The 71,458-nt window shown below is 39.9% G+C and overlaps 3 protein-coding genes, 1 long non-coding RNA gene and 3 other non-coding genes across 9 annotated transcripts; 3 read left to right on the top strand and 4 right to left on the bottom strand.

Moving 5' to 3' along the window:
- Positions 1–11,515: 11,515 nt before the first annotated feature.
- gmeb1 (glucocorticoid modulatory element binding protein 1) lies at positions 11,516–29,003 on the bottom strand. 3 transcript variants are annotated; one of them, XM_074687649.1, is made up of 10 exons: positions 28,887–29,003; positions 26,447–26,621; positions 26,273–26,325; positions 26,050–26,165; positions 21,138–21,241; positions 20,527–20,675; positions 16,743–16,868; positions 16,517–16,654; positions 15,967–16,104; positions 11,516–14,046 (listed from the first exon to the last, which is right to left on the bottom strand). In XM_074687649.1, the coding sequence occupies exons 2-10, from the start codon at positions 26,572–26,574 to the stop codon at positions 13,193–13,195; spliced, it is 1,806 nt and encodes a 601-aa protein (XP_074543750.1). In that variant the 5' UTR covers positions 26,575–26,621; positions 28,887–29,003; the 3' UTR covers positions 11,516–13,192. The 3 variants fall into 3 exon arrangements, with proteins under 3 accessions (XP_074543750.1, XP_074543751.1, XP_074543752.1); XM_074687650.1 differs by lacking the exon at positions 28,887–29,003 and adding an exon at positions 28,583–28,714; XM_074687651.1 differs by having other exon boundaries at positions 11,517–14,046; positions 15,967–16,089.
- Positions 29,004–30,041: 1,038 nt separating this feature from the next.
- On the bottom strand, positions 30,042–30,175 carry LOC141803605 (U11 spliceosomal RNA). The gene has a single exon (XR_012599593.1). It is a non-coding gene; the product is annotated as a U11 spliceosomal RNA (small nuclear RNA).
- Positions 30,176–33,856: 3,681 nt separating this feature from the next.
- Positions 33,857–40,956, bottom strand: rab42a (RAB42, member RAS oncogene family a). Its single transcript, XM_074687310.1, has 2 exons — positions 40,442–40,956; positions 33,857–37,668 (listed from the first exon to the last, which is right to left on the bottom strand). The coding sequence occupies exons 1-2, from the start codon at positions 40,654–40,656 to the stop codon at positions 37,230–37,232; spliced, it is 654 nt and encodes a 217-aa protein (XP_074543411.1). The 5' UTR covers positions 40,657–40,956; the 3' UTR covers positions 33,857–37,229.
- A 514-nt stretch (positions 40,957–41,470) lies between these two features.
- Positions 41,471–43,296, top strand: LOC141803496 (uncharacterized). The gene is made up of 6 exons (XR_012599567.1): positions 41,471–41,531; positions 42,063–42,125; positions 42,376–42,431; positions 42,600–42,652; positions 42,890–42,961; positions 43,138–43,296. It is a non-coding gene; the product is annotated as an uncharacterized LOC141803496 (long non-coding RNA).
- LOC141803610 (small nucleolar RNA SNORA16B/SNORA16A family) lies at positions 42,163–42,299 on the top strand. The gene has a single exon (XR_012599598.1). It is a non-coding gene; the product is annotated as a small nucleolar RNA SNORA16B/SNORA16A family (small nucleolar RNA).
- Positions 42,997–43,070, top strand: LOC141803607 (small nucleolar RNA SNORD99). The gene has a single exon (XR_012599595.1). It is a non-coding gene; the product is annotated as a small nucleolar RNA SNORD99 (small nucleolar RNA).
- A 9-nt stretch (positions 43,297–43,305) lies between the features above and the next one.
- LOC141803495 (CTP synthase 1) lies at positions 43,306–52,345 on the bottom strand. The gene is made up of 18 exons (XM_074687572.1): positions 52,136–52,345; positions 50,743–50,924; positions 50,465–50,635; positions 50,284–50,381; positions 50,072–50,188; positions 49,583–49,666; positions 48,111–48,191; positions 47,877–48,028; positions 47,663–47,795; positions 47,298–47,386; positions 47,110–47,204; positions 46,914–46,976; positions 45,753–45,796; positions 45,566–45,662; positions 45,426–45,481; positions 45,246–45,342; positions 43,926–44,070; positions 43,306–43,845 (listed from the first exon to the last, which is right to left on the bottom strand). Exons 2-18 carry the CDS (start codon positions 50,909–50,911, stop codon positions 43,761–43,763), a joined length of 1,776 nt encoding a protein of 591 aa, XP_074543673.1. The 5' UTR covers positions 50,912–50,924; positions 52,136–52,345; the 3' UTR covers positions 43,306–43,760.
- Positions 52,346–71,458: the final 19,113 nt, after the last annotated feature.

Here is a 71,458-nt window from a genome sequence, read left to right as displayed (position 1 = left end):
TCATTTCAGCAAGTCTCATGAAGATCTAATGATTTTGTGAATGTCTTTTGCTATTTTTAGAACGGACTGTTTTGATCGGTTTACAGGAGTTTGTACAACATGTAAATATGTAGAAGTTTGAAAATCTGTGCAAAATTAGTCTGAACATCGAGCATCTTTGCTTTAAATCCATATTTAAAATATGGGAAAGCAGATTACCCCCTCTTTATTTTTTTTTTTTTCATAAACATTTCTCATCATTGCTACTCTTCTGTTTTCTATCAAAAACATAGTGATACAGCATGTGCTCATATTTGTCCAGGGTCTTTTTATTTCATCTACACCAGAGGCTTCAACTTTCCCCCTACCCAAAAAGTTCACCAGTCAGGTGCAAAGGTAGCAGAAAGGCTCTGTATATACTCCTCGCTGTGATGCATATCTCTTCTTTTTTACTGCACTATCCTCTGAACTATTTACAGTTTCAGTATCCCACTTCCCTCCCACGGGAATCAATATATTTTCTCTTCATGTTTTCAAAAAATCTAAGATTGACTTTTACAGTGGTTCAGTTATTTGACAAGACACTCAGTTCTGGCTGTCTAACTCTCACTCTGTGCATGCTTTAAAATGGTTTTCATGATGCAGTCAGCATGTACCCAGTGATGTTAGCCATTTGAGGACCAGCTGGGCTCCTGTGACTAAGTGCTCAGAAATTTAGAAACCATATGTAGACAGAAATACATAAACAGACTCTTTAAGCATTCATGCATACAGAAATAGCTCCTCTAACCGGCCACAGCAGCATAACTTCAGCTACAAATCTCTGCTCCCCGGTCTAATCTGTCTAAGCCCCACTACTTACAAATTACTCTTATTTAATTTTAAATGGGAAGTCCCACTCTGCGCTTGATAACATTTATCTCCTTCTTTTTAACGAGAAAATAAGAGACTGATGAGCTTTTCAAAATTCCCATCTTCTCTGCTCATCAATTTGCTCTTCCACTTAGGCTTCCTACAATAGCATTCATCAATTTGTGAAAATGTTCAGCTCCTGGGACTCCTCTTGTCTCCTCTCACTGCTGCTCTCGCCCCCTCAGTCCTTGAAACATCCAGAATAACTGTCCATCACAACAGCACGTCCACGCCGCCTCTTCTGGTCCTCGGGCTCTTTGACTCGTCTGATGCAGCGTTGACTTCATTTACTCCCTCCTGCAGAGCTTTCACCGTGAGCACCAAGCAGGATTTTAACCTATGATTTTTAACATAAACATCAGCATTACCATGTATGTAACCTTTTTATATAAAGTGTCAAATTACAGCGCAGTGAATTATTCAAGCTGCTTCACTTTTCCACATGTTGCTATGTTACAGCCTCAGTGCAAAATGGATTTTTTTCCCCTCAGAATTCTACACACAACACCCCATACTGAAAACATTATAGCATTCATTCGGATTCAAGTCTGGGCTCTGGTTGACTACTCAAGGACATTCACAGAGTTGCCGTGAAGCCACGTCTTTGATATCTTGGTTTTGGTCTTAGAGTCGCTGCTGAAAGATGAACCCAGTCTGAGGTCCAAAGGTCTCTGGAGCAGTTTTTCGTCCAGGATGTCTCTGTACATTGCTGCATTCATCTTTCCCTCAATCCTGACTGGTCCCCCAGTTCCTGCTGCTGAAAAACATCCCCACAGCATGATGCTGACACCATCATGCTTCACTGTAGGGATGGTATGGTCCAGGTAATGAGCGGGGCGTGGTTTCCTCCCAACATGACGCCTGGTGTTCACACCAAAGAGTTCAATCTTTGTCTCATCAGAGCAGAGATATTTTCTTTCTCATGGTCTGAGAGTCCTTTAGGGACCTTTAGGCAAACTTCAGGCGGATTACCATGTACCTGACACTAAGGAGTGACTAAGTCCGGCTGCTCTACCATACAGGCCTGATTGGTGGATTACTGCAGAGATAGTTTTCCTTCTGGAAGGTTCTCCTGTCTCCACAGAGGACCTCTGGAGCTCCGACAGAGAGATCTTCAGGTTCTTGGTCTCCTCCCTGACTGAGACTCTTCTCTCCTGATCGCTCAGTTCAGACGGGTACCCGCTAGAAGAGTCCTGGTGGTTCTGAACTTCTTCCATTCACAGATGATAGAGTCCTCTGGGCTCATTTGGGACCTTCAAACCAGCAGAAATGTTTCTGGACCCTTCTCTAGATTTGTTCCTGAAGACCATCCTGTCTCTGAGGTCTACAGACAGTTCCTCTGACTTCCTGCTTGGTTTGTGCTCTGACATGCTCTGTCACCTGTGGGACCTTATATAGTATTACAATATAGCTAATGTATGCATGTTTTCCTAACAATTTCTTGCACCTATAGTCTTAGTAGCATTTAAGAACAGTTGAAAGAAAATTGGAGATAAGAAGTGATTACGGCCTTGAATAGTTATTAACTAAAGTTACGTGTGTAGCCCCAAGAACAAATGAATAATTACTTTTTAGAGTCAGAGTGAAGGAGGTAAATGGTCAGAGGAGGAAGAGAGAAGTGTGTCCCCTAACAGTTCCTCCTACAGATAAGGAAGAGCCATCTCGCTCAGGAATGGGGCTCGTGGATTGCAGAAGACCAAGGACAGCTGGCAGCCAATGAGAGGAGAGGTAACACCCGAAGATGACTCAACCTACATTTCCTTAGTAGTGTTTGTTAGGTATATAAGGGTTCAAGGGACAGGAGAGGGGGTTCAGATTTTGGAACTGATCCCCGCTCTAGATTGTGGTAGTGAGGGCTGTGTAAATCTGAACCCAGAGCTCTCTGTGAATCTATATTTTTGACGTCTTGTTAATAAATCAGTGTTCAATTGAGAACCTGTACGTCTCCTGATCCTTCCCCATCAACAAACTGCACGGAAAGAGATGAGAGGAGATTGGAGTCAGATTAATAATTTTAAGGTATAATGGTCAGAGGTAGCATCGTATTTCCAACAAGAAGTAATTTAAGTATTTGGGGAATTCAATATTTAGACATTGTGTTGAGTGACAAACTATATCTGTGAAGTACCCTGTCAGGACAGCAGTGTGGGAAACTGACTGAACACACAGTTAAAGGTACCCTGCAAGGCAGTGTGGGAAAACAGTAGAATTGACACTCAGATGTATGTCATACACCTCACTTCATTTCCAACAATAGACAGGTGTGTGCCTTTCCACATCAGGTCTATTATCTGAATTTACAACAGGTGGACCACAACTAAGCTGTAGGAACATCACAAGGGGTAAAACATGTCGCTTCATGTTACGCTCCAGAGGAGGGGATGTAAAAAATGAAAAAGTACAAAATATTTTTCCTGCATTTTCATTATGGAAAAAAAAAAAATATATATATATTTATATATATATATATATATATATATATATATATATATATATATATATATATATATATATATATATATATATATATATATACATATATATATAATTTTTTTCCACAAAATTCTACACACAACACCTCATAATGAAAATGCAGGAAAAATATTTTCTACTATTTCATTTTTTACATCCCCTCCTCTGGAGCGTAACATGAAGCGACATGTTTTACCCCTTGAGATGTTCCTACAGCTTAGTTGTGGTCCACCTGTTGTAAATTCAAATAATTGGATATATATATATATATATATATATATATATATATATATATATATATATATATATATATATATTCCTTTTTTGGAGGAGGGTGTATGATAAAATGTAGAAAAAGTGAAGAACTATACTTTCCAGATGCACTGTAGGGAGCAAGAACTACAAAATAAAACAGGAAACAAAAGAGACAGGTATCACTTAGGTTAAGACAGAGGATACTGAAGACGCATAGAAGCACAAGGTAAATCCACAGGACGGAAACACTGAGTATACACTTCATAAAAAGGCCAACACATGACAGTGCTCCTTTAGGGCCAGGCCAACATCACTATTGACTTTTTTTTTGGTCTTAATTTCCTCAAGTTGACAAAAACCCTCTGCTACTCTGGAGAGTAAAAACAAATCTACATGAAATCACAGCTACATGCTGTGTAAGCTTCTAAAAAGAATGTGAATGGGTCATGAGGGGGGGAAACATGAGGGGCAAAGGGAGGGATGTCATGCACCAAAATCATGCTGGGACCGGAAATCAACCCTACGATGAATGCAAAGAGCACTGTAGCTTCTGTACATGTGGCGTTTTATATTTTATTAGGTGAGCTAACTCTGCTCGCTGTGAGATATTTCAGGTGCTGCATGAATCACTGAGTGAAACTTGAAGGTGCCAAAACTCCGGAGATGAAACCTGAGAATTTCTGTAAATGTGTGAGTGATGAATCTTGTGACAGAAGCAAATTTCCTGGTGCAATCTAGTCTAAAAATAAACGTCTCACAAATAGGATAAAATGGGAAATTTCAAAAACTCTAATTTTTCAGCCAGTTTTAAACTTCTTTTCAACCGTGTCCGCCGTTTCTTTTTTTCCTTCATCTTTTCATCTAAAGTTCCAACACTGGGTCATTGTGATTCATGTTATCCAGCTGGGTGCCTGATGGGTTCAAATGTTTTCCCCCCAAAGACTTCAGGCTGAATAACTGCATGTGTTAAAATCAAACAAAAGCTGAATTTCTTATTTGTGTGATCAGTGTCCTTCAGAGCTGGAACAATCAGGTTGGCCTTGATTGATATTGGATTTGCTCAGCGCAAGGTTGTAATATGAGTTTGGTTTATTAATCCTTTTAAACGTTAACAAATGACACAATGCCATCGGAAAATATCAGTTTAATGAAAAGGCTGCACACATTTCAGCAGAGTACAAAACCACTTGGTTGTCATGGTAAGTTTTCTTGGTAGGCCATTTTTTTTAGGATAATTTCAACACTCTCGTGGCTCTCAGGTGATCCGGACCAGAGGGTCATTGTCAAGCCATACTGAAGAGTTTGTAGAGTGTGTACGAGTGGAAGCTATTTGAGGACAAGAGGACGAGTGTAGGAGTACCTGGAGGTGGGAAGGAGAACTAATATGAGAATAAACAAAGGTATGGGTGAAAGAAATGATTTATGGAGATGTGGAGCTGCAGCAGGTCTCTCCTGCAGAGTCGCTGCTGTCTCATGGCGAGATAAGAGGCCGCAGATAGGATGTTTCCCTGACAGACAAGGTGACAATCGGGCCTCAGTGTGTGTAAACAAGAACGCCACTATCTCCTCCCTGCCCAGCGATGGGGTTAGCACCTCTGTCCATCAGCCGGGCTCCCGTCATCGCTCACAGGGACCCTCCGCTCCACTCCCCTCCGCCTCGTCTGCCTGTCAAAGCTCGAGAAGGGAAGTCGCACCTTCTGCTGCTGGCGAGCGCCAGCGTGGCTGGCAGAGGGAGGAGATGTGGGGCACATGGTGGCATAGGCTGCCAGAGTTTTATTAGTTCTCCTCACAGTTGCAGTGTGCCCAAAAAAATCAGACAAGGTCGACAGTCCTCTTAGTCTGTGCTGTAAACAGAGCGGTCCTCAGAGCCAGAAATCCCTTCAAGCAGGACTGAGTGGAGTGTTTTGGATGATACAGTCGGTTGGATCGGGAGCCCAACAAAGGCTCAGCTTCTGTGTTGGTGGTTTGAGCAGCTCTTGATTTTTGCTTTCATAACAGCTCTGTCTGCCCAAAACTATGATGTTTGCTTATTTCGGTAATACGCCTGTACACTCAAACCTGATGGTTTGTGCTTGTTTTGCCTGTCACCGTTCAATTAGCTCTAAATTCATAAAAACAAAAGCTGTACCTTTCTACATCAATATTACAACACTTCATCACAGGAGAGGACTGTTCCAGTTAAAGCTCCTATCAGGAGTTTTTGTTGTTTTATTAGATTAAAATCGGTTTTGGTGACTATTGATGATATAAGGAAGCAAAAAAAGCATTTACAAGAAGCTGGAATTTTTCACGGTGACTTCAGCGTCCAAAACTTGTATGCGCCTGCTCAGGTTCAGATTCTGGATCATATGTGGGGTGTACAGGTCAGCGCTCATTTTGTCTACAAAAATATAAAAATGAATTTTCATCCACGACCCCATTTTTCCATATAGAAGACAGAGAAAAACTAAAACACTTCACTGATGATAGACAATCTTTGCATTGGACTGTTGGACAGTTGAACAATTTAGACAATATTTTATTTGTATTTTTTTTTTGTATTTTTATTTGTTGTGGCTCAGATGAGGGACCCTAAAATAAATTATAAAGAACAAGATGTTCATGTCATTTTTGTGTTTTGTCTCAAAATAAGAAACACTTAAAGTGAGTCTTGGCTCTTCTACCTGTTGTTCTTTACAGAACTGGTAGCCCACATTGTGATACGTTGTCCCATTTAGAGCACTGGTAATCCAGTATGGTAATCCTGAAAACTGTGTATCCGGATCAGGGTGCTCCAATACAATGTGGCTTTGAAAAACTGGCATTAAACTGAGATGCATTACTTGATCCTGGATAGCAGGAAACAGTGGCGGCTGGTGGAGTTTTATCCAGGAGGGGCTATGACTCCAAAACAGACATATACTAATAAGCAAGCAAACGTGCTAGGGTATCACACCTGTGTGTTCACATCAATGAAAACAAAAAAAGCAACATTATACTGTTAAGGTCTGCAGTCTTTCACATTCACCTTCTCCTGATACATTCTCCTCTCAAAAGGTAACCGTATGAGCGACTTCACTGTGTTATTTATGTTTTCTCTCTTCATTTTACGTCTTCGTCTGATTGTCTCCTACTCCCGCGGCTCGACCTTTCAATCTACCGCACTTTACAACAGACGGCTGTGACGTCAGCTCCACAGCAGGAAGGTGGTGGTATGCAAATCCAGCTGCATTCAGCTCGGGGCGCAAGAAAGGTGCGCCCCGACATGGTCCTATCTCTTGTATTGAAGAGGAGCCACTGTGCATGTACAATTTATAACGAGGGTCTATGGCCAAAGATCTCTACGCCCCAGGGCGGAAACACATCACCAATCAGATAACGCAGATGAATGAAACAACTTTACTCATCATGAAATATATAATATTCATCGTGAAAATGTCAAAGTATGAATATATACATATAGTTCAGGACATTATATTTCATTATTTCTTTTTCTTTTTTAATGTCTCATTCTTCAAGGTAATGTTGACCGTAATGACAGTGAGGCTGCGCCCTAGCGCCCTCTATTGGCCAGCCGCCATTGGCAGAATATATGATTTCCATATCCACATCATTTTGATCCAGATTAAATTCTTTGAACAATTTGCCCCAAGACTGTAAAGCCAGGACAGACAAAAAAAAAAAAAAACAGAAATTTGTTAAGCTTAACCCTAGGTTGATATCAACTTCTTCAAGACGAATGTCTTTTTTTTATTAACACCTTTACCCACTTAAATTTGAATTATATGAAAAGAATATGAGCTACAGTCATCTTGGGGAAACTACTTCACCAGTAGCACTGGACTCACCATACCTTCGAGCTGCACCTGGCAACCCCATGATCTGGCAACCCAAGGAGTCAGAGTGGGACTGCCTGATACTTTTTTTCCCAGTAGTGTGAGAGTTACTCAGGAACTGGGTAATGTTACATCAGTTAGCTGAACACTGCAGAGCTAAAGCAGGATTGAAGGTGGTCTATAAAATGTGCTGGCAGCAGCTCTGACTGTCACTGCTGCTCTGTAATTGGCACCTAAGGCTGATCAGAAAGGTTTGAAACTCTTCGGAGCAGCTCATGCTGCTGAAATAAACTTGGTAACAATCCAGCTCCTTGTTTTCAGTGGTCTGGATTAGGCCAGAGGAGGAAGAGGAAAGTGGTTTAAACAGGCCAAAACATTTGATCCACTGAGGCAACAAACTCTGAAAAGCAACAAAACCACTTCTTGGTGTTTGTTTGATCCACTGAGCTGCATTAATCATGACTTTGAAGTCAAATATGGATCAAAAAGTGAAGTGAGAAAATCCATGGAGATGTATGATCTAACTCTGCTGTTAGATCAGACTCCTCATGGGATGTCATCCCTTTGCTTTGCTCATTGTTTTTGTTTTCTGGCCTCAAAACTTGGCTTTTATCAGAAGTGTTTACGACTTGTTGCAGTGATGCCCTCGCTCTCCCTTCGGTGCCAAATGTGTTTACAATCTGACAATCAAGACTGACCCTCACACTCCAGTTAACCCCACCTCAACTGCATTAGGTTTACTGCTAAATGGTAAACGCTAGCATGCTATCAGACAACACTGAGGAACTGAACATGCAAACATCAACAGATAAAGCTCCTTTAATGTATCCCAAACATCAGACTGACCACAGGTGGCTTCTAAAGTCAGACTTAAACTTCTGCATTTGAATCCAAGGTGTAGGCTGCACCGTAGCTCTGCATGTCCCTTTTCTCAGCCAAGAAGACGACACCTGTAGCCTAACGTGAACCTCCTCCCAAATGAAACTACACTGATGCCTTGACTTACAAGTTTAATATAATAAGTATTGGTGAATGTGGGGTTTAAAAGCCTCTTTGCTTTAAGAAAATGATGACAAATTTTACACAAATCAATAAAAAATGATACTAAACCAAGTTTTTGAGCTTGGTTCCATTTTGCTCTGTAAATATCAATAGTGGAGTTCCATTTCTTAGCCTTGAACAAAGTATTAAACAACAGATCTGCCGTACTGCTGATAAACAGTTCATCCACGAAGCATTCACAGCGCTTCCCCTTATCCACATTTAATGTCACAGCCTCATAACAGAAGGTTATAAATACATTTTTTACTTAAAATTCCACACACACAACACCTCATAATGACAATTCCTGTTTTTAAATATTGTAAATCCATCAAAAAAAATAAAATAAACACAAAGAAATCACATGTACATAAATATTTACAGCCTTTGCCATGAAGCTTAAACTTGAGCTAATGTTTGTCCTGTTTCTAATGATCATCCTTGAAATGCTGCTACAGCTTAGTTGGGGTCCACCTGTTTTAAATTCAGCTGATTGGCACACACCTGTCTATATAAGGTCCCACAGGTGACAGAGCATGTCAGAGCACAAACCAAGCAGGAAGTCAGAGGAACTGTCTGTAGACCTCAGAGACTGGATGGGCTCCAGGCACAAATCAAGAGAAGGGTCCAGAAACATTTCAGCTGTTTTGAAGGTCTCAATGAGACCAGTGGACTCCACCATCTGTAAACGGAAGAAGTTCAGAACCAACAGGATTCTCCCTAGCGCTGGACCCCGTCTAAACTGAGCAACTGAGGAAGAAGGGCTTCTGTCAGGGAGGAGACCAAGAACCCGATACTCACTCTGTCAGAGCTCCATTGGTCCTCTTTGGGGACAGGAGAACCTTCCAGAAAGACAACTATCTCTGTTCAATCAGGCCTGTGTGGCAGAGTGGTCAGATGGAAGCCACTCTTTAGTAAAAGGCTCATGGCAGCCCACGTGGAGTTTGCCAAAAGGCCCCTTGGGAACTCTCATACCATGAGAAAGAAAATCCTCTGCTCCGATGAGACAAAAGCCGCGTTTCCACCAAGCAGACCGGTTTGGTTCCTCTCTGTACGGCGCGCATTTTGCGGCGTTTCCACTGACTTATCCTGCGACAGATCCCTAAAAACCGAGACGAGCCGTCCCACTTTTTTGGGACCCTTTAGTATGGGTGCCAGACTGAACCGATCCGTTCTCGGAGGGTGGAGCAACACACTGCAGACGGTTGATTGGTCTTAAAGAATCTTCACTTACCCCGACAGCTGCTGCATTTCTCCTGGCAGCACACAGACTTCTCTGAAACAAAGCTTGATTGTTCTTTGTATCAAAGAGCTACATGCCAATCACAGAGAGGACAAAATGCTGCATGTCTTCCATCTATGCTCTTTGTTTACTGTGTGGTGTTCTTCGTTGGATTTATTTGTGGGGTTAACTGTGTCGCACTGCTACCTCACGCTTTTGTTTAACAGCTGCGGCTTTCTGCATCTGGCTTACATGCTGCCTACCATAAGAGGGCACAGTTTTGCTGTGGAAACGCAAACGGGATCAGGCTTAACTGTACCAAACCGTACTGAACTGAACCGGACTGCTTGTTGGAAACACGGCTAAAGACTGAACTCTTTGGCGTCATGTTTGGAAGAAACCAGGCACCGCTCATCACCTGGACCATACCATCCCTACAGTGAAGCATGGTGGTGTCAGCATCATGCTGTGAGGATGTTTTTCAGCAGCAGGAACTGGGAGACCAGTCAAGATTGAGGGAAAGATGAATGCAGCAATGTACAGAGACATCCTGGACGAAAACCTGCTCCAGAGACCTTTGGACCTCAGACTGGGTTCATCTTTCAGCAGGACAACAACTCTAAGAAGTTCTGGAAATGGAAGAGCACCAACGGTCCCCATCCAACCTGATGGAGTTTGAGAGATGTTGCAAAGAGGAATGGACCAAACTGACCAAAGATGAGCCAATTGCTTGTGACATCATAAACAAGCTTGTCTACGAAAAAAGGGATTTATTGCATTTTGGAAAGAGGCTGTAACAACCAAATGTGAAATAAGAAAAACGCTGTGAATACTTTCTGGATGAACTGTGCAATCAAGTCTTTCTCCTAAGAAACAGCGAGAGAAGCTGGAGGCCTCAACACAGCAGTCTGCAAAGAGGAGCAGTAATGTTGGCTATATCTATCATTTACACGGACTGCCGGTCAATGTTCATTTTATGTTTCATTATTGGTGAATTTAAAGATAATGCAAGAATTTTCAGCTGGTTATAAAAAAGGGTATAGTTTGATAATCATTGAGTTTACGAAAGGAATCTAAAAAAATGAAAGAATAATAGTTTCTGTGTTGTAAAAAAAATCTTCATGGATGCTTAAACAAGGCCACACCACGGTGAAACAAGAGCAAAGGTAACAGCAGCTTCAGTGAACACATGCTTTGTTTCTCAGCCTGTAGCTTTATTTTTATGCCAAGTTGATGTTTAATCAGCTGTGCTTTGGTGACAGTTTGTTTATGAGCCATTTCCTCTTCTCCGTACAGAGCTGGGAACCATCCTGTATTTAAAATTTACTGACAACAAATGTCAGGCTGCTGTATCTGTTCCTCAGCTGAACCTGTTATAGCTGAGGTGATTGTGACTGAATGTCAACACCCTTTCAACCCCTGCAGGAGTCTTTTAAGACACGTCTGACATGAAACTGATGCTGCTGCTCCCCTTTTCTTTGTCTTGGGCACAGCATGCGACGAAACCCAATCTACAGTTTATGAAGCGGCTCTGTAATTTCCTCGGACAGCATATCCTCTCCTCCTTCGCCACACAATGACCCCTGTGGTTTACTTTCTCAACCTCTCAGCCCTCACCTGGCCCCCAGCGGCTTCACATTCAGCCGCGGATGACAGGATGCTTTCTTTTTGTGCTCCACACCTACACCACAGGTCTCCATTTCAGCCCCTTCTTCTTTGTGTATGTGCCTGTTTTTATTTTTGTGCTTGTATAACAAAAATCCTCATGTTTCCCCCCCCCCTCATGCAGCCTGTCTGGCAGTATTAGAGGCTACAAGAAGAAGGAAATGTAATAACCAGCGAGCCCTGGTGCCCTGTCAGCACGGCTCAGCCTCCAGAGAAGCCTGCCCATCACAGACAGCCCATGACGGTGCAGATTACAGCGCGCGCTGGAATAAACCCGACACATGGAGAAGTCAGAGATTACAGCAGCAGACGATTTCCTCCTCTACACATGCAGCTGCTGTGTTCTCCTCTCCGTAATGGAGCAGACATGGAGCGCCCCCTCGTGGTGAAACACTGACACAACACTGGCATGTTTTTCTGTTTTAATCTGATATTAAAACACATTACAAAGTCAGTATGCAAATACTCTTATTTGTTAAATTAAACGACTGAAAATGCACAAGCCTGGAACAGGTCTTTGTTGATATGAATCTAGCATAAATTAATCCACGTCTGCACCTGAACCAGAAAGTTTGGAAACTAATAAATATGACACCTCTTCACAAGTGTAAAAACACAGGCATACAAGTGTTTGACATTAAGAATTTATACATGTTTTCTTTCTTATATCGAGTCAAACAGTCAGCTCACGCAGCCTATCCCACTGAAATCAAAGGAACACGGTATAGAAAAGAAATGTGAGTGAAGTCAGGCAGTGAGAAAGTAAGTGCGTAAGCGACATGTTTCCAGTGAGGAGAGTTCAGTCTGTTTCCTTTGAACTGAAATAAAACACTCTGCACACCAAACGGCGCGACTGAATTCAAAAAGGAACGAAAAAGCCGTGACAGCGGAGCGTCTTCGCAAACATCTTCCTGCGTGCCTTTAACAGGGCGACACGGTGCGAAAACAACACAGCTTCAATGCGATGCTACGACACAACAATCAGACAGTGCAATAAATCCCAGCCTCAGGTGACACAAACACTGTTTCTGGTAAAGAGTAAGCAGAGAGATGAGGCTTACAGCGAGGAAACACGCGAGTAGCAATAAAAGCTCTGCGTGTTCACCGTGAAAGTCTTTCTCTGAAGTCCTATGCTTGTTCATGGGGGCTTTTTGTAGACCAGTCAACCTCACTGTATGAGGGGGATGCTGAGATTTTAGTGAAGTTAGACCAAAATATAGAGTTTTTCCTCAATTTGCTGCGTTTGATTTGCACAAATCCTTCAAAGACCAAATTTAAAAAGAGGAACAAGTCAGCTACTTTCTTGTTCTGTGGCTTAAAACATCTACTTCATGTTGTTTCTGATTGAAGAAACCTAATACCTGACCACAAACTGGAGAATAAAGATCTGATCTTGTCAGGAACAAAATAATAACTTTCTCGTTGGCATACCTTGCCAATCCGGGGCATCAAACAAAAAAAAGAGCTTGTGATGAAAACACAGTGAGATGTTTTCTTACAGCTGAACGAGTGCGTACAGTCGACCTGGAGAGCTCAACGTCACGTTTAAAGCCTGAAATGATGCCAAATTACAGTTGTTTCAATCATCAGTTTAAATACCTTTCAAACCCAAGCATACAGTATCATCTTTGTTTGACGCGTCTTTGTTTCAGCCAAAAATCAGTGAAGCTCAGAGGAGCATGTACACCCACACACACACACCATAACAGGAGAAATGGCTATCCTAGTGCTTGGTCGAGGCCAAGTTGAGTTGTGGATTTGGAAAGTGTGTGTATTTACAGTTTGACAAGTCTCTGTGACCTGCTCTGCTGGGTGAAGCAGCAGGCGCGCCTCATTTGACCTTGTTTTCTTCCTGAGTATTTTCTTCTATCACCACTATCTGCACGCCCGACAACTGTCCGCTGGCGTCCAGCTGCAGCCCCTGAACCCCCTCAGTCTGACCCTCCTGCATTTGGCACTGCGTCTCCTCCACCCCCGCAGCCATGGTCACCTCCATGCCGCTCTGCACCATCATGGCCGTCCCCTCCCTGCCTGACTCCTCGCTCAGCTGCAGCTCCATCACTCCCACCGCCTGCTCCATCGGGGCCGGGTTGATCTCGATGACTGTGTGCTCCTGGCCGGCCTCCACCTCCGCCTGCATGACCTCCTGCTGCACCAGCATGGTGCCGTCCACCACCTGGCCTTCTATGGGCACCACCTCGGCACCCCCGGCTTGTTGGCTCAGCTGCACCAGCTCTAAGGGGCTCACCACTGTGCCCAGCTGGCTGGAGTCCTGCATGGGGGTGGTGCCCACCAACGTGAGGCCCGAGGACGGGTGCAAGGTGATGGTGTCCGCCTTCCCGTCCCCGGCCACCATGTAACGGGTGAAGAGCTGCGAGCCGGCGGGCAGCAGGGTGACGGTGTTGGAGGACTGGGCCAGGGGGGCGATGGGCAGGCCGGCCACGGTGAACGGCTGACCCACAGAGGACAGAGAGATGGGGGAGAGAACGGTGAACTGCTGCGGCTGCAGGGTGGCCTGCTGACTGATGGGGGAGGTCAGGAGGGTGGTGGTGGAGGCAGGTCGCTGGAGACGTGGCCTCTTGGTCTGACGTTTGGTGGGAGTTTTGTTTTTGGCAGGCTGAGGGCAGGACAAGAGAGCACGCACCTGCTGCTGCTTCCTCTGCTCCTCCAGCTGTACCTCCAGATCTGCACAGAGGAGGAAAACAGCACAGAGTGAAACCAAACAAACATCAACAGTTATTTTCTTCAGGGTGGTTCTGATTCTGTGTCTTCAGATGAATATTTAACATCAGTTTTCATCAGCACTGATGTGTGGGCTTAAAGCAGCAAACGCCAAAATGAATCTCCCATCTGTCCTCCATCTTACTTACATTTAACTCTAATGAGAGTGATTACAGGTAAATTAGGCAGATCGTAGTGTTTGTTCGTGATAAGTGGAAATGAAGACATCAGAGAGGATTTCTATCTTTTTTAAACCTGAGCTTCAATTTGACATATTCAGCAGCCAAATAACAGACTGTACAGGCTGCTTCTCAAAGTAAAACAAGGTGTTTAATAGTCAAACAAGAACTGTTGTGTTCATTTTTATGAGATTAGCTTAAACACAGAATAATATTTTTTCATTTACAAATCAAGCTCGCTGCCTAATACAAGAGTCGATTTGCAGCTCCTGTGTTCTCAGAGATAAAGCAGTCTGTACGGTAAACAGAGATTTTTGTAAAAACTGTTCTAGGTTAAAAAAAAAAACATCACACTCTTCAGTTCTTCCTCAGAATGATTCTTTCTGTTATGTTTTATCTGTACTTTGAAATCTCTGAACTTGAACTCATCAACATAATAAACCTAATGTTGGACATTTACTTCTTGGTCCCTGCCTTTAATCTACTGGAGCCATTCTAGAAATGTTTTTCTACCTGCAACTCTTTCATATCCCAAAAAATGTGACAATGAGACCCAGGTTTAAAGAAGGGTCCTCTTTTTGAGAAGTCTAGCTCTTGAGATGTCTTCCCTGTAAGAATTTGGTTCAGTTTACACAGATTTAACTCTTTGATGAATGAGTTATGAAAGTCTGTATAGATTTTTTTTCTAGGTGTTTTTATTCCTCCAAGGACATGAACAGAAAAATCTTTTTCATTATTTTTCCACTAATATTTGATTTTGTAATAAAATCTGAACATATTTTCACGCATTTTACATTGTACAGACAGATTGTTGAGGCCAGAGTAGGAAAACGTTAGCCTTTTAGCATTACCGGCTATGCCAGTTGTCACAGGTTTTTTTTTTTTTTTTTTTAGAAAATAATAAAAAACACATTTTAATGTATTTTTAAACTACTCTTTAAATAATAAGTTCATATTATCTGTATTATTATTAACTAATTTATTCTATCTAAATTTCTTTGACTTAGGCAATTATGCAATCAGGCTTATGAAACAAACAACAACTGTGAGGCTCAGACCTGAGCCAAGTTTATATTTCAAAGCATCTCCAACAACAACAAAAGTAAATATTGTGAGTCTCTTTGGTTCTTAATTTTCTTGTATTAAAGATAAAATTCTTAATTCAAGAAACCACACAAGGGAATTTTTGTCAACGCGTTGGCAGATATCTTTTTACTCTTACAAACACTTTAGGCATCATTAATGTCCTTCAGTATCTTGAAATAAAACATTTTTATGGACTTGTGAGTTAAACATGGTTCATATTAAGTCTACTAAACAATTGTTACTGAAAATATGACAGAAACACTTTCTTAAATTACTTTTTTGCAGAGTTTTGCACAAGTTCTTTTTGCATATGGTAGATTTTCAACAAAATCTCTGAAAAAATAATTTTCCTTGATTTGGTTTTTAGTGTAGTTTGTGATACAACCTGTCACATGTGGGAGAGCATTTCTGAATCTTACATTGTGGAGCATGTAATGTTCTAATTTTTTGTTTTTTCTTTTTCATATATTTCTACTTTTTGTGAATAATTTTGTTACTCTCTGAATAAAAAAAGTTACTTAAATAAAGTGTGCTGAACCACTGCCAGTGAAATTAAACTATGTTGAAGAGATTTCCTCAGAGACAGAGGGTGTAGGAGCTCTTGATGCTCTGTACTCACTGCTGAGCATGCTGAGGATCTGCTCCTGACAGGGATCCGTCTGCTGCCTCCTCCTCTCCAGCATCTCTTTCACCAAATCCAGCAGGCCGAACACCTGAGCCAGGTTACTGAGCACCGCCACCTCTACCAGACAGGAATCTGGGATCAGTGCGGCAATCAATCAAAGGGTCACATGGTCAGTCAGAGAGGAGGAACAAATTCAGCTGTTGCAGAGTTAGTCATTGTTTATTTATCTATCATCACAGAAACCAACAGTGACTTTTGTTTGTTTTTACTTTTGATACTGAAGTATTTAAAGTTCGAGCTACTTTAAGACTTATACTCCAGTGACTTTTTAGTGGCTGACTTTCACTTTTACGAGAGTAGATTGAGTGAGAAATGGCTGCTTTAACTCAAGTATGACTTTCAAGTAGTTCATCCACCACATCTGGGATGTTGGTTTTTCCTCCATCAGCTCATATCAGCAGCTGAATTTGTTCTCTCTTTCTCTTTGTTTCTTATTTTAGCTCCTCTGAGTTTGACCTGAGCTACTTGAGCGTTGTTACTGTACCTGTTTCCTCTAACACTCCTGGCTCTTTGCGCTGCTGCACACCGCTCAGCAGCTCCTGTAGCACAGTGCTGATGTTAGTCACCACTTCGCCCAGCAGACCCACATCAGCGATGCCCTTCCAGAAGTTCAGCGTGTCCTCTGTGGACAGACACACAGACATGTCTCTGTTAGCTGGGCTCTGCGTTCTCATTAGTGTTAAATGAATGATCTGAGTGCTCTGTGTGACCTGAGATCTCATTAGACTCCTTCTTGTCTGCAGACTCCACCGAGCTGGAGCTCCAGTCTGCTTTCCCGCTCAGGACCTCGGCTCTGTCCTCGCCCACGACCGCGCCGTTACCCAGAACCACTTGAGCTGCAAATCACAGGAGAGTGAACACCAGGGTCTGAGTTTCTGACAAGTGGTCACTCCAAACGAGTTTTATTAAGACCTGTCCAGGCTGCAGCTTTAATACTCAACGTTTTTATCAGCATCACTTCTGAGTTTCTAATCCTCCTATCAGAGGGAATATAACACAGTCTGATATGAACAAAAGGATAATATCTTTCAGGCTCCTGGGATTAGTCATATAAATGGAGATTAGCAATTACTTTTGTTCTGAAATACGATGAGAGGACTAAGAGATTCTCTTTCAGGCTGCAAGTGTTTCAGATTCCTCAAGGTAATTTTTCTTTACCTGCTTGTAAAAGTGCATTAAGATGATAAATTCACCTCAAGATTCATGTACAGACTTTTACACTACTTTCATACTACTATACTCCAATCACATAATGAGGTTCTTTGAGTTCAATCCACATTTGAAACAAACAAACAAAAATCATTTTATCTTGTTTTATTCTCTGTAAATCACTTTGTATTGCTCTTTAAATGAGGGAGGCTTAATAAATAAACTCTCCTTGCCTGTGCTCTGTTATTTTATTTTGAAGGACTCGAATAGGCTGTGATTTGCGCCTCTAGAAAGTGAATTTGAGTTGCTATTTTAAATTGGAAAAGCACGATCTGATATTGAATTTGATGTTATGAAACTTAATTTGTTCACTTTGAAAATGTAGTTAACAACTGGTCTGGCTTCAGGACCCACCACCATCCCTTAGTGACCACCCATGACCCAAATCGAGGAAAATTTTCAATTTCTACATTTTTTCAAATGAAAAGACAATTTCATGAAGTCCTCAGGTCATGAAGCTGTCTTCAAAAAAACTCAGCAGGTTTATCTTCAAATAGAAAAGTCTTTTGTTTACAGATGTTGCCTCAGTTTTGACTGTTTCGATGCTTTGCAAACAAATTTTGTGTCTTCTTCTATACTGTAAAATTAGCGCAACAAGTCATTCAGTGTAAAGGTGTGTGAGAAGATATCACTCCACTGCATTAAAAAAAATCTTTTGAAAATAAAAGCACAGGATTTTTCTCAGTGTTTTCTTTACTTAGGCCCACGGCTCACTGAAAAACATGTCCAGCACCCAGTTTTGGGTCACGATCCACCAGCAGAGAATCACTGCTCCATACTTCTTGGATTTAAAAACACAAAATTCAATCGCAGCTCAGAAGCTCAGAAAGAAGACCCCAAACTGTGCAAGTGTTCTGGCTTCATGAGTGGCTCTGTTAAATGGTGACTTGAAGCCAAACTGACCTCTGTATTTGTAGCTACAACAAATGTTGAAAACTAAAAGAGTTTTTTTTATTATGATGTAAAAGTTTACTCAACAGATATGTCTCCGGGGAATAACTAAACAAAGTGTGATCTGTGAGGACACTTCCTGTTTACTGCAAACTAGAACCACTCGTTGAACTGAAACAAAATATGTGGCCTCTCTGTGCTGGCTGAGAGGGATTTTGTTACCATCACCGGGTCTTACCAGTGTCTTAATCTAGAAATCAAATGAAAAGACATAAATATTCTTCATGTTCCTGACTTTTAGATTTATTATTCAAATTAAAGCGCTCTACTACAGCAGAGAAGTCTAAACCATGACTCTAGCCACATTTTTATCAAACCAGAGAAAAAAATTATTTGGATTTTTCTGGGCCGATACTGATATTGATTATTGGTAGTAAAGGAAGCCGACAATCTTTTGAAGCTGATAATAATTTGCAGTCAAAGTGAAAATATTGGTGTCAAAGTTTTGATCCAAACAAACTCCAACACTTAACTTCATTCAAACACCTTTAAGCATGAGTTTATTAAACAGCTCCCAGGCTTAGCAGCATAGAGTTAAATGAAAACTTTAGAGAACTAAATAGCTAAAGTTTTCTACAGTAAATAAAGTTTTCAAAAATTTCTATGTAACTGCAATGACTGTAATAACTGCATTGCTAATTGGCTGTTTCCCAAGCCATGGCTCTGCTTGTAACCAATCAGATGGCACTGTGGGTGGGACAGTGCTGGGGACTGATTAGTGACTGCAGACAGCGGAGCGGCTGCATCAGAGCTGCAACAACACAGTTTTAAATTTGTTTCTTATTGGCCGATGCAGATATGCCTCAAAATGTCAAATATTGGCCTCAATAATTGGCCCCAGCTGATTATCGGTCCATCCCTACATCAAACGCTTCGGTTTGGATCATTACAGTTTGGTATGGGCTGGATCAGTAAAGCCTGATCCTGTTTGCGTTCAGAACCAAACCCCTTGTAGGAAATGGGGCTTCAGAGTGGAGGGACAGAGCTCCACAGAGCGTATTATATCAAATATACAGGGTCTATTTTTATACTTAAAGAAGACACTGTCACAACAAGCTGAACTGTCTATGAGATTTTCTTCACCCTTACACACTGATCAGGGTCAAATTTGACCCAGTATCCAAAAACAGTTTTTAGATCTACCAGTGTAGGTCAAAGAAATCCTTTTGGGGTATCTTTAAACCAGTGTTTCTCAAATTGTGGTCCGTGGACCACTAGTGGTCCACAAAGACAGTGAGGAAATTGTGTTTCTTTAATGGAACATGCACGAAAAGAGAGGGGGTGGGGTGGGGGGGTTGTTCGGCTACTACGCAAATTGATAAAATCTACAAAAATTGGTTCATAAAAGCATCGAGTAATTTAATTTAATCTAAGTTCTTAAGTGTTTAAATACTAGAAATTTTAAGTTTTTTGGAATAATGTATCAGTAATGTAGTTATATTTAGATTTTGAGGTCCATTTTTTCCCTCATTCTAAGAGAAAACAACAAACAAAACACCAAACTATGAGGAAATGAGTGCACTTTTTTACTCTAGTCTCTGACATTTTAAAAAAACTTGTTCCGAATAAAAGGAATTGAAGAAATAAAATTTATCATTTTAATCATAAAAATAATTGACGTATAATCCATTTTCAAAATAATCGTTAGTTGCAGCCCTAGCAAGTTGTAACATGTATGATTCAAGCACATGAGTTTGTTCTCTGGGGTGTTGTTCTGGGACTATTTAGCTTGTGGTGGTCCGCAAGAGTTTTCTGGGGGAATAAGTGGTCCTTGGTCTGAAGAAAATTTAGAAACACTGCTTTAAACTGTACAGGCCATGTTTGTCACCACTGACCCTAAAAAACACACAGGATTCAAGAGGGGCTCAAGACTGTCACAAAAAACCACAGTGTGAAGGTCACAGTATGTAAGGGTTAAAATAAGGAGTCTCATTTAAAAAGAAATTCATGTAATTATCATTGAGGTAATGCCTACTGCACGGCTTTCTAATGTAGACTTATGAGTTGTTTTTAGCTTTCATGCTTAATGTAGAGTGTATGTATTTGTCAATTTAGTCTGCTCTCCGAGTGTTTTCTTTCACTTCAGTAAGAAGTTGGAATTTAAATTTTGATTCGATTAACTTGGAAATAAATCAATCAGGAACATGTTGAGTGATTATCATTTCATCTACTGAGTCACTTGAAAGAAAATGTTTTGCCTTTTTCTCAACTTACATGATTTAAAAGACTTTGATTTACAATGGAGCAAAAACAGTCTACAATACACGAGGTAACAGGGTAATACCACATCTTAAACCAAGCTTTATCTGCCAAGCACTGTCCTCATGTTCTTACCTTGAGAGGACGTTGGCGTGTTCAGCCCCGTGCCATCAGGAGGGAAGCGTGTGTTGTTGATCAGAAGGTCAAACTTGGTGCTGCGACACGTGTTGGTGCAAAGTGTGCTGTGCTGGTAGAAGTCCAGCTGACCTGAATCCATCATTTTCCTGAGAGGAAAAAAAGGTGAAGACACGGTTTGTTCAGTTAAAAACTGTTTCAAGCTGGAGTGGTTTCAGCTTTCAGAGCTGACTGAAGAGATTTGTGATGAGCTGGATTTCAGACAACTGAATGATACAAATAAAGAGAGAAACATATTAATTAACATGTATCAAACATGAAAGATGTATATGATTCAGAGAGACAGGAGGTTCAGAGAAAAGACAAAACACACCATCTTCATTATCTCAGCTCAGAAATGATGGAGGAATGTGGAGCCACTCAAAAAAAGCTCCACCGAACATTTCCTTACAGAAACATTTCAGATCCTTACACATGAGGTCACATTTCACTCTGCACAGAATCCGAACGCTTTCATGCAGACTGTAATTTAAGTGTCTGGCAGTGAAACCAAGCAGCACTCAGAATATTGAAATGTGGTGCTTTAGTCACTGACACAAATGTCCCCTCACCTTAGCATGACTCCTCCCATCCTGATGGCTCTCTTCCAGTCTTTCAGAGTGGCTTTTCCAGAAATGTGCACAAACTGCTTCGGGCTGATCAGCTGGTCTTCATACTAAAAGAGAGAGGCTTTGGTAAATGCATCGTCTGGGAGCAAAAGAGCAAAAACACACACAGCGCTTTGTATGTCAGCATCACAGCAGTCCAGGAAAATGTCTCATTTCAAGATGTTAAAAAACAGATAACGCCTAAAATCTTCCAATGGAGAAAGAAAAATGAACTTTTCTATTTTCTTCTGTTAAGACATTATTCCTTTTTTGAAAAAACTAAATAAGTACATTTTCTTCCCACATTTCCAGATTTGATTTAATCACTTTAAGCAATCCAGGCATCATTTTGCCTTTTATATCTTGAAATAAGACATTTTTCTGGACTTGTCAGGTAAATGTGGCTCATATGAAGCCAAACAGACAAATTTAACTAAAAATAAGAAATAAATACTTGCTTTGATTTTAGTTTTTGCAGTCTACCCACTGCTGCACATTAAACCTTAATGTTTTTAGTGAGAGCAATATATTGTTGTTAAGCTTTTTATCTTCAAAGAAATACTACAAGGCATACCCTGAGTCCAAACACATTTCAATAGAAAACTATTCATTCAGTCAGAATAACTATTGATTAACACCAAAAAAACAGGTGCACACCACAAAAACTGTGGGATACTATGCATAATTCAATCAAATAACTGAGGATATCCAACTTTTTTATTAGAATTTTTGTTTGTGAGACTAAATGATTAATAAGTCAATAGTTAGTGGGTGTTAAAGTGCTGTCTCCCTTTACTAGTTTCAAACATGTACAAAAGGGTTTCTGTGCATGTTTTGGGATTTCTGGGCTGGTCAAGTCATTGTGTCAACAACAGTTCACTTTGTTTACTTCTGTTTGGAAATAAACTTGGCTCAAAATGTAAAGACATTTGAGTTTGGAAGATGATTTCTTTGACCTAACAAGAAATTTTTGTTAATTTGTCTTTTAAATGGTGCCACAATTGTGAGAAGCATGCACTTTTGGAACAAGCAGCAGAGCTCTTGTTTTGAGCTCCTGGTGTCACAGGTGCAGCCAATCAGGCCAATCAGGTGCCTGATTAGCTGCACCTGTGAGTATGAGCCCTGCTACAGTTGGTGCTAAGTTTATGTGTAAAATATATTTTGAAATAACCCTATCAAAGGAATAATTAGTGACCCCTATGTTTTAATATGATGTGGTTTTTATTCTACATATAAATTTAGAAGTATTAGCTTTTCAATTGCAAACCGTAGAATTCTTCCACTAACTGACCGTGTTCATTCATTCATTCATTAAGAGTCAGTTTTTGCTTTCCTTCCTTTTACCGCCTCTTCACTCCTCCAGGATTATAAGAGCTGCTCTAACAGTCATAAAAACAGTATTTTGTTGCATTTACTAGAGGCTCATCACGCTCCACAGCATGGAGACATATTCACAGAAATAAAAAAAAATTCAAATCCATCTGAAGACTGAAAATAATGAGATGGTTGACATCTATGACAGCATGCAGTTAGGAGCATTTTCTTTCTTTAACAGACAACAGTGATTACATGGTTGTCTATTAAAAGTAAAGCTGGAGAACGGATGTTACACTTGGCGCTGACAACATGTCGAGAGGATGTTCTCAGTAAATGTAATTTGAATACTGACTTTATATATACTTGATACAGACTATGAATTCATTATTATTATTCCACCGGAGTCACAGTAGGCTGGAGTCTATCTCAGAGGCCAGACTACCACATGCCTAACGTGGAGACAGGCGACCATATAACGCATTAACTTTATATTATCTTTAAGGCCTGAACCACACGTATATGGATATTTTTTTGATCGGATATCTTTGTCCTCATTTAAAAAAAAATCTCCATCCGCACCACGGAAATATCTCTGTCCATACGAAGAGACCAAACTGAAAACGATCGCCTCTGAAGCCTGCAATGCCAAGCCTGGCCGATAAGTGCCAGGTTAGCAAAATGTGAAAACCATAGAAGAAGAATGTTATGAGCATGCGCAGTCAAACACAGGAAAAAGAAGCAGTCAACACGGATGTGCTTGACGTCATCACGTCAACACCAGCTCCGTTCAACACCGCTACACGGATCCACTCAACAGGATATTTTTTTATTTCTTCACTTTTTTATCTGTTTTTAAAAATCTCCGTTTACGTGGGTGAAATCTCCGTGTTCGTGTGGTTGAGAGGCCCAATTGGACAGAAAAATGTGTGTTTAGGAATATATCCATATACGTGTGGTTCAGGCCAAAGAATAAGGATCAAGTTAGAAGGACAATATATGTACGCTTGGCAAAGTGTCAGTACTTAAAAACCATTTGCTTTCAATTGATACAATCTCTATTTTGGTTTTGATTAAATCAAAATGCACCAAGACTTATGAAAAAAAACAGAAAAAACAAAACAGATCTACTCTAATTAACTTAAAGCTGCCACAAGCAGAGCAACATTACTTCCTGCCTGCAGTGTTTCCTACTCCAACCACACATCACAAACACCAGCTTTCCTCATTCACAGCAGACTGTGACAAGTCTATTCAGTGTCTTTATTGACACTTGTCACGCTAATGTCTGTTTCTGACGGACAGAGAAACAGGGATGTCACCTTGTTCCCTGTGTTTCTCAGTTTTGTCCATTATTTGATGTAATAATTTGATCATAAAAAATTGAATTTTTCACATAGTAATTAAAAAACTTGACTCCATATAAAATAATGATTTTAATTCAGTTTCTATCAGCACAAATCTCAGCCCATAGATGTCTTCTGTGTTGGCATCAAGGACAGATTGAAAACCAAAAATCATAAGATTAAAGCCTGGTTTATGCTTAAAGCAGGGGTCACCAACCCAGTGCCCGTGGGCACCTTGGCGCCCGTAAAAACCACTTAAGGCGTCCGCGAGGCATGTTCCAAAAACAGCACTGGTCACAATGGAGCTCCTTTGAGAAATTTATGTTTCCTTCCATCAATGTTGTGTAAATCATTAATAATAATTGTGAAATAGTTAACATGGACATGTAATCAGTCTCTTCTCATAGTATTAGTTCTACCACTTTTATTATTATTATCAATTTTCGAGAATGACCTCCAGTAAACTCGCAATGTCACAGCCCTTTGTGCTCTGATCGGTCAGTTCTATCAGAGGGGCGGAGGGGGTAGAGCCAGGGGGTGGTTTTTGCAGCATGGCAGTATTTACAGAATCGCCACATTGAATGGAGCAGACAGAGCGAGTTTGCTGTTTGCCAAAACTTCACCGTAAGGCATTGATAGCACTAATAAAATGGCAGAGTGTAGGATACGTCCTTTTGTATTGGACCCCGAGTCAGACCCAGACGGTTCTGCAGCTCAGGGGGAAGAAAATCCACCTGGACACAGATCATCTCAGGACGCTTCAGTGTGGTGAGACAAACCGGTACTGTAACATGTATAGTTTATACGTTTATACTCGGCTCTTGGTGGGTGTATCCCTCGGTGGTGGTTGTGTGACTAACTGACATCACAGAGGAGGAGCTGCTTTATCAGATTACTCCAATAAAAAGAAAGGATCCTCGTGTCGTCACGAAGGTCGAAATCTCAAATCCAAATGTCAATGACCTATTTTAGAGGCATCAAATCTCGTTCTAGGATATCAGAAAAAATACAATATCTCATTTTTTGAAAATTCAGGGGGTGAAAGGTCTTGTTTTCAACTTTATTATTTTATATGTATGTATTAAATCACGGATCAGCATGATATGTCCCCTTTAAGGCAGCCCTCGGTCAGGGACCCCTGGCTTAAAGTGTCCACAAGGTGAGCATGGCTCCATGCGGATGACGTCATTTTAGCAGCCTTGCCCCCTTGTTAGGTCATTTTTAAGATTTAGATTTCCACATTGGGCACATCTGAAAATCTCTTTCCACACAGAGACACACAAACAAACAGACGCTCCCAGTGTCCGAGGTACAAAAATACTGGCATTAATTTGATTCATCGTGCAGAGATCACCAAGATAACTTTGTGATGGGCAATTCCTTGTGTGAAATTGCGGCCACACCAAAATAAACAAAAAAACAAAATGTTGTGAACAATGTTAACAACTTCTTCTACTCCAGTTAAATACTGTGGTAGACATATTTTTGCAATACTCGTCCCCTGCAGTTTGGGAATGGACGCTAAAAGATGCAGTATGGCATCTGTCAATGTTTACTCATGGTACTAGCAGCGTAAAAGTCATGGCACCCAGACAAACTTAGGATAGGCAGTGAAATAGATCTGAGTTTTTTGAAAAAGAAGAAAAAAGTGTGATTATTTTTTAGTCAATTATCTTAAGACCGACTATTCCCCTTGTATTGTTTTAACAGATTCAAATGTGCAAAATGTATAAGGAGGTTTTCCTATTATATTCCCAGCAGTTTGAATTGTTTCTCACACTTTTTGCAGCTTCTGCTTCTTACATTTGAAAAAGTAGGGAAAGAAAATGTATTAAGCTGCCAGACATTAAATGTTCAATATATTTAAATCTTTGTGGCAAATTTAACTCAACAAGCCATTCATGGCACTATAAAATGGAAAAAAAGCAGTCTGAACTTCTCAGATTATAACAATACCATGAAAAGGAATGGAGTGTTTTTTATGTGGGACATCAGAAGTAGTGAATGCATTTTCCTGCATAGGGACAGACTATTGAGTGACCTAGTTGCAGCTCAGCTATGTATAGAAATGTTTGGTAACTAGTGTATGTAACAGTTTTCTTCCATATTTGAATGTTTTTATGTTTATCAGTGTCTGCAGCTCAAGAGCTAAAGACAAACCCTGCAGCACTTAGCATTTTTCTACAACACAGAACTAAACATGTATGATTACCAACCTTTACACATTTCACGTTGATTCCTGGGCACACAAATTTCTTCACAAGCAAAACTGCTTTACAGTCTCCACATGTGATGGGACAGCCGATCTCAACATCCTCTCCCTCAGATGGATCTGCAGGATTTAAGATATGCAACATTTTAGACATAAAGAGAGACACTGCTAAGTGTATGCACCAACAGATCCTTCAAGGTGTTCAGACATCAATCTCATTTTATTACCTGGATGAGCTTCAACAGCCATGACAGCTGCATCTGTTTCAGCAGATTCATCTCTGAAACGACAGCAAAATTTACACTTTGTTGGTAAAAGTTGTGATCAGACCAAAATATGGCTCTTGAAGCTGTTTGTTGTGCTATCATCAGTATTATTTATTCATCTGAGTTTTTACATACCCTGTGGAGATTGGCTGGAGCTGGAGAATGACCTGAGTCTTATTGGGATCACTTGGGTCCTCTTCACCGTCAGCCTTCACCATCACCACCTCAGCCATTGACATTGTGACCTCGTCATTGGTTGCCATAACACTCAGAGTAGACTGCAGAGGCGGGCCGCTTCCAGTTCATTCATCTGATCAATGAAATTATTTTTGAAATTGTCAATGAGATTATTTATCTGTTGATATCAAGCAGCGTAAAGACAATTTCAGTGTGGTACATTCAGAACTTTTTTGACGGCTTAGTATATTATTTGAACTCTCCACCAGTGGGTTCAAACAAACTACTGACATAACATTGATAATAACAACCTTTAGATATTTAGCACTATTTCAACAGTGTTACAAGGAGCTTAACAAAATAGCAATTAAAACAAAAGAGAAATAAGAGAAATGTGGGGAAGGCAAGATTAAAACTAAAACAAATAAAAAGAAGAAATCTTCATGTATATTTGAAAAAAAAAAAAAAAAATCTTACTGAAACTATTTTATTTGGGGGTCCTAAAATCCGTAGATGGGCACATTGACACACTCCAGCTACATGTTGATGTATATTATGTTTGCCCTATTCATGCACTGCAAAACTGAAATCAAAGCAAGTATTTACATATTACTTTCAGTGAGATTTAAGTTTCTCATAAAGTTAAATATGGGCCATCTTCACCTGACCGTTGATATCAAAGAGAAAATTGACACCTGGATTGCTCGTCAGTGAACACAACATCTGTTAGAAAGATAATTTTCAAGTTTTTCAAGTTTCAAGTTTCTTGAAATGAAAATAATGTTCTAATACAAAAAAATAAACAACTACATTTTCTTACCCAATTGGCACATTTTTTACTCAGCTATTCAGATCTCATTTCTGTCTTAAATACTTTGAAATAATACCTTTTTTTCCTGGATTTATCAGGTACATCTGACTCAGATTAAGTCTTGTAAGATTGATTTCACTAAAATTTGACATACACACTTGCTGAGACTTCAGTTATTGCAGTGTACAATGTTGAAGCTGTCACAGAGGGTGTTTCTTTGGATTTAAAGCTGAAAACAAGTTACACCACTTCATACATATTCTCATTGTACACGAAACAAGTATGAAGCCAAAACGTGTTTTTCCTAATGTTTTTACTCATTATAGCTAGTCATTTAAATCAATTTTAACACATTTTTGGTGATCTTAACACAGTCTGCTACTAAGGGAGAAATTTCCCCTAACTTGACGTACTTTGCTTGTCTTCAAAATCCTGCCTACTCCCAGCTTTCATAGTCCGGTATTAGGACACTAATCCAAACAAGAGCATGTGTTTCCACAGCTCTAGTTTTGAATACTCAAACTCCCAGATGAGCACACAAATAATACTTGTCTTCGGTATATATACTCAGAAACGTGGGAACAGGGATGAACACATCCAAACTTACTTAAAGAAGTAGACATTAAAACATTTGAATATTTTGCCAGAAAAATAAATAGTTCGTGTATTTGTATTGTAACCAATGAATTAAAATTCACGAATTTAATTAGTTAAATCTTCCATCGCTAAACGTTACATCCACAACCGTTATTTTATGACATTTATAACCAAAACCTAATTCAACAGTGGTGTGTGAATTTCTGTTAAATCCACTCATAAAACAATAATTCAGAGGATAATTTCTAGTAATGACGTTTATTTGTAGTTTTAATGCTGTTTAAGAGCCACGTTTGTTAAATAATAAAGTAACGAGCAGTCAACTGTCATAAACCGTCCAACTTTGTAAACGCAGGTATTTTGATGCTAGCTGTGTGGTTTGCTCGGTGCTTTAGAGGACAGAAAGTGCAGCTTTGAGAGATTCATGGAGGATGCAAACCGACCAGAGGGTTGGGTGTAGAGTGATACATCTTACTCTTCACGTCACTGCTTAATTTGCTGCAGGTAAAAGCCTCCCATGCTCCCTAAATCTGATGGAATATCACGATTGCAGTGTGCTACTGAGTGATTCTCTCTGCTGAGATCCACACAGCCTCCACACTACAATTCGGCGGTAGCCATTATGGCTCACAGTAGGGCGTTACTTGATGTGTGTGAAACTGGACTATAATGTGAACTATACTGACCGAGACGGTTAAAGCTTTGCATTTACAGTGTGACGGTTACGTGCCGCTTGTCTCTGAACCGTACGTCCCTTCGTAACTCTGCATTTTAACTCTCCGCTCCCCCTCAAAATGACGTCTCCCTGTGCGGCGGCACGTACAGCAAACAACGGCACGGCGGCGGCGTTGCCCCTCCATTCTCTGCGAGCCTGGCTGGCCAATTTACCCGAAACCCCAGCTTAAACTATCGCCACTGTTGTAAAAGCGCACAATATTTCACCGACAAATAAATCAGAAAACACAGATTGAATTGTAAGGTTGTGCTTACCGTTTATGAAGAGAAACGCAGCCCTAGATTGTAGAGAGCTGTGGCGCATGCGTACTTAGCTGATGTAGCTTGACTTCCTGCTGAACAGCGCTCGTCTTATTATCACGATCATGCAAACTCTAAACAACTATTAAAAGTTATATGAACATCTGAAGCTTTACTTTCTAAGCAAACATGTGAGGAGAGTTTTTCATGCTTAATGGTACAGTCTGTGTTTGTTGGCGTCATCTAGTACTTGTCTTTTACGAGGTTGGATGGCATTTTGTGAGTGCCTTGTGCCCAGTCTTGGATGTTTAACGTGTGCATGCTGTGGTTCTATATAAATATCGGCCAGTTAGGCTGTTTCGTCGTAGACTGATGATGACTGCTGATGACATCAGAGGGCTACGTGTATTTTTCATTCAATATTTTGCACCAGAAATCTTAATTCGCCTCAACAAGTTTCATTTTGATCGTTTGGTTTCTTTATCAGTCTGTTAGACTTTTTATGGGGATTTCTTTTCATATTTTTGCCCCCGTAGTCATATAGGACTTTGGAGACACACATTGACTTTTCTTTATTGACATTTTTTACTCTGTCCTTCCATTGTGATGTAAGTTTTCGTAAATCAAAACTCAAATGTATCCATAAAGCTCATCTTAAATAAGAGATCATACTTGTAAATAGTGTGAACCCAATTTTCATGATGTTTGATTTTATATTTATCTGTATGCCTACAATCTGTGTTGTCCTTCACCACCGTTTCACTTTAATTTGACAAAAAGTTTCAAAGCTTTTTGCCTTGTTTAAGATTTATTTCTAGGATGTTAGTGGCCTACATTGAGCCATTATTATTTGTGTTACATCCCTGTTGTTGTGTGGTTTTTTTCCAATTGTATTTTGTGCATATATCTATATTTTTTAACTGATAAAGTTAGTGGAGTCTGGATTGTAATGTCTATGTTTTGGTAAGGCAATGGTGGGGCTGACATCATTGGGACCAATGATGGAGAAGTCTTATATTTACACCTTCTCAATACGATTACCTCAGTCATTTTTGACAAACCTTTCATTACCTATGGCTCAGATGTATGAGTAAACAGGGGAGAATGTGATCGAATGCGCAATTTGACAGATTCAGTTGGTGATAGATTTTCATTTCAACAGTTTATGGTCGGGGCGCCAGGATAAGCGATCACTAGCATCCCCTGTTGTAAAAATTGTGCTTCCGAAATCTCTTGATGGCGATTCCGCAGGAAGAGTGGATTTCCCCACCCGACCTGTGCTAAACATGGCAGAAGCCCTTTTTAACGATTAGGAGAACGGCACACAAACACACCAGCGGTAACATGTCCCTCACTCAGAGGTCCACCACCCGAACACACTTTATTTCTGAGTCGCTGATCTAAACAACCATATATACTCTGAATATCCAGTCCATGCTGTTTCTTTACATATGTCATCATATAAAAGTTATTATTGAAACAAGACTGACTGAGCTGTCTGAGTTTAGCTACCGCAAAGGATGATGGGTAAAATGAGACGGGGCCTCTGAACGCCGCCTGCACCCATTGGTTCCTCGCTCTTTAAGGTTAACTGGTGCTGCGTTCAGGTACTATTAACAATATTAGAAATCAGTTGAATGTAGTCTTTTTTTTTCTTTTTAATAAAGGTTTTGGAGTGAGAAAGAGCCTGTGTTTAAAACTTTCATTCCAAAGGTTCTGTATGTGCAGGGTTTTACTGTCAATAAGCTTTACTGCATCCAAATTAAAAACAAAACTAGCAAATCAGTGCTGAGGCTGTACATTTAAAGAATGGAATAAGGTGCTTTCTTTTTTTCTTTTCTTTTTAAATGAAGTTTTGATTATTAGTTTAGCCAGCTAAAATGAATGCAAAATGATGAAATAATGTCATATCCTTTGAAGATGTGGTTTCACCCTTCTTTTAGATTATTAAAGACGCCATCCCAGAATGTTGTTATCATGGGGCAAGTCCAAACCATGTGTGGGTTTGCGCAACTCTGTCAATGGCACCTTTATGAGATAGCTGAGCAACCAATTGATTTTTTTTTTGTTAATCTATTTCAATTTTTAGAAAATTCTCTGTCTTAAAATGAAACTAAAAAAATAACTATGGCAGAAATTCTTTGATGAGTTACTAGACTTTCAATGTAACTGTACTGTATTATAAAACTTGAAGCAGAGATGGCTCATAAAGCTGAGCCTCTGCTGTTGACTGTTTCTGAAATTTTCTATAAAGTCGGTATGATGTCTTAATTTTCAACATGAAAGGTTTTTGATTTTAAAATATAAACAGATTTGTTAAAAGAAAAGTCTTGTTATATTATGTTTAAACCAAATCTGATCTGTCTAATTAAATTGATTGATCGGTGCCTTTGTGTCTTGGAAAAAAAAAAAAAAAAAATATATATATATATATATATATATATATATATATATATATATATATATATATATATATATATATATATATATATATATATATATATATATGATTTCTAATATTTACTTTTTTTCTGTAGTTTTCTAGAGCTACATGAAAAAGGCTTAGCCACCTACCCAACGCATACATTAATTCCATTTAAAATCTTTGCAAGTCATGGCTAAACAGGGAATAAAAATAATTTTGGACCGAGTCATAACACCATATCACTAAAATCATATGTTAGTGAAAACATGCTTTAGATGTAAAGTTGGTTACCTTTAATCTATACAATGCCCACTGTCAGGAAGGGCTATAGGCCACACTGCTATTTCTTCTATTTGCCACAGGAGGGCGCCAAACCACAGTTAAAGACAAACACACAAATCTCATTGGACATCTATTTATTTGTTTTAAACCAATCAATAAATTCACATTAACTGAAAAGAAAATACCCTATACAGAATATATAAAATAAATAACATTTATTCAATAAAGCTGTGAGATGTGATTACAGGGAAACAGGAGCTGAATGTTTGTGCTTTGTACTGTCATGCAGGTCTTAGATCTGCTTTTGTTTTCTGGTACAGAAGCCCTGTTAGTGGATCAGCCTGATCGTATGTGTGATGAGGATTTAAAGATAACAGAGAAAAAAAAAAGGAAAATGGCATAATTCAACATTTGGAAAATGTGCTGTTTGGTAATAATCTGAAGCAACAAGACTACCTCATGTGTTTTTTTGTTGTTTTTTTGGCCAATGGTGTTCATACAGCCCTAAAGCTTTTAAATTATTTTCTAACTGTGGCAACAAAGCCGTGTGTGTTACTGCGCCAAGCTAATCAGTATCAATTAAATGTTCCAACATGTGACATTACTCTGCATCAATAAACGATTGAAAAAAGATGCATTAGAGATTTTGGTGTTGATATTTTGACATTTTCAGAAAACCAGGTTTCCTTTGTCTACCGTTTTATATCTACAGACACTAAGCTAGGCTAATAACCTGCTGGTTTCAGTTCTGTTAAGACCATATACCCCCTTTCCACTGAGACAGTTCCAGTTCTTTGTGTTTCAATCACCAAAGATCAGAAAAACAAAAAACAGTTCCAGAGTAGCATCAACTCCTTGCTGGGCTAGAAGAAAGAACCACTGGAGGTGTCAACCTTTCATCTCTTGAACAAACTAATAATTTATTTGATAAATGTTGAACTACTCCTTTAATAACACAATAAGAGAAGATTCCCTCCCACTCCAGTCTTCAAACCTTGTTCAGCTTATTGAGTCTTTTGCGTAAACACCATAATCTAGTTTCTTGTTTTAAAGGGATAGTTCAACATTTTTAAAGTGGGGTTCTATGGTGAGGGAACAAGAGTTTTAACAAATGGGCTTTCTGGTGGCAAAAAAAAGCACTGAAATTTTCTAAAGCAGAGCATATACTTAGACGTTAGAGTTTGGGTCAGACTTTCAAAACAAGTTGTAAAATGTGGTTAAGTCTCTCTCCAATAGCCACTTTAACCATTTTCATGGCAAATTAAAGCATCCACTTAAACAAAATCAGCACATTTCCGAAATGTTGAACTACTTCAGTGGACGTACAAAGAAAGACTGGTAATGGCCGTCATTGTTAGCATCATTATGGGATGGTCACTGTTTGCAAGATTAAAGTCTGTGAGGTTAAAAATGCAGTTGTAACTTTAGTTTATAGGTCGTAACTACTACTTTAACACTGGTGAATATAGAAGCATCAAGTAATGGCTGATGCCAAACAAGCGTATCTCTTCTTGTAGAGTCCTTCTTTAAGGAGTCCGTCCAGTGTTGTCCTTTAAATGTGTCTGAATCTTTCACCCAGTCTGCTGTCTTCACACTGTGCAGTGTATCGAGCCAGGCTGATGAGCAGGCAGCGCTCACGAATGAGGATCATGCTGACAGTAATAACATACAAACATCGTACGAGTTGACCCTGTTTAGATGAGAGCTAAAAGGTAGTTTAGTGTGAACACAGTTAGTCAGACAGAGATTTTGAATGTTCAAGTTAGTTTAAGGAAGGCAGAGCACCCCTGTGATGAAGTCCTGACCTGTACCAAGGACATTAAACGTTCACATCTGATGAATCAAAAACACAAAAACAAAAAACATTCAGTGTTTGTTACTTTATAAAATCAAAAACAGATGATAGTCTATCAGCAGGAATACAGTTTGAACCTGTTCTGTGAAGCAGATAAAGGGATGATGCACATGTTTGAGAATACATTCCTCATCAAACACAAACTATGCATGGCATCCTCTGTGTCACCCATACAGCTCAGCAGAAAAAAAATCATAAGTTTGGTCACATGAATGGAAAAAAATAACTACACAAAGCATAATCTCTTACTGTTTACATGTGTCAACATGTGTTTTTCTTCTTTTGGTGAGATGCTGGTGAAAGGTGAAGCAATGTGAACTCCCAGGTAAAGTCTACTGTAAATTATTATATGTTCCAGAGCTCCTCTAGTCAAACCCTTTGAGTACATTTAAAGAATATATGACCCATTATGTAAAGGTGCTGCATTAGCTGTGTGAACGCAAACATGTTTTTGTCATTAAAGCAGATTACTAACCATCACAAGCTTTACTACAGCCGGTATAATTAGTGTCACACGTCTGTAAATACCAAAAATCCTTCCCCTGTAACAACCGAAGTTATGTTAATGGCCTGTCAACGTTTCTGCTCAAGTGCAGCTTTAACCTCAGGAATCTTAAAGCTCCTGTGAAGCTGGAGGGTGATACATTTGTTCATTAAAAGAAGGTCAGGTGAATTTTTTTCTCCACAAATAAACACAGCTTCTTAAATGGAGATGAGAGGTACCATTCTGTCAACAGGGGGCGCCAAATTTCACACTAACAAAAAGGTCCTTACAGGAGCTTTAAGGCAAATTCTTATTGGTAATCTCTGATTGGACAGTGGAGTCCTACATTTTAGGAAACATACTTTTTTCTTGATGTAAAGATAAGATTAACAACAACAACAACAACAACAACAAAAAACTTGCTCATAACTTGGTCCAACAAAATCATTTCTGGTGTGTGTCTCATTTATTTACTCATACACACTGTACAGGGGGAAAAAATCATAATGCATTCATTTAACACAAGGGGTCAGAATTATACATTAACTTTCATGATTAGGGGAGCGGCTGATTTGACTGACAGGTGGATGTACTGTGGCTGTTTGCCTGGAGGCTAAAGTTGAAACTTTACTCTACTTCACTTTTTGCTCTTTACTTGACCAATTGTTATTTTAGGCTTAATATGAGCCACATTCATCTGACAGGTCCGGAGGAATGTCATACCAAAGCTTGAAAGAAAAAAAATGCTCAAATTGTAAAGAGTAAAAATGAAAAAAAAAAAAAGTAGTATTGTTGGACAGTGGAGCTGGACTGACAGACAGAAAGAAAGAAAAAGGTCAGAAGAGCCGAAGAAAGTTAAATTGAGAGTCTATCATTAAATGAAGAGTGATGTTACATTAGCTCTGCTTGGTGAGGTTGGAGTTGGTAGATGAGCTCTGGTAGGACAGAACCAGGATTTACTCATTTTATGGACAGGTCTCAGAGCACCAGACTATGAGGAACATCAAACAGTCTGCTCACCTTCTGGACACTAAACTACAAACTAAGTTTACAAAGTTTGATTGTTGTCACATTTCAAACAACAGCTCTACATAACTACAAATACATTTTACCTTGTTGCTTTGCATCATGGGAAAAGTTGTCTTAAACATGAAAAAGTAGTGTTAAAAAAGATCTGCTCTCCAAGACAAACGCACGCCGTGTTAAGATTCATGTCCTAATAACTGTGGGTGCTATTGCTCATGGGAAATGGAGTCTTTAATCTCGAAAAACCCCAAAAGCTTTCACAGATAGTCCTCAAAGCTCTTTGAATATATTTGCAATTCAAGAAACTTCGCCAGCAAATTTTTCTAACATCATTTGCAGATTTTTTACTCTTTACAAGCAATTCAGGTGTGATTTTTGTCTTTTAATAGCTAACAATGAGATATTTTTCCGGACTTGTCAGGTGAATGTGACCCATATCAAGACTAATATGGTTTTATTTTTAACATCGAGTAAACATCAACACTTACATGTAAATTTTTGCAGTGTGAGTCAGCAATTTTAACATGCCTTTTTGACTGCAAAACATCTTTCCAGAAACCAACTGATGATGTACAGTGACTATGTCCATGTTTTATATACAGCCTAAGAGCTAGCTTGTGGCTTAGCATCCTATGTGTTTCTATCTCCTTTTAATTGTTTTTGAATACTTATGCAAACATGTATTGATGCTGTATCTAAATGGAAAGCAAAAAATGTCAACAGTTAACATAATTTAGCAGTATTTTCCACTTTGAATCCAAATTTAAAACTGCTCTAAGGCCTTTGTTGTGTTGTTTTTACTTTTGGCATATAAATATACACCAAAGAGCTCTCTTCAGGCTTTTTCACAGAACCAGGTGGCTGTGGGGTGTGTTTTTAAGCTATGGAGGGGGCCAGATTTGCTATTCACGTCTGCCTTCCACCTTACTTCACACAAAAACTGGACGGCCATAATTTGTCACAAATATTTTGAAAAGTGCCAACAAATCATGTCCCTAAATTTTTGGCTATTCTTCCAAGAACTTTCACTGTGTTGAGCAGCAAAGAGGAGGGAGGGGGCAATGACATGTGATCCATCCAAAACCTAATCCACGGTGCTAAGCTTTACTCCTCTGGTCTGCTGAGGCTCTGGTGGATTTTGAAGGACTGCAAAATCCATGATAAAAGAAATATTTAATAGCTTTTGCATGATTTTCAAGCTGAAAGCCTGCCTTTATGCTGAATAAAGCCCAGCAATTTTCCTCCTGACACCTCTGGAACACAGCAGAGTCCCAGAAAAGCGGTGCATATCTGCACGATTGGATTTAATGAGTTGGCATCAGCTCAGCGTCTGATTAAATATTTCTTTTGTGAAGTGAGCATCGAACAAAGGAGCAGCTGTTTGTGTGAGATACAAACAGCTGCAGGTGGAATTAAAACTTGTTTCATCTCAATCAAAGACGTCTTCACTACTACTGATGAACTCTGTAACGGTCTGATCAGACACACACACACACACTCTCGTCCTGCTCCTGTTGATGCTATCTTACAGTGACCTAAATGGGACCACCTTACCTAATTACAATGGCCTATATTTGTGTACACACCTAAACTAGAATGATCTATAATCTTTACAAAAACAATAATCATCTATTCACAGAATGACCAGAGTCAGTTTGGCGTTAGTGCACACACAGTAGCAGGAGTAGCACATTGATTAACATGGTGACACTTATTGAAGAGTGCACTGTGTCTGTTCACGTTAGTATTTAAATAGTGACCTTTTAGCTTTTATCTCTATAGATTTCACTATTATTTACAATTTTACAGTCACAGAAGATTGCAGGGAAAGCATCACACACACTTTGACAGGTAGAAACCCACAACAGATGCCAGACAATAGGAGGTCCGTTGATTTATCTGTACCTTCAGTACTCTCTGTAGTCCACTAATAGCCCCAAGGCTGTGAAAGGGAATATTGGCTACGCTCTAAGCTAAGTCCAAGACCTGATCACCTCTGCTCCCTTCCTGAACCCAAGGCCAGAAATAGGCTCTCCTGCTACACCACATGACTTAGAGATACAACTTGCCTAAAAGATACACATCGGGATGTACAATGCCCCCCTGTTAGAGGAGACTCTCAGCTGTCAGATGAGCCGACACACAGAGAGGGCACGAAGCACAAAGTGAGGAGGTGATGGTGGTTTCAGGGTGCTGAGCCTGAGTGACTTGTTTTCGATGGACGGCTGTGAGACGAGGTGAACTCTTGGTGTGACAGGACAGTGTTTGGACAAAAAGAGTCCTCAGTCAGCAGTGACAGCCCTTCTCAGCTGTCGCAGTAGCTATCTCCTCTTCGTCCTCCGGGTAGAGGACCTTAGCGGTGAGGCCGCTCTTCACTCCATCCCACCCATCCCGAGTGACGATCTCCCCCATCTTCATCAGCTCGTAGATGTCTCTGGTCAGCAGCTCGAAGGCCCGGTCCACGTTGCTGTTGCACTTGGCCGACGTCTCCACATAGCGGATGCCGAGCTCGGCCGCCAGCTGCTCGGCCTCGTCCCGGCTTACCTTGCGGTCCTTGTTGAGGTCACTCTTGTGGCCGATGAGGATGTAGACCATGTGGTGAGGCAGGATGTGCTCACTCACCTCCTTATGCCACTCCCTCACATGGTCAAAGGTTTTGCGGTTGGTGAGATCAAAAACCAGCAGTCCGCCCACGGAGTTACGGTAGTAGGATGTGGTGATGGACCTGTGGAGGAGAAATGAAAGACATGTTAGCAGTGAAAGGCAAAACTGTCTGATTGTATTTTACTAAACTGAACTGAAGCTTTACAGCCAGATATCTTTTCTTTGAACTGTGTTGGCCTGTGTACAACTGCTGCCCTGTGTTTCCTGTGTATGTTTATATCATTGGCTGTACGTCAAATAAAAAGCAGACAAAATGCAGTATACGTATTAAATGATAGGGTAGAGGGTATGTGTTGGTCAACACATACATGCCTGTCAAAATAGCCGGTGATGTAAATTCCTGCAAAAGTGTGTCAAAGCAGGGGGGACTACATTGGAACAAACTGTGTGTAGGACTCATGCAGTTGGTTTCTTGAGTTTCTTGAGCTGGCTCTGGAGTTTGTCACTTACCAGGGCACTGAGACCCAGAACTAATATGATATGTTTAAAATTTTGGCAGTTGCATGTGGCCTGAGCTTGGTGGTGTGGTCCCTATAGGTACTCTCAGCATAGCCCAAAGGTTTGTAAAAGACAATGTTTTTAATGTGAACAGTGTGAACATGTACTTCAAAAGCAACCTGTCCTTAGTGCATACACATTAACTTTTTAAACTGTAAATGAGGAAATGCAGCTGATGATACTTCCCCTTGCACAATCTGCAAAATTCCTTTCTGTAATGCTAATGCAAATGTGTTGCCCATGTATGATGTATACATTTTAACACAGGTATCTAACTATCTGTCACAGGGTGTCTTTAGGGCCCTGATGTGGTTGTGTATTTTCCAGTGGCAGGAGGTGGCAACAGTTTTATGACATCACCCATCTGTTTCTGAAGCAGAGTTTTGGAGCCCACCATCAGCAGCTGACAAGCTGGAAATGCTGACTCAACCCCAGACAGCCAAGCAAAAGTCAAAGAGGTGGAGTTGAGGAAGGTCTTTAGCCTCCTTGCTGACAGCTGCATGGTGCCCTGCCAGTCATGTCAGCTGTGCTTCAAATTAAGCAAAACTAGTGATCTCTAGGTCTACTAATCTAGTGGTTCTCAATTGGTCCCACGTTGGGACGTGGATCCCTTAATGACAAGCTGCTACCCAAGTTTTCAACTTTTCAATTTTTTTTTGAGTGAAAGGACACGTTTTTGATGTCCTCAGGTATCAAGTAATCATCAAAAGTGCTCAACAGGTTTATCTTTGAGAGCAGGATGTTTTGTTTACAGCTTCATGCTTTCATCAGCCAAAACTTTGCTGCTCAAAACACACTGGGGTTTTTATCTGTCTTTGTCCTCAATGTGAGAATGTCCAAACCTTAAGAACCTGGTATTGTGTTTGTGTTTTGCAATGCTAAATTATCACATGAAAGCAAACTCTACAGATCCTCTACTGTGAAATTATCAGGGTCACTTAGAATTACAAGGCATGATGGCACCCCGTGGTTACAGAGCATGAAATGCACTCTACTTTCACATAGTCCCCTTCAAAAGAAAAGCACACTTTCCTTTTATTATTATTATTTTTAATTATCTATTTATTTTTTGCCCAGACAAGAGCCTGCCATCCACTAAAACCAGGTCAGCCACCAACTTTGAGAATCACTGTTCTAAATTTCTGACTAATAAGAAAACCCACTACCCCTGCGTGTCACTAGCAAAAACAGCTTTTAACGCCTTTGAACCAGGCAGTAAACATGTCTGTTTTTGCTATAAGATCAGCTTTTATGTATAGGTATCAGCATGGTTGCAGTTAGTCCTGAAGCCAGCCTCAAGTGGACACCTGGGGAATTGCAATTTTTAGTGGCTTCATTCCTCATGGTTGCTGCTTGTTTACCAAACGAAGTTTGAATTGATTGTTATAACTGATTACTTTATTTTCTCAATCAATGGCTTTAATTAATCTATCTTTCATTACATTTATGAATTATGCTTTCATTTCACAACCCATGTGTAGTTACTCTGCCAAATGGTCACTTATGCTTTGGCAAAATGTCAAACTGGAGTCTTTAAAATAGAAACATAAGTCCACAAGCATACTGTCATAAGGGTTGTGTCAGTGTTGAGTCAAACTAATGTGAGAAAAAAAAGACCAGAGACATGAAAGTAAATATTTTTGGGCCCAAAAAAGCTCAAAGACCCTGAATATTGCCCCATAAGGCTCAGCCAGGTAATGAAGCAGTTATATTACACAATGATGACTTCACAAACACTCCTCAAGCTCAGTTCAGAGAGAAGTGAAAGTCTTGCGTGGTGAAGCCTGACAGGAAAACACCCTCTGAAGCTCTGGCTTCAAACGAGAAAGCAGATCTGAGAGCAGAGCTGGTTCTCCAGACACAGGAGGGCTTTAGAGGAAATTATCCATGACAGCTGGGACACATGAAACAGAACGAGCAACAGGATAGATGAATGCTAAACACCACATTTGGGTACAGAGTTGTCATCATTAGGTTGCCCTGGAGACTGTAGAGTCAGAATCAGGGAGTCAATCTGGGGCCTAAATATGAGGAGGCTGCCCATCATCCACCCGTGGATGAAGCAATGATGCAACCCCATTTCTCTCTTATTGCGAAGCCGAGGGCATGAGCCGATCGAGGCCAATATAATCTTGTTTTCCCCATTGTCTAGACACACTTCATTAAACCACAGCTACAGAGGAAATGGCCTTAATTCAATTTATAGGGCTTCGTTTTATACGAGCCAAACGCGCCAGCGAGCAAAGGCCTCTACATTATTTAACGCCAAATCACCGCGATGAGGAACCAGCGTCACATTTACACAGTAAACATTTTACCCACTTCACATTATGTACCTGAATCGCTCCTGACCAGCCGTGTCCCAGAGCTGCAGCTTTATTTTCACCCCGGGCTCGATATCGAGTGAACGGGCATAAAAATCTACCCCGACCGTCGGATCCGCCACATCGCTGTAAATTCCGTCCGTGAAGCGCTTCAGCAGCGACGACTTCCCCACCGTGGAGTCCCCGAGTAAAATTATCCTGAACTGGTACTGCCACAAAATATCCATGGCATGACTAGAAGAAAGAGGATGCCTGCGAATAGCGAGTGTGTGTGAGTGAGTGTGTGTGTGTGAAACAAAGCCCTGTGCGCGCGGCGTGTTTACATGAAGCCCCGCTGCTGCTGCGGCTCGTGCTGCTGCTGCTGCTGCCTTCTGCTCTCAGACGCTGAGCAATCATGTGATAGAGTCGGCTGTGCACTACTACACATGACATTTACTACCACTAGAAACCTACAGCAGACGTAAATGAGAAAATCTCACGTTCGGGTCAAAAGCTATCGTTTGACTTTACACCTGCATGGCCGTGTCTAATTAAGCCTTGAGTCAGCTGCTAATAGGAATTTCAGCGTCATCTGACACTTTAAATTAGGACCATGAACGCATCCAAAGAGGATTTTCTTATCTGCGTGTTACATTCTTGCTAATTATTACATGGTGCAATCAGTTTCCCTTGACTCTGCAAAACACTATGTCTGAAACCGTGTAGCACTGTACGTGTGGTTTCCAGCGTCAGACTTATTTGTGGGCAGGCTGCTGTCCGAGGTTCTGAAGTAGGTTAAACAAGTTTTACCATCTTTCTACGCAGTATAGTTCTCTAAACATACATTATCCATTAAGCTACATTTCTCTTAGAAAGAAAAATTAGCTAATCCATATTAAATGTCTCTTGTTTTTTTTTTTTTGTCTTTCTTTCAACGAAACCCCCAGCCAAGAGCTAAAGTCCAAGAATAAGCAAAAACTGCATATCCCATCATTCAGAGGTTTCACGTGACATACGCAAGCCAATCAGCAGCCTGTTGGCGAGATCGGGCGTATATAGGCGCACGGGACGCTCTCAACAGTCTCTTCTTCCTCATGTCGCCGCAGAGTGGACTGGAAGTCTGGTAAGGCCCCATTAAGTCATGACGTTATATATTGACATGTTTTGCATTTAAACTAAATAAAATATAACAATATACCTTTTTTAACTTCTTATAATCATAGATTGTCGAATTGTGATCTGTTAACGTGCTAAGTTGAAGAACGAAAGGCGCCCGGCTAAAATTAGCTTGTGTAGCTACTAGCATTGTTGCATTAGAATATACGTAATTATACCTAAAAGAACAGCAAAGGTAATATCACATTGGCTTTCTTGTCAGATTTCATGCATATGTGGACACGATAGGACTGAAGCAACACTTAATGATAAAGTTTAAAGATGAGTTTGACATTATTGCAAGTCAACCACGTGGCTAGGTCGTTGCTAGCCTGACCAACAGACAGATAAACCTCCAGTAAGACCCTTTTGGTTTAACTATGGTTAGCTATAATTCCAGATTTTGTTAAAGATAAGCCCTTGATCACCTTTTTGACATGTTTTCAGTCACTTTAACAAACCAGAGCCTGTCTTGAAGATTTTTTTCTCTCTTATGTAGGGTCATCCAGAGACGGAAGCGCCACCCAGCCTCTCCCGCCATGGATGTTTGCTTTAACTACAGGTAAAGACTTCTGACAAACATGAATTCTCTGATCACATCAGGCTCCTATCGAAGCCGTTCATGCTCTTCTGTAGCAGTGAGCGGTCAACAGGAAGCCGAGATGAAGACTTTCACCGACGGTCGTTGGTCAGTTTGAAAATAACTGCTCCAGCAACATTAAGGGGAAGGACAATCTGTGACATGATTAAATATCAAGAGGTTTCAACCATGTGCACCTTGTTTAAGGGTCTTTCCCTGTGCCCCTTTACAGGTATTAAGCTGTCAAGATGGGAGAAGGAATATTGGAAATGCCACTCTTGAATGAAGGTGCGTAACCTGAACTCTGCTTTTAAATCTTATTTCTGGCTGTGACGACAAACTTGCCCTCACTGAGATCAGGCTTGATTGATACATTTTATTACTGAGCCACAAATGTTAAGTTTTATACAAAAGTCAAGAAACATTTGCAAAAACTGATTTGAAGTTTCTCTCCAGATGACTCTCCAGGCTGAATCTGAACTCTGACAGGATGAAGATGTCACATTAAGGTAACCTTTCATTAAATTCGGTCACGTGGTGTCTGCATTTGGCGCATGCTATCCTAAGGACCTGAGCTTGTGTGTAGCTCCTGGTTCTCCAAGTGCATGCCAGAAAATGTGGTGGTCTTTGACTGTTGTGGCTTCTTGTGCCATCAGCAGCCACTCAACTGTCAAACAGCTGACATGATGGTAATTTAACATTTGCAAATCTTAACAAGCACCTAAAAATCTACTTCTTGTTTGCAGAAGTTGGCCTGACTGGTCTTCAATCTGGTTTTGGGGGCTACATGTGCTCTCATGCCTTCCTGGCTTGTGCAGGTATGTAAAGGTACTTATCATGAATGAACAGTTTTTCTGATCTATGATGATCACATAACACAATGAGGACTGTTGGATGAAGCTTGCGGATATGGGACTGAGATCAGCCCTTGTTTAGCTTCATTTAGCTATGACTGCTGAGCTGTGCTAATGAGATGCTTCTGTCCTGATTTCAGGTCAAGTTGAACGACTGAGTGAGTCTGCAAGAGCAAGCTAAGGAGAGTCTGGCTCCATGTGTGCACAGTGTCACATGAAGGAGTAGTTACTGGACTTCATTGTTGTGGAAATTGACTTTGAAACTTGTTACATGTGTCTGAAATTTAATAAAAGCTCAAAACTTATTCATTTGGATCCCTTTTTATTCTTTTGACATGACATTAAAAGACATCCTGATAATACACACTCCAAACTCATGATATATACAGCAAGGCCACAGTAGAGTACAGGTTGAGTTCAGTGATAGTTTGGACCATAAATAGCCTGACACTGATGCTGCAGAATAATGTACAGAACAATGTTAAATAAGGACAAAAAATGCTTTATCCAGTTTGTGCTGCAGGAAGCCAGCATCACAAAACTCAGTCCAGGCATACAATAAAAGACAAATCTGAATAAAACCTGATAAATTTAAATGGCTTTTAATAATCACAACTGTTGAAGAACTGGAAAACTAAAATGTAAGTAAATGAAAAATGTAATTGTCAAAGGTGGGGGAGATAACCTTTGAAGGGTACAATGGAGGATTTAAATCAATTGAAAGAACTAAAATACAGAGAAATAATCCCAATCATGGCCTGTGTCATTCATTAGTGATGGAGGGTAACTTCAGCTCTGAGATCTCAGAGTCCGGACTGCTGCTGCCGCTCCGATCACTGTACGTGTCCCTGTTTAAGAGAAAGAATCCAACAGTCAGATATGAAACTTCATTCAAACTAAAAAATTTGATTCAATGCTGCAGGTTTACCGTGGAGACAAGCGGCAGCCCTTCTGTAAGTAGCTCTGAAGTTTCCCAGCTGCAGCGAGCAGCAAACCAAAATATGGAGGGGACGGTTTGATGGGACGAGAGGTGAACTCAGGGTGGTACTGCACTCCGACAAAGTATGGGTGGTCTAAGGAGAGAATAACCAGTTACTGGAAAATAAAGTACAAGAGGTTTGGTGAAGAAATTTTCATCGTCAGGACAGAGAGCAGGTGAGTCACCACGTCTGACATCCTGGGTGCTTTTTTGCAGCTGTTTCTTTCAGGGGTTGTTTAAAAGACTGGCTCATTGTTTGAGTCATTTATCAAAAAAATAATTAAAAAAAAACTCAACCAGGGGTAGCTCATTTTAATCAAGGAAACAATCACTGATTGCAGTTATAAGATAAGAATCAGAACAATTCCAAATTACACATTCAGAATCCGAAATATTGATTACAATTTCATTTTCATTGTAGATCACAATTGGTTTTTATTGTAAACATAAGTGCTGAATGATTTGGTAAAATAGTGATTATTTTGGATAATGCTGCGATTTGTGATCATGATGAATATGAGTCCAAATGCTTTGTTATAAAGAAACGTGCAGATATTATTGGTAGTTATGAAAATTTTACTTCCCACTTTAAAATAAGCAAGTTTCAATTGTATATGTTTTGAAAAATGCAACATAAAGCTTGTTCACTACTGTTTAGTTGAATTTTAGATTTAAATGTTTTTTTAACACTTTGATTTAGACTTCTTTTTTTTAAATCAGTTTTATTTTTTAAAGCCTTAGCCTGACGATGCCGTAATTTTACTGTATACAAATAAGCAAAATTCCATCGCTCACTTTAAAGAATTGTTCAAACAACTAGCTCATTTGCCAATGTAATTTGGCAAAATCTGTCATGTGATGTAGGCAAAGAAGCATTTTAAGGGAAGAAATTATTGTTTTTTTAAGGTAGCTGTGCACATCAGCCATATATTCCTTTTATTTCCTTTATTTATTGATTTTTTTTTTTTTTTTTGCAGTGACTGGTGTTTGATCAACTGCTGCTCTACATTTACACTTTCTGAGTTTGGAAACTGGCAATAAAGCAAAGACTAGCAAACTAATTGCACTGCTGACTAGCATCTGGTGTGATACACAGACTCCACTGCACAAGTCTGTAGTACTAATGACAGCATCAATTTCTACAGTAATGTGTCAGAGTAGAGGTATAACCCAGGCTATAGTGTTTCTATATACGCAAAAACAATGTAAAAGCACAAGAATGACATTTAGAGTAAGGTCTGATGTTGACTTAAATGAAATGTGACTTACCATCCAGCTCTATGACCTCCATTCTCTCTCCTTCTACATCTTGACCTACGAAGCGGAAACCTTTCTCCTCAAAATGACTTGTGAGCTCAGGATTGACCTGCACACAGAAAAGAAACATCAGGAGTTATAATACATAAATATAAAAGCTGTTAAGAGATGTGGTTTATGTGTTGTACAAACCTCAAAGCGATGTCTGTGTCTTTCCTCCACGTACTCTGCATCTCCATAAAGTCTGCCTACAGAACAGAGCAGCTATGAGCACCAAGCAGACACAACAACAGATCAGCTTCAGCTCTTTCTGAATTCAAAGCTTCACTTACGTAATACACTGTTGGTTGTTTTGAAGATTGTCCGTCTCTTCCCGAGCCTCATAGTTCCTCCCATCTGTCCTGGGTTGTGTTCGGGCATATCAATCACCTGCAAAGGTTCATCATGAAAGCAGTGAGACATTAACACCCTGTGGGTCTGAAAACAACAAGGTCTTTTAGTGGTGTAACAAAAGCTTACCACAGGATGCTTCAACTCAGGGTAGAATTCAGTTGAGTTTGCATCTGATGGACAAAAAGCATAAAAGGAATTATTACATATACAAATATCTCAAAGAAGGAACTTGATGTTTTCCACATCTGCCACAGAGCAGTGGTAGAGCTGAGCTCAGAGCTTCACAGACGACTTGTCAACATTAAAGCACAGTATATAGTTGTTTCCTGCATGCTGGTCTGGTTCAGTGCAGTGCTTCAAAGTGTAGCTATTTGATCCTGATGCGTGGAGCCAGTCACACTTTTGACTGACAGGAGAGATTGTTCTGGACTGTCTCTCCTAAAATGATGCTTTTTGATTGGTAAAAATTTACTTCATAAATTCTGATTCTGTTTATATGTTTTTTGTTCACACCAGGGAATCTTTCTTGGTGTTATACAGGTGTCAGGTTTGGTCCTATGAGGAAACAGATGCTAAGTTTACACACAGTCTGTAGAGAAGAGTGAGGGGACATAGATGCTTGCAAAGAGAGGGTGAGATTTCCTGTAACCGGATATTGTTTTTGACAAATGCACGTGTGCTGCAGCCGATCTGAAGCTATGAGTTGCCTTCATTAGATTTTTTTTTTCAATTTAAGTTCCTCATAACCTTAAAAAAGAAACACCTTTTCAAAAAAAAACTTTGTGGATTTACAACAAAAGCATTACAAAAAATCAAGACTTTTTGAAGTATAACCAAACTATAACTTTTAAAATATACTTTAGCATTACAGCTGATATAGAAATATGGCCCAAGATCATCTTTTTCTGTCTTTTGGTTGAGGTCACAGAAAAAGTCAGTAAGCTGTCTATTTCCACAAGATGGTCTAGATGGTTACTGTCAGTTACTATTGACGCAAAAACTAAAATAAAGCTGTTTAGGAGTAAACGCACTTAATATATAAAGAGCCACTTAGAATATTTAAATTACTTTACATGGGTAAACCAATTCTTTCCAGCTTTACTTTTAACTAAGTTATTAACTTTTCCCTATCTTGATTCTGAACTCATCCTTGATAAAGATCATATAACCCTACATAGAGTAATTAAATCATGTACCCTCCTCATTCCTGGTTGCTTTAAGCTACTTTTGATATATAAACACAAACTGTACCAATTCAATATGGAAATGTCAAAGAGCTGTTATTACCTTCCCAGTTGAGCACATTCCTCGCAAATTCGCACACAGCCAGCTGCATTCCCAGACACACACCTGCAGAAACACAGGAGTTAATACTGAGGTGACTTCTGCTTTTGATTCAGGGTTTATGTAGAGCAGAAAAAAAACAGATGAACTAAAATAAATGTGAACAGCATTATCCTGTTATCACTGACGGCACATGTACCTAGAAAAGGTTTCTTCTGTTTCCTGGCCCAGTTGATAGCTTGAATCTTTCCTTCAGTTCCTCTGATGCCAAAACCTCCAGGAACCAGGATGCCGCTGAGGACAGAAGCAGAACATCGCAGCTGGTGAGTTAACATTTATAAAGTTTATGATGTTTTGCGTTAGAAGAAAAGACTCTTCAGCACTCACTCTGCACTGCAGAGCTTCTGCCAGGCTTCGTGGTATTTCACTGGTTCCTCCTGCAGAGTGCTGGGCTCCAGATTCGCTGAGTCGATGTACTGAGGAGGAGACAGGTTAGGATTTTAGAGGAGGACAGAGTTTGAAAAAATTAAATAAATAACCGATTAGTCTTCTTATCATGGCTCTGTGGAGCAGGATGCAGATTTCAAGTATCGATTGATTTTTTTACACAACTTTGTCTTTTCCTCTTTCAAAAACAATTGTATCAGATTTTGACTGATTTCACAGTGTTTGCAAACCTATAAAATAGATTTCCCCTCAAAGGGCAATAAAGATAACCTGAATGTGAAAGTGATACAGAGCTGTGCTGATACCTTGACCTCCAGTTTATGGCTGATAGCCAGAGCTGAGTGCTCCAGAGCCTTAATGACTGAAGCGTAGGAGTCTGAAAACTTTGTGTACTTCCCCACCAGAGCGATGGAGCAGTGCTCCAGCAGCCTGTCCGACCTGTGAGGACAGAGCGTGTGTTAGAACAGACAGACTATGACATATACAGAAACAGGAGTCAGACCCGATCTCTGCTCCCACCTGTCAGACATCTCCTTCCACTTGGTCAGCATCCTCCGTGGTCGTGTCTCGATGGGCATGTTGAGTCTCCGGCTCAGGTATCCCACCACGCCCTGGTTCTCTAGCAGTAGAGGTACTCTGTAGATGGAGGAGACGTCGTGCACACAGATGACCTGAAACAAACCAGAGCAGTGAGTTTAGAGAGCCTGACAGTCAGTGGAGTCTGTATCTTTAGTGTGAAGGTCGGTGACGTACCTGTTCAGGCTCTACGTGGCAGAACATGGAGATCTTTTCTTTGACTGAGTTCTCCAGAGCCGTGGAGCAGCGACACATGATCTGAACACACAGACGAGTGAAAACAAACTTAAACAAGGCTGAAAATCATCTTTTTAAGATTGAAGACTAATCATAGAAGCTCAACTCTATTTTTCAGCTCAGGATAATTTCAGCTAAGATCATTGCTGCCGTCTTCCTTTATACCTTTATTATTGCAAAGACAGTTCTTAAAATAAATGAGTCCATAGATGCTTTAATCAACCCTTTAAAGAAGAGAACACCTGATCCCTGGCCTTACTTCTCAGGGTTTACCCTACCTGTCCTAGAAGTTAAGTTAATTTTATTTTTCACACAGTATCAGATCACAACAGTAGGATTTTAAGGTAACCTCTCCATAGATCAGCTCCACACATTGTTCTTTTTATTTAACAGACTAAACAGCCTTCCATTATTTATCTTATTTACATGTTAGGATATCACTTTTGTCTGTACGTAGTCGTGTGTTCACATTTCTCCTCGCTCTCTGTATCGCCCAAGGCAGAGTTCTGCCCTGACGAGTACACAAACACGTGAGCACACACACATACATGAACACCTTTAGTGTAGCTGTCAGAGAGTCAGAAAAATGATCTTCGAGTGCCAGACTGTAAACATGGGGGAAACGCTGAATCTCTACATCAATGGAGAAACTGAATACTTGGCAAACTTATAAAGCCTCAAGTGAACCCCATCTATGTTTTGCTACAGTGATTTTTGTGTGATTATTGGGCAGTACTGGCATTAAAATAACTAAACTGAACTGAGCCTAGCCTGGCTACACTTCTTTCTGTCTTTGTTGACCCAAACCCGTAACATATCACAACCATTTAGATCCCCATGGCTTTGATATCTTTAAAGGAGCGTTTTATATTGTTTAGGCTGTTTTTGTAAAACTGTTCAAAGATAATCAAAAAACCTCCCATTTCACAGGAGCCTTATCCACTTCTCTGACATTTAGGGATGGGTACCTTTCACATTTGAAACGATGCGGCACCGATGTCCGTTACTTGCAATCGGTATTGGTACTCAATGGTACCAATTTCTGGTACTTTTTAGTGTTCATATGGTAAAAATATTGATTTGTTGAATAATAAAACAATTCTTTTAAATTAAACATATCTATTCTTCAATACAGAACCTTGCAATTTTATGTTCATGTCCAGCATGGAAAATCACCTACTCTTCCACTCTTTCACAGTCACATGGATGCATTTAGGTACCTTTTGGTTTCACGTGAATCGGTACCCGATACTCTTGACAGAATTCGGTCAGTACCTATAAAAGTACCTAATTCGGCACCCATCCCTACTAACATTTACTTTAAGACTCAATGAAAAGAAAAGAGAAAGATAAAGAGACTCAGTGAAATAAAAGACTTGGAGAGGGATGAGTGACGACTACAGAAGACTCACCAGATCAGGGGACAGTCCGAGTCCTCTCAGCTCCCTGACGCTGTTCTGTGTTGGTTTGGTCTTCTGTTCTCCTGTCGCACTCGGCTGCACAGAGCAGGGATTTTATTACATTCAGACAAATTAAGCTAAACCTCCGTTTTCTAATCAGGGGATTTATTCTGAGAAACTTGTAAAAAGGTGAACACACAGTTCTTTTTATTTGAAAGGAAAGATGATTTATGACGTCTGGATTAAACTAAACCAAAACTATAAAGACTCTGGACCCTTCGTCATAAAAATTAAAGTGAAAACACGTCATCAGTGACTCTGAAGTCATTCTGAGGTGGAAATAGTAGCTGCAGATATCTATTTATTGATAAGAAGAGTTATTTAAAAAACATTGTTTGCAGACAGGATTTCTTCCTGAAAATCATTCAATCAAACAGTTTTTTGCCCGAATTGCATCTTCATTTTCCCTGATAAAAGAGGAGAAAGGTGACACTGTCTCACCTGTGGTATCAGACTGACGTGAATGTTACAGAAATTCTCTCTCTTCACTTTAAACTGGAACTGCCTGAAGGCCTCGATGAATGGCATGCTCTCGATGTCTCCAACAGTTCCTCCTAACTGCAAACAGAAACAAAAGATCATTCATATCTGCTGTGACAACAAGGTTACATGGCAATTATAACATAGTAAAATATGTAAGTTCCTCTGCTTACCTCTATTACACAAACTTGAGGTTCAGCATCTTCATCAACGGGCACTTTGGCCTGTTTTACCACCCATTCCTGGATGGCGTCCGTGATGTGTGGCACCACTGGAGAGGAAATAAACACACAGGATTAATCCAAACATTTCCCACTTTTTTAGCAGAACTTAGTTTAATTCTTGCATGCATACCCTGGACAGTCTTTCCCAGGTAGTCTCCCCTCCTCTCTTTGTTTATTACTGACTGATAGATCTTTCCCGTGGTCAGATTGTTGTCTCTGGTCAGCCGGATGTCCAGGAAGCGTTCATAGTTCCCTAAATCCAAGTCCACCTCCCCTCCATCATCCAGCACAAACACTTCTCCTGCACAGAGAGCAACAATCGTAGCTTGAACACACATGGCTATTTTTGTTGGGTGTTTATGTGTAAAGCAGGGGGGGGTGTAGAGTGACATCACATCCTCAACATACCGTGTTCATATGGTGAAAATGTGCCTGCATCTATGTTGATGTACGGGTCGATCTTGATGGCGGTCACGTGTAGGCCACATGACTTCAGGATGGTCCCCACGCTGCTGGCTATGATCCCTTTACCGATACCTGAGATGACTCCTCCGGTTACCAGGATGTATTTCATCATTGTGCCCTGGTATCTGTGGATAAATGATTAATACATTCAGACAACGCAAACTGTATTTTCCCATTTTCAATTAATTACTAACACAATTATTAATATCATTATGTGTCTCACACCAATTTCTCATTTTTCCATTTTGAATCTCTACTTAAAGCCGTTTTTTAAGATCCATCGATGCAAAATGTAAATTCTTGCTATTTTTAACAAGTCTTTACATTTTGATCAGGTATGTAAAAAAAAAAAAAAAAAAAAAAAAAAAGCTTTACTTATACAGCTTAAAATGTCGTTTATAGCATACCATTAAAGGGGGAAAACTCCGTGTAGTGTAACAGCATCACACACAAGAAAAGGATAGCCTCTTTCTATAATACAGGCTAGTAACAGAGTGGATAAGACATTAAATTACATGGTTCACCACAATCGAGAATGAGGACAACATCCATAAATAAATAAAACGATCAAATAATCGAAGATAAAAGTTTTTAAATGCCAAATTCAACAGTTTATTAAGCTTGAAACAAGAAGTTCCTGTTCCTTGAACAAAACATTTCTACCACATCAAGCATGGCACATTTAAAGTGCTCGGTTTAACACACCGCACGGACCGGACGGGTGGAAACTCTTCGTTGACCATGTGCTACGTAATGAAAAAAAATGGCCGCCCGTCCACGTTCCCCAAGCGGATAAAACAAACAACTCCAAATAATACCGCCAGCACGTTAGCTTTTGGCTAACTCAAAGTGTGGCTGTGGTTTGTATTTTTACATTTCAATCAGACACACATAATAAAAGCCTAAGTTCGTGTCTGCTGTTGAGAAAAGACAAGTCAAAGGTTTCCGAAAAACTGTGGGATTCAGGTATTATTTTATTCACAAAGAGAAGCTAAAGCGCTCGTTTCAAACATCGGTGTCAAACTCAAACTTTTAAGAGAGGCTGGTGTGTCCGTATTTCAGAATAAAAGCAAACCTTTATTTCTACTTTCAATTTACGGTAACTATAAAAGCCAGGTGTTATAAAAAATATTGCATGTCATTGTTTTTGCATATCTGATACTTTAATATGTGTTTTCCAGGCAACTCCATTCCTCACATTCCTCTCTTTCAAACACACAATTGTATTTCGAAAGTGACCGGAACTCACTCAAAGTAAGAGTGCCTGCATGGTAACTCGGTACCCTATGCTAGCTAGCCAACATCCTTGGTCAACAGCATCAAATTTCAACCTTACCAAATATTCTTCAGCCAGAGCTGCCCTTCAGGAGAGACCGTCGAGAACAGAAACACCTCGAGAGATTGAGCCGGAGACGAAGAAACGATTCAGATAGTAACCCGTGTTTGACTACAGACCATGTACCTATCTCTCCTCCTTATTGACTCTACACGTGTATGGAGCACGATTCAGGGCTGCAGTACATCATTCATTCTAATGCAAGCTTACAACACGGCGCTGCCTTCAAGGACGCCTCGAAAACTACTGATTCCAAGCCGGCAGTGTTGTTTACCTCAAGGTTACAAATTTTCAAAAATATTTTGTCTCTTTTATATATATATATATATATATATATATATATATATATATATATATATATATATATATATATATATATATATATATATATATATATATAAACTTTTCATTTAGCTTTTGAATTTAGAGATGATTTCCAAATTTAGATTTTTACTATAAAAAATATATGATTTTTAATAACAACCCCTCTTGTTTGTTTCACCCGCATAAGACAAAAATAATAATAATAATAATAATAATGTTGTAAACTCCAAAATTGATAATAAAAACCAAACAAACAAGCAAGTAACCTAGTACATAAAGTATTACAAAGGACACTACAAAGAATATGTTCCTATCACAGTATTTGCTTCATGTGTGGAATTCATTAAAAAAAAAAATCAAAAAATATTTTCTCTATGTGTTCAAAAGTGCAGTATAGAAAAACAGATGACAAACAAATGAAATTTAATTAAAGACATCAAAGTTGAATATGAGGGATATAGAAAGTAAGTGGAAAACACTCAAAGTTAAATGATCTGTGAAAAGTTTCTTTCTAAGTGATCCTGAAAAAGTCTCACTGCTATTACAGGTTAAAAGTTATTTCAAAATTCCACTTCTTAGCTTCCAGATCAAGTTGAGCAGGACTGGATTGATTTATGGCATGCCTAAGTTTCTATGACAACGCCACCCTGGCTGATAAAGTTTAGTTGTGAGAAGAGAAATCTGTGTTTTTCTCTGCTGAAAATGATTTCTGTGATTGATTTTGTTGTGATGGTGGACACTGGAGCTCAACTGTCAGACAGAAAAAGGACAGAAGAGCAGAAGAAAGATAAATGGGAGAGAGATAGCGCACAGGCTGAAACAAAGGTTTAACTATTTGTGATAATATTCATTCCAACCCACAGTCAGCAGTTATTCTGCAGTGGTCTGATTAAACTTGAGAGACTATCAATAAAATGAAGAGTGAGGCTACATTAGCTCTGCTTTGTAGATGACTGACAGGACATAACCAGGATTCACTAACGTTACACATTACAGACTTGTCTTAGAGCATCAGGCTGTCAGTTGCACTAAATATAGACAGGTACCAAACTTAAAACAAACTGACAGTGTTTACTTGTTGTTTTGCTAGCCTAAAGATATGCAGAGCACTGGGGCTCTCAATAGCGCTACATACAGCCAGCTACTGCAACATTTGCTTGTTGTCATGTTTCAAACCGAATCGCTATGTAACTGTACTGATAAATACCTTACCTCTGCGCGTTGTATCCAGTAAAACGTCCTCTTGAACAAATACTTTTTTTTTTATATCTGATCTCAATTTAATTCCAAAACAAACACACCTTGCTAAAAGTAACTTACAACAGTGTGCGTAAGACTCCGGGCCAGAAGGTGGCGAGGCAGTCCAATTTAAACAGATCCACCTCATAGCATCTTTGAGTCTACAATTGCCCACTTAATAAACACATAATAAAATGATCAAATCACCTCACCAAAAATTGTCACAATCCAGTTTTTGTGATGTATTCAGTTTTGTATGTTTTAGTTTTTGACTTTAACCCTGTGGGGATGATAGGACAGTGTGGGCAGAAACCAGGGAGAAAGGGAGGAGTCTATGTGTGTTTTGCTTTCGTAACTCTGGGGAATTCAAGTTGTCATCACCTGGAATGAAGTTGAGAACACAGGTCAGGGGGGAAGAAATGGGGAAAAATGTAGCAAAGAGTCAAAATCCAAACTTGGGTTGTAACCATGCACCTCAGGGACTCTTTTTTCTTATTCACTCTATATTTACATGTGTGACACACAAGCCTTCAGACTGTTAATTAGATTAGACTGCTGTGATTTATTTTATGTTATCTGTAAATCACTTTGAATTGTTTTGTGTATGAATTGTGCTCTACAAATAAACTTGCCTTGCCTAGATTTTTTTAAAATTAATACTATCCATATTATGAGTTGCTGAACATACTGAATTCAAATTTGATATCTCACACACAAGGTTGGACAAGTGCTGATACAACACCTTATTAATTCATGACTCCTTGCAGAGGTGCTGATGACATCACTTCTTCAAATTACCTCACAGGTGTTGAGTATGCTTCAGTTTATCAGATTTTGTAATTAACTGTAACATGGCCATCTTGTCTAATGAGTCATGTGACTAGTTCCCTCCCTTTGAAATAACTTTAATGATCAGTTTCACTCGAGCCTGGCTGTATTTGGGCACAAGGTGACTGTAGCTCTGTTGCCTGTCCAAAGTCTCTTTGAAGAACTTCTTGGACATTATTAATACAACTATGATCAAGTGCAATCAATCCACATATAGTGAGGCACCTGACAGGAGAAGCATTGACTGTTGGACTACTTGTTGAAAAGTTCCCACCCTCGATGAAAATATCCCTATGGACATATATGTATATATATATATATATATATATATATATATATATATATATATATATATATATATATATATATATATATATATATATATACACACACACACACACACACACACACACACAAATTGTATTAATTGCACTAATTTTAGCATCTGTAAGAATGCAAAAACAGTTTTATAAATTTATTAAGAATTGTGAATCAATGCAGGTAGTACAGGGGTTAATTTATAATATTGTCTGGAAAGGATGAATTTATTTTAGGTTAAAGCATTTAACACACATTCCTTCCATGTGTTATGATTCTCTGTGGTCGTTTTATGACAATGAGCACCTGAAGGCAGCACACTTACCTTTATACATCAGCAGGGGGCGCTCATGTTGCACGTTTGATGCTCATGTTTAACGGGGAGAAAAAAGTTGCATTTTTTTTTCCATGTAGCAGCATTTTTAACCGCCTGAGAAAGGCAACTACATGTTTGCTTTCCAGATTGTTCCTTTTCTGTCAGTGTTTGTGTTATTTATACAGCAGCTCCTTGCATTGTTCATGTGTTATTTCCCAGAGGCAGAGAAATATTCTCTGTACGCAGGAAACTCGTTTAATTATTTTATTCCACAAAGGACACGTTTATATTAATCCAGGAATAGAAGAGGCTTAAATGCTGCTGTCAGAGCTGTTTTGTCTTCCTGACAATAGATGCAACAATGCATCAGCGTGACTTTAATGTAAGCTGCTGCTCAGAGGCGACACAGCAGGGCTGAATTGATCCTGAAGCTGAAACTCTTAAACGGTCGGAGGCACAGAGACGTTTTCCTGTGGGGTTACAACACAGCGGCTCCTCTTTCTCTCCCTGACACGAAACAACAATTTCAGCTTCCAATAATAAATGGCCTCAGTTCAATGTGGTTAGATATGGTCTGCTGCAGAAAGGTCAGCGCTCTTGTGATGGCGAATGCAGTGTATTATCCACATTGTGCTCAGTGTGATAAAGTCCAGGCAGGGAGCACTGTGCTCTCAATTTTGTCAAACTGTGACAGGTTGAGAATGAAAAACACACAGCCTACTGTCTTGGTTGGGCTCATCGGTGTGTGGGTGAGCACAAGCGCTGCAAATTAAAAGAACAAAATGATGGAGTTGGTGACTGATGGCTGACTCATACACAGATAACCACAGAGCTGACTGATGCTTCTATGTAACACCCAAATCTCTACTTGTGAGCCGAAGCAGCCAGCTTCGTCTCTGGAACACATGAGGGGGACTTAATGAGAGTTTTAATTCATTTTTGACCGGAGCTGTGATTGAATTAAACTCCCACAGAAGGGCTGGATCCTCTCCTCGCCACAAGCCATTTCCTCCTATTAGAGATGTAACACAAGCAGCAGGCCGAGGGGCGGGTCAGCCCGGGATGAGCCTGACCGCTCGTCCTTTATGCCTCCACTCTGGTGGACTGGATGTGTCTGCTTGTGATGCTGCTCTGTTTCATCACTACCCACTCTGGTTTAAACATCGTACCAACTGTTTTTGTCAAAGTACTTTTGGTACGGTACAGATGTGTTCTCATATCCTCACTGTTTTAATGCACGTTTTAATACACGGGTCTTATGTCCGTTATCCTGTGTGAAAAAAGCAGATCTGTGTCACTGTGGTGATAATGTGGGGGTTAAACACTGAAGCAGTTCAGAGCTGAGGGCTGTCTTTACGTGTGAGTGTGTGAGCAGAGTGAGGCTGTGAAGGGGGATGGGCAGCACTGTCTCACACCACAGTGATGAAGTCTCTCCCTCTTATGCACACTGACTCCACTCTTCAACATTCAGCAGGTTTCTAATGTAATGGTCTGAAATCAGATACTATCCTTGGCTTACATCAGCCTCCTCGGAAACAAAAGGTTTTTATACGCTTAAGCTTAACTAACAGTGAGCCGCATAAATATCCCGCACACCTTTTTGTTTAAAAAAACATCTGAATGCTTCAAAAGCTAATGATGTAAGGCCTTGTACATCAGATAAAAAGCTTTGACTCCTTCTAAAGCAGAAGTCTTTTTATTTACCAAAAAGGTAGCTTTCATTAACTCTTGAAAACATTCACTCTGAACTCATGAGATCCTTTAATTTGTAAATGCAATTGAACTCCTTTAGAAACGACATGTAGAAGCTTTTAATTTTATAATAAATTCTGTTTACGATTGGGTATGAGATTGGTTTTAAAATCTTTCAACCAGATTTTTTTTTTCAACTTGAACAATAAAAATGATTGCATGATACACAAAATACAAAGTATAAAGCCATCCATCCTCACCCAAACTCTTATTAACCAGAAATGTTCACAAATATGAAAACACAGACAACCAACACACACACCCTGAAACACTTACATGCTCTCAACGCTCAATATTCACAATCAATTACTTTATACTATTGCAGCGCCCCTTCACGTAAATATATTTACACAATTACAATTCACTGACCAACAAACCAAGAGTGTAACTTTTTACTGGAGACCAGCATCAATAGGGGGTATGCTGCGTTCTATTTATATCAGAACTGAAAAATGGAGAGTGGGAATGACGTCATCTCCAGGTTGAAAGCGTTCCAGTTGCCAAGTCAGAAAATCTTGCCCAAACAGCAATATATTGGTATAAACACCAAATAATACCATTAATATGGCTGATTTATCAGGACAAACACTGGTCAAAAATTCTAAAATAAACAGAATATAACAGGAGCTTAATCACAGGCGGCCATCTTTGATTGTAAACTCAAGGGGTGTTGTGGATCCCCTGACTTCCCAGTAGGAAATTCCGACTTCAGTGGGCGTTCCAGTTGAAACTTCCTGCTCGGCACTCGTAAATTCTGACTTCTGAGTGCAGATGGAACTCCCCCACAAGCGTTTACGCCCTTCTCAGTCAGACTGAGCAGCAAAATGAACCCCACTCAACATTGCGAAGTGTGGCAGTTAACACTACGAGACCAGAAAAAAATGTGGAATATGACATGAAATTAAAGACAGGTGGACTCTACATTGATCCAAAGAACAAGGATTCCAGAAACATCAACATGAGGCCAGAAATTGTATCCTGACATTGATATATACCTGATTTCAACACTAGGGAAATACACAATGCAAAACCTGAAAACAAACAAAATCTGCTATATGAGTCAATTTACAGTATACAGTGGTTTGACCCAAGTGAGTATACGTATTATTCATTTATAAATTTGGTATTTAAGTATAGTTGAAATCAAATACTTGATACAACCCAGCTACCCCCTTATTTAAAAAACCTGGGTTATCCTCAGTTTCATAATCAAGCAGCAACCTCTGGTCTAAGAATATGAGACAATGCGAAAGTGTTAAAATCTGCTATTCCTCGAGTGTTCGCTTGAGGCTGGCTCCAGAAGTACAGGAAGTCACATACACACCAAGCCAAAAAAAAGCTGATTTCAAAGCAGAGATTAACCTTTTTACAGTCTGGTTCAAAAAACGTCTCCTGTCTAAATGGCTTATTTTACTATCAGCACACACTGTACGGGGCTGAATGTTTCTAACTCAGCCGTTCAGAGAATATTAAGATCGCGAGCTCGCCCAATCAGAGGCACAGCTCAGGGTAACGTGACTGACAGGTGCCCAATAGCTGTACTTGAAGCCCTTACCACTACCAATATGGCCGCCATAGACGATGTGCTTCATTTACCATTTCAGAAACAGATGGGTCGTATTGAGGAGACTATGTCCATGCATTATACAGTCAATGGTTTGAATTAGTTTTCAAATCATGTCAAGTACAAAGTTCCTAATCACCCAAAATGAAGATAAAAATGTTTCAGTAATATTGCCAAACGAAAAATGATTAAATTTAGAGCTTTCGTAATTTAAGGTATGATTTTACCCCAAAATGCAGCCCCCATCACCAGGACCGAGCACTGCACTGTTGGCAACAGAACCTTCTCCACTGTTGCCCCAACCTCCTGGAACTCCTGTCCTCCAAACATCACCTAGACTCAGTCCTGTCATTCAAACATCAACTTAAAATCCTTTTTTTTCTTCCAAAAAAGCTTACAAGACCTAATTCCTAGCACCGTGATCTCACGTTTCTGTTTTGTTGTCTTTTATGTAATTTTCTTTTCTTGTCTCTTGGATAGTGTCTTTGAGTACCTTTAAAAGTGCTTCATAAATCTGATTTATTATTACTTACAAAAAAAAAAAAAAGAATGATATGCGAGGATGGTTTTGTCTTGGACATGGCTGCAGTTGAAACAGCTGCGAAGTGATGATGCTGCGTCTCTGTAATGTTGATTGAAGATTACAGTATGGAAACTGCTGACACAACTACTGAACTAAACAAAGGATAGATGCCTACCCCTCCACATCAATCCTATGGACTTAAACCAGCAAAAATAGTACCCCCAACTGGAGGGCTTTGAATACTTGTGTGTGAGCATTCCCTTGTGTGTCTGAGAGTGGAAAGGACTGGAAAGGATCCTCGAAAGGACAGAAGTTGCCCGACACTTTGTAAACAGATTACGCACCCATCTCCATCCAGACCATGAGGCTGACCATTTTTCTTAAACAAAAATATGAAATAAGCAGCGGTTACACAGATTAGCCATCATGTGTTAATTTAAATTTGTGTCAGCTCTACTGCCACTCAGGCATGTTCTAAGTTTATTATGACATGTTATAAAAAACATTGACATACAAGTATCTTTATAACTTTATGATCTGAGTGAAACAATATGGATTCAGCAAGCGCCTGTTGATCTGAATTACTGGGACGTGGCTTTGCGAGAGGTGACTATTTTTAAAGAGAAAATAGATTTTAGTTTAACGAAAAATACAACTTGTATATCAGCCTTTCAGCATCTTAAGAGTATAGGCCAAGCTCTGTTAGAAGTGAACTAAAACATCCTGGTTCTCATGTGTTCATTATATCCCGTAATAGCTTTTTTTGTTGTAGTTAAACAGTTTTTTAGACTGTTGTGGATTTAAGTTCAAGTAGGAATTTCACTCAAACTCTTCCTTTATTAGCTTCACCAGAGACCAGTGAGAAGATTTTAAATGTAGGTGATCCTGAATAACAACGACCATCCTAATGTTGAGTTCATACCAAATGGGAATGACATCATTGATTAAAGGATTTAAGGAGCTTTTTTGTCCTGGTTTTAAGCCTGATAAATAATTAAGCACAAATAATATGTTAAAAAATAGATAAAGAATAAAATGTAAATGAATTACATTTAAAGTTAAAGTAAAGACATTGTTGAGTTGCTGTCTGGCAGCATTAATAACACAAATTAAGCGTCAGGTATTGCACCACTTAAGGGAATTATATGCAAGGATTTCTGACCCGTTTAACCCTGTGCTCACTTAATTCTCTTATTCACAAGAGTTGAAAAATCTGAACTCTAGCAAATCATGTGCACCACAATAGCCAATTAGCGTGGAGATCCTCTGATGATGTATGACAGAACGGACCAGTAGAGGTCAAGTCATCTGGAAAACATGGCACAAACTGATTATATGAGCACTCAGCTTCCCTGATCTCTGTGACTGGACCTGTTTTTATGAGGAATAAATAAGAGCTCACTTCGAGAAAAGTGAGTTAGAAGGTCAATTATCTGGTAAACTGTGAAAACCTTTGAGTGTCCAGATCAACATTACTAGTATGACATCAGCATGAAATCTTCACGAGATTTGCTTAAATGATGAGTTCATGAGGCATACCAGACAACTTTAGACTTTTCTGTTTTTTTTTTTTTTTTTTTTTTTTATCTTGGTGTCCTAGGTTTAAATCTGCCCATGCTTGTTGCTGCAGGATGATAATAGGCTTATTGAGCGATTCAAAACTGGACCATAACCACGTAAAAAAAACTATGCATGAGGATCTCCTTGCTGGTTCATATATATGATACATAAGTGGACCTAAATTACCAATACCTGCCTATAGCTCCGCCCCTGTTAAGCCGCCAGAGGGCTGGCCAATCAAAAGGGAAATAAAAACAGACCTTTAAAGTTACAGTACTGCTGCCATTTTTATGCGTCATTTGAATTTCTGAAGCTGACACTTAAGCTCAACCGTGAATAAAAATGTTCAGTTTAATGTGGTTTATAACAGAAAAGAAGCTAATGCGTCATAAAAATGATCAGTTTAATGATAATTTGATCCAAAATGAGGCTCGAAACAATAAAACCATTGTCATAGAGAGCCACAGTCCGTGGAATTGGAGAGACTTTTATTTTAGCTTTATGAATAAAACATTTTAAATCAGTGAAATCATCTTTTCACTGGGTGATGAGAGAGATAATGAAGAGTGAAAAGGTTGTCGCAGCAGATTGGAATCCAACAGGGTGGGCATAACGTGGAGGGGTTCTGTCTCATCATGCTCGCTATACATAATCCCATTACATATTGAATCCATTATTTTAAAGAGTGTGTCATTTCACCTCAGTAAAAGTGATTTACACACACTGAGAGACAGATCTTTTCACAGTGTTTCAATTTAAACAAAGTGGAAATCACTTTTAATTCTTCACAAGCAGCTGAGTTAGTGCAGAGAGAGAAGAGCTGGACACACACTGGTTTCATTTGATGACGTTTGCTGGAGATGGAGGTGCTGTCGAGCAGCACTGCCAGGACACACTCATTACATGACATCATTAAACACTTAATAAGAAACGGTGTGCTGAGAGGCAGGGGGAGGCCGCATGTGCAGGGAATTGGTCGCTCTCTGCGAAATTCAGGATCAATAGACAGAGTAAAAGCTTCCTGCAGCTGATTAGTCTCAGTTTAAAGCTTGATGATTGATATATTCACGATTAAGCTTTGTCATAGGCTGATACATGCTAGGAGGAATCATACTCAGGATGACACACAATATGATACAATATATTTAGTACTTGTCCCACAATAAAAACAATATTAGGGTACAGCAATAATTCATATATTGCAAAAGGTTTGTGTAACCACACATTACCAAAACTGGTTAACCTAAAGAATAACGAATGTGACTGTTTTTCTATGGTTTTAGAGCTGATGTGTTGCCTTCATCTTCCATTAACCATCATCTTCTTCTGTGGTCAATAAACTGCTGTTTAAACTCCCCTTATTCTATCATTAGCGCTATACATACAGTAGTGACGTGGTGAGCCAAAATGACAGACAAATCTAACACGAACAGTCTAAATTTCAGGAAGATTACATATTACTGTATTGGTAATTCTTTCAAGCGGGTCAAGATGTGACACAAGGGCTGTGTATAGGGGAGCCCACCTCACTGTCAGAAGACTCATTAGTCAGAAAATTAGTTTGGATTTAAGAATATCAACTTAATTCAAACAAATGTCCTCAGTAATGGTCCTGCTGAGATTAGGGCAAATCTCCATCACCATTTGAAGCAAATCTTTGGTAGGTGCCATATTGGAAATGAGCCCTGTGCACCAACAGCTATAGGGTGCGTAGTGTCTGTCAATCATCTGAGCTGTGTCTCTGATTGGGTAAACTTGTCATCTTAGTATCTTCTAAACTGCTGTTTGAGGAAACATTCACCCCTTATACAGTGTATTACAAAAATTAGTGATTCAGACACAAGACATTTGTTTACCAGTGTGTAAACATGCTTATTTCTGCTGTGAAAATGGCTTTTCATTGTCTTGGTTTGTAGGTCATTCCTTGGTCTTCTGGCCAGCCTTAAGTGGTCACTCAGTGACCTGCAGATTTTGGCAAATCAGCATTCTAGACTGTATAATAAATAACCCTAGTCTCCATGATGTCACCTGTAGGGATGGGTACCGAATTAGGTACTTTTATAGGTACCGACCGAATTCTGTCAAAATTACCGGTTACTGATTCATGTAAAATCAAAAGGTACCATGTTTACATACCTAAACACATCCTTGTGACTGTGAGGGACTGGAAGAGTGGGTGATTTTCCATGCTGGTCACGAACACAGCATTGCAAGTTTATATATTGAAGAACAAATATGTTAAATTAGAAAAATATAAATTTCTTATCATTAAACAATTTGATATTTTTACCACATAAACACAAAAAAGGACAGAAAATTGGTACTGTGGAGTACCGGTACCGATTGCCAGATACCGGGCATCATAACGTTTTAAATGTGAAAGGTACCCATCCCTAGTCACCTGTCTGTTTCTGAAAAGAAGTTTGAAGAATTGAAAATTGGCTGGTGCGGCCATAGTGGAAATAGGACAGGCTTTGCGTCTCCACACTAAAAACTATTGGTTGTTCGTCAGCTGTACCTCCAACTGGGCAAACTCTCATTCTAAGTATCTTCTAAACGAGTTAGACCCAGTCTCAGAAGCATCAACATTTGTTTCAATTTCTGTAGTTTATGACTTCTTGTTTGTCATTCAACACTCTGAATTCTGCTATCCTCTGGCTCTGCTCTCTGACAAATAGGGCCTATTGCACATTACTGCCACCTCCTGCTCTGGAGAGGTGTTGCAGATGGGATTCCTACCTAAACCAATTAGGCTGAGTTAACATTAAATGATCTTGTTGTTTTGATAATTTTGCACATCATGCTGAAACAACATGATTTAGTCATGTTTAACCACTGAACATGAAATAATCTAGTGGAAGCTACATGTTTTATTTATGCTGACTGAACAAACACCCATGTTACTTTTTTTGAGTGTACTTTCTTTTATGTGAGGGTTGAAAATTTGATGTTTGTGGTATCAGTTGTTAAGCAATAGCTAATCAGGCTTTGGATCCAGATCAGTAGAACATTTATCTCGATTATGGAGGAAAAATAAATAAATAAAAAAAAACCTGACAGCACCTGTTTACTTTTTTTTAGTGCAAAAGGAATTAAAATAAGCTCGTCTGGTGGGGCAAATTATGAAAACCTTAGTCCATCATTAGATTCCAGCTATCGGTTGTGTTAATTGGATCAAACTGCCCCAATCGGCACAACTGGCTTTTTTAAGTTCTTGTAGAAGCACAGTTTGACATCGGAAACATTATTCATGCAAACAAAGGCAGTGAACACAAAATTATTATCAATTGAAATAAACAAACATAAAGATAAAAACAGTTTGTCCCTTTAATGTTTTCTGTCTGCACAGAGTCAGGTTGTGGTTTTTAATGAGACCAGTCAGACTTGGTTCTGGCCTCTAATGCTCTACATCTCATCCACTTCAAAACCCCATCTGTCCATGCCCGAGCATATGTTAGAGCTGTCCAGCCCCAGCAGAGATATAATTCAGCGTGTTTATATCACAGCACCATGAACCGATGTCACACTGCATCACAACAGTCATCAAGCTTCGTGGCATGCTCCTCCACTGCCTCTTTTATTTCATTTAATTAGAACAAGAGGATGGCATCAGAGCAGGGCTTCACACACGCTGAGATACGAGTGTGCCGTGTGGGAACATCAGTGGGCAACTGTACCCCCAATCTTTTCCCTTCCTTTCATTCAGCGGATAATTACATTACCCATCCCTCCTCTGGCCTCGACCATGTCAGCGAAGCAGCTGGGGTTATTCCTGGAGCACAGATCATGGGAGATATAAATCAAAACGGGTCCTGCTGCCGCTGGCTGATGCAGGGAGGGAAACGAAGGGCAAACCCTAATCTCATCCTCCACTTAAGTTTTTAGGATCTCATTCAGATAAATTATTGGCTGAATGGGTAAGAGAGTTTGGCTAAAAATACAGGCTGTCCTTGACGGGGTTATTACTCCATGAACTGAGCTTGGAGAAACATCCATGTTACTGTCCTATTTTTACAAAGATGAACCACTTGTCAAACAGAGAGTTCTTACTGCTTATTATCAAAATGTGCTAAACTTTCTGGTGCACTTGAAGACAAGCTAATATTTTACATTACATATATATAATATTTTATCCCTTGGAAGGGATGAAACCGAAATGTAAATCCCCCCTCTGGGATCAGTTAAGTATTTCTGTTTCTGACATCCAGTTTAAAACAGTTGCTCAAACAGAAGAAGTCTTCAACATTACACCCTTGTCAAGATGTCGTCGTTGAATGATGATCTAAGTGCTACACATACAGATTCCAGCCTGTCTTTGCTTTCTATGGTGTTATCTTTCTCCTACTGCCCTCTACTGGTCCAGTGGTGTAGTGCAACTTTTTTTTTTTCCCTCATTCATCACTGACCTGATTTACATAACCTTCACAAAATCTTAGGTTCTGCAGCAGTTACAACCCTGGACGTTTCTGCACCATGAATGTTTCATGAAAAGGTTCCTTGGAGACAGGCGCTCTCACAATGACGTTCTCAAAAAGATGTGTCCTCAGTTGTTTACTGCAACATCATAGGGTGTTTTGGCTATTTAATCAAAAGACACCTTCTGCTGAGGCAGGCTCACTACAGGTTGACCAAGCCTGGGTGTGTGTCTTAAGGCTGATTTATGCTTGACATGCCCGCATCATTCGTCCATGGGGACGAATTATGTCATTTTGGCGCCTACGCCCCTAGCACAGTCGCGCACACTCGAAGAATTTCTAACCTGTCGGGCGGAGACGTGTGGACAAGATGGCAGAATCTCGAGGATCTCGTATTGGTGGAAGTGCAGAAATATAGGCATCTATATCACTCTTCAAACAGAGATCACCATGGTGACTGAGTGGTAAATAATTCATGGTGCGAAATTGCTTACTCTCTTGGCAGAGAAGAGGAATCGGTTGGAATAGCCTGGAAAAATCTGCAGGAGTTGTAAACAAATGCAAACTTTGACTCTGGTTTAGTACTCTGGTAGACATATGTTTGTGATACACCGCCCCCTGCAGTTAAGGAATGGAAACCAAAGGACGCTGCACAAGAAGTTAAAAAGCATAAAAGCCTTGTGCGTTGTCTCGCGCAGATCTTGTGCATCTCAATTCCGTGTGTCACATTCATGTGGAAAGCACCACACAGTGTTTATGATTAGCTGTAGGCATTGGTAGCCCAGGCAGTGTCTTTCTTTTCCAGCCATAGCCAGTGGCTGTTTCTTTCAGCTGTCTCAGCCAGGTCTTTCATTGCTCTCCTGTGACCCCTGACTCCAGTTTCCCAAATTAGCCTTGATGTTGAGCTGGTTACAAAGCCCCTGTACCCCGTCTCATCTGGGTGCAACTTCACTGCCCGGTAGTAGGGTGGTTTTTGTGATTTTGGAAAGTGGTCCACTTCCATCTCTCAATCTCTGGCTCCATTCTGGCTTTTGGTTTTTCTCCTGCTTGGATGAAGGATACAGGTTTTTAGGATTATGCACAACTGTTTAACGGTTGGTTGTTCATGGATCACCACTTGCTCTCCTCTGCCAGCTGTTTTAGTACCTGGTTGTGTCACCAGGTATACCTTTCTTGTGTAATGCTGGTCTCACACTTGACCAATATATGCTTGAGGGTTCCTGCAGCTTTGCACAGGGAGCATGTAGGGGCTTCACCAAGCCAGAGATGTAAATTTGCCGGTGCAGGCCGGATGACAAAGGTGGCACTGATGATCGAGCTCAGCCTATTCACTTCCATGCCCCAGAGCTCACTCCTCCGTCTCTATGCCCTCCCATCTCACCCAGGAGCCCTGCCTTGCTTGTCCCTCAACCTTGGAGCATCTAGTGGCTTCCTCCTGTCGTCACACTTCCTCTACGACCATTGTTTGGTGTTCACTGGGAGTTTCCTTTGCCAGGTGGGTGTTTGTGTTCTCCAGCTGAAACCCCCTCTGCCTTGTTGGACATGGTCCATGATGCAGACAACAGGTGACAGGAACCGCTTAGTTCCTGGTAGAGCAGTTCCAGGGACTTTTGGCCGTATTTTAGAGATTTTCTTTTGTTAAAAAAAGAAAAATAAGCCTGCAAGAGTGCTGTAACAAAACTCTGTGATCATCCAGTCACATTTCATCTACATTGATTTAGTTTGGTGATAGTGTTTGATTTTACGTGAGTTACAGTGTTGTGGAGGCATGCCACTTACATGCTTCACAACCAATACATTGGAGGTATCATAAAACACTGTAATGTGGCGTAAAACCACACAGTATATTGTATTGTAGCAGGTTTAATGTAAAAGTATAGGGGGTGTTAGCATTGTTATGGGTTAGATAATGTTTTAGGAAACCCATAAACCTCAAGACTCGAGGCAACACAGTGACTCTTCCACATCACTTATCCAAACAATTTCATTTTGTCATGAAACCAGTCTGTAAAGTGTTTATTATATAGAAAAAGAAATATATATGAAAAAAGGAGAGAGATTCTTGTGCCTATTATCATCACTAACAGCATGTTGTTGCAGACTTTGATAAAAAAATAGGATTGAATCAAAAAGTGAATCCAGACTCATCCTGTTATTTGTAGATGTTTGTAAATGTGAATTTCTTCCTGTTTTAATGTTTGTAGTGAATTTTAATAGTATGTCTACAGACTTAATTCATCTTTAGCTGTCGGCTGCTTTTTCCCATTCGAACAACCTCTACTTTGACACCCACCAACACCACCACATCAATAAACACAGCAGCCGCATCAAAGCCTCTGCGCTCTCCTTATTTGATTTGACTTCAGTGGTGGCATTTTGAAACCTTTTAAGCCAAAACTCTTTTGGTTTGTCCCCTTGTGTACACAATCTGCAATCAGTGCCTGGGCCTCTGAAGCTACAAAGCACAAACAGAGCCTCCCAATTTCCTCATGGACACAGATTCCCACTGGTCTTGATTAACCAAAACAAGCTTTTATAATCTCCATCTTCTTCCCACAGGCGCCAGCCCAAAGGTGCCCCAGACAGCCTGAGCACTGTGGTGTGGTGAAGACACTCACTATGGTCTTTTATTAACACTCTCACATTCGACTCAAAATAAATAAAACAAAATATGAGATTCTAAAAGATTGTATTCATCATTTATTGAGTGGATTTTGCCCTTTGCTTCAGGCTAGAACATCCTTCAAAAGGTTGTATTTTATGAAATGATCCAAGTTATGCTTTCAGATCCTTTTAACCAGGAAAACGTCTACATTATTTTCATTCATTTTCTTGGCAGCTGTAATTGTAGTCTGTTTAATATACAGATGTCATTTCTGTGAAATCATCTGTTTGTTTCTTACACAGAATTTTAAAGATCATCATCAATGGGGGCCATGTTGGAAATGTTGGACTCACCCTAGTTTGAGCTGAAATGGTACAGAGGCAGGCCTCTAGCTTCTTTACAGACAACTACTGGGTGCCCACCTGTCATCCAGGTCAGCCATGTCATTTTATGGGCAAAACTCATAAATTCAATAACTTTGAAAATAACAATTTCTGAAAAAAAATCACCCACTCTCATTAGCCCTCATTTATCAAACGTGCATACGCCTGAAAAATGGGTGTACACTCCTTTCCATGCACAGATTTGCATTTATCAATCTGAACGTGGGCGTCATGTACGCTCAAACCCCACGCCAGGTCTGAGTTTGTGTACGAAAGTTTCATGTCAGTGGCGAGTGCGGTGCAGCGAGGGAAATCTGTCTGTGGAGGAGAATTATTAGATCATATGAGCGCAAAAAAAAAATTCAGAGATAAAAAAGATGTTGTTAGATTAATATTCAGATCTTTGAATTAGATATGACACCAGGAATGTTTCTAACATTTTACTCGTCCACCAATCTATTAAATACTTTGCTATGAAAGAACAGCCCGAGATGTCAGCTGATTTCTCCCCATAAAAAAATGTGTTTCCTCTATCGGTTTACTTTAAGAAAAATAAAAATAGAGAGGCGGTTATCAGTTTTTAATACACTCTCATGTCCATGATAAAGTCTCTGCAGAGAACATTCAGATGACGCTGGATCAAACTTTTAGCCTGGATTTTTTTAAGAAAGCTGTATTGATTACAGGATTCACTGTGAAAATTATTATTTCAAATTATTATCATATAAACATGAACTGTGTGCGAAAAAGTGATGAGTTACTAACAGAAGATGTTCATTTACATAAGATCACAACCTATGAGCTTGTCTCATGGTACAAATAATCATAAAACTCCGGTCTACCCGTGCGTAATTGTGCATGATTAACAAACTTCAGCTCCACTCCCTCCTCAGCCTGTGACAGGTTCAGGCTGGAGTCTGCAGCTTCTTTCAGAGCTCAAACACATCTTTAAAAGACAACTTTCCACGTTTCTGGACCTGAACGTTAATATTTAATAATATTGTGGCTTCCAATAGTCAGACATCACAGATTAATTAATCAAGGTATAAACGATGGCTGCTGTGAATTAAATGTTTAAAACTCTGCTGTATTTTACTTTGACACATCCACGCTGCTGAATCACTGCAGTAATTTCCTGGCAGATGAATTTTTTTTCTGATTTGCTCTACTTTTCCAGCTGCCAAACAACGCTGCGTCATTTCCTCTCTACCTCTGTTGCTATGGGGTTGTGGATTACCAGCATGGAGAAGTTCTCTTTTTTCCCGTAATGCGTCCCTCTACGTCGTAAATTCCTTGGGTTCGGCCAGCTGAACCTTGAATATTTAGGGGCGTGTTATGTAAATTACGATTGTTTTCAGCCGCCACTTTTATCAACAGCTGATCAGGCGAACGCCGTGATTGGCCCTGGTATAATTCCCACGCAAGATTGATAAATTAGGGCCAGTGTGTGCAGAATGGGAAACTAGATATTCAGACTTGAACCATTTCTTAGACCTCAAACGGAGGTTTTTAGCATCTCAAGATTGATATGTTTAGAAGAAGGGTTGCTGCTTGACTGGGATCCAAGATATTTCAAGCGATCCAAGGCATGGGTGGCTATGTCTATGGTAACAGAAACGGGTTTACATGGCACATGTTCTTGTCCTCTAACTTCTCAAAGCCCTTTTTACAAAACATGTCACATTCTGCCGTTCATCAGTGTCTTCCTCAAGGACTCTGGTGTGTGGACAGAGATACAGGAATCAAACCCCTGACCTTCTGAGTGAAAAATCACCAACCCTACAACTTAGTGGTGAAATTGGCAACGTGCTGCATCCAAGGTGGCAGTTTACAGTCTTTGTGTTACAGTGTGGAACATTTGCTGCTCTAAATAGTGACCTTGCTTGATCGTCTTCGTTTTGAGTCCTTAAAGGGGCTGTGAGGCCTAAAGACACCGTTTGAGCACAATCACCCATTGTTAAAAAATGGGACTCTCACCAAGTAGTGCATTTGTTCTAAATCAAATGATCTCCTTTATGCTTTTTCCCAGGATGCGAAGTGACGAGGCAATGTGTTAATTTGTAGTTATGTACAATTGTTTGAAAAGTGACAACAATCAAACTTTGTAAACTCAGTTTGTAGTTTAGTGTCCAGAAGGTGAGCAGACTATCTGTTTAGTGTTCCTCACAGTCCGGTGCTCTAAGACATGTCTGTAATGTGTAACATTAGTGAATTCTGGTTATGTCCCGCCAGTCATCTACCAATCAGAGCTAACGTAACCTCACTCTTCATTTTATTGATAGACTCTCAAGTTTGAACAGACCACTGCAGAATAACTGCTGACTGTGGGTTGGAATCAACATTATCACCCCTCTTCCACCAGTGCTTGTTCAGTGTTGTTGCTAGTGCTTAGTTGGTTCTAATCACGTTCTTTCTAAGAAGCGGTTTGGTTTTCCATTGGCAAGGAGCCACGTCATTGTGTCACTGTTAAATGTCGGTACGTCTGCATATGTGACGGCTGCAGACGAATGGGACAGGGGAACGAGAGCACATACAAATAGGCAGAAATTTGTTCCACTTATAATTTTTTCCCAACTCGTTGCTACACAGAGTGTGCTCGTCTCTCTTCATGTGTGTCTGTGTGAGTGCGAGAGGATCTTTGCTGTGTGCAATACAGAGCAGGAGAGAAATGTAAACACATGAATATGAGGCAAAAGTGATATCCCATTATGTAAATAAGATAAATAACCCATGTCTGTTTAGTCTGTTAAATAAAATAATGCGTTATAGACCTGATCTATCAAAGACAAAGCACTGCTGCTTTATTTTCTCCTTCAGTCCAAGTTATGAAAGAGTAAACACCAATGAGACAACAGAAGACTCACTCAGCAGCTTTCCTTTTTAATAATGATAAATAGCATATTGCAGTTTAGTCTGTTTAATATAATAACAAGGTATAGACTTATACTTATAATAATGGATGATGTGCCCAACAGCTTTCCTTTTTAAGAATAACCCTTTTCACTGCTGATCATTGGGCACTGTAGCCACCTGTAGCCAGGTCTTTTTCTGTGGAAACACAAAGGACCAGTGATTAGTCAGGTACTGGCCTAGAACTAGCACCAGTACCAGTTTGATGGAAAAGGGGTATATCACTAACAGTTTTGTCTGTGTTTTCGCCCATGCTCTGTCAGTCTTATGTTCTCTCCTCACATATTGTTGCTAAACTACATCAGCTGGTGTGGTGTTGTCATATGTGTCATGAAATCAGTTTGGTTCTAGACGATCCGGACTGGAAAACTGAGAAATAGCATTTAAAAATCAGTTAATTTGGCACTTTGGCACACACTATAATTTCATTTACAACATGGAACGTGATTGGTCATAAACCTAGAGGTGAGTCCATTTCAAGATCACTTAAGAATTCCTTACAAGGATTTTAAATCCTAATAGCAAGATTTTACAACCATGAGGAAGATTATTGGTGAAAGTTGTGGTTTGTGGGATTTAATTCTTG

The sequence above is a fragment of the Halichoeres trimaculatus genome, unplaced genomic scaffold (assembly GCF_033239565.1).
Source record: "Halichoeres trimaculatus isolate MK-OKI-2021-1 unplaced genomic scaffold, fHalTri1.1 fHalTri1_scaffold_14, whole genome shotgun sequence".
NCBI lineage: Eukaryota > Metazoa > Chordata > Actinopteri > Labriformes > Labridae > Halichoeres > Halichoeres trimaculatus.
The sequence above is the reverse complement of the archived record's forward strand: the minus strand, read 5'-3'. Positions and strand labels throughout refer to the sequence as shown.

Bases quoted from the DNA above. Each gene is read 5' to 3' on its own strand.
- gmeb1 (XM_074687649.1), bottom strand. From the start codon at position 26,574: ATGGCAACCAATGACGAGGTCACAATGTCAATGGCTGAGGTGGTGATG. The intron at 16,105-16,516 runs GTACAGTAACAA...CACTGATCCCAG, and splicing joins AGGAGTGTTAGAGGAAACAG to ATTCCTGTCTGGTAGAGGTG. The intron at 14,047-15,966 runs GTGAGTACAGAG...TCCTCTGTGCAG, and splicing joins GATCCTCAGCATGCTCAGCA to ATCTGGAGGTACAGCTGGAG.
- LOC141803495 (XM_074687572.1), bottom strand. From the start codon at position 50,911: ATGATGAAATACATCCTGGTAACCGGAGGAGTCATCTCAGGTATCGGT. The intron at 45,663-45,752 runs GTAAGCTTTTGT...GAACCTTTGCAG, and splicing joins CTGAGTTGAAGCATCCTGTG to GTGATTGATATGCCCGAACA. The intron at 43,846-43,925 runs GTAAACCTGCAG...TCTCTTAAACAG, and splicing joins GGCTGCCGCTTGTCTCCACG to GGACACGTACAGTGATCGGA.
- rab42a (XM_074687310.1), bottom strand. From the start codon at position 40,656: ATGGATATTTTGTGGCAGTACCAGTTCAGGATAATTTTACTCGGGGAC. The intron at 37,669-40,441 runs GTACATAATGTG...TCTCCTCCACAG, and splicing joins GCTGGTCAGGAGCGATTCAG to GTCCATCACCACATCCTACT.